The sequence below is a fragment of the Amblyomma mixtum genome, chromosome 1, assembly GCF_055824585.1.
Source record: "Amblyomma mixtum isolate Tamu chromosome 1, ASM5582458v1, whole genome shotgun sequence".
Taxonomy (NCBI): Eukaryota; Metazoa; Arthropoda; class Arachnida; order Ixodida; family Ixodidae; genus Amblyomma; species Amblyomma mixtum.
Genome location: NC_143012.1, coordinates 221,843,584 through 221,914,647, shown reverse-complemented (window position 1 = coordinate 221,914,647; position 71,064 = coordinate 221,843,584). Strand labels below are relative to the sequence as shown.

Below are 71,064 nucleotides of genomic sequence, written 5' to 3'. Positions count from 1 at the left end.
CTGCGTACCCATATCGCCTGTCTACCCATGTCGTTCTTCAATGGCAAAGTTGCCTTTTTAGATGGCTCGCTGGATTGCCTTACTTTCCTTTTTTTTTTCTTCTGGGTTTTTGGCTGTGCATTCTTCATATGCCATGTGGCTGCATCACTATTTCTTTCTCTTCTTATTTTATAGCAAGCTCTCGAATAAACTTGCTTTTGAATAGTGTGCATCCTGTCTTCTTCTGTCCTCGACCGTTCCTTTTGTGCTTCAGATGTGATGAATGTGTACCGAGGCTCCCATCTTTTCCCCTTAGCACAGTTCCATATGTTTGTATGAGAATGAGAGCCAGAACTTTTTTTGAAGCCTTAAGTTTCCTGAAAATACGATGTGCCCTTTCATAGTGTATTGCAGGGAGACTTTTCCTTCTAAGTATTGCAGTGTAGATTTTTTATGCTTCAAGGCTGCTGTATCTTATCCAACAGTAGATTGTGCCTTAGGTGGCATAACCGGCATTGTTTCAATTTTGAGTTTAGTAGTCTCAGTACACTTCATTGAGTACTGTGATGAATAGCACTAATGCCCTTCTCATCAAGCTCGCCGTAACTTTTCAAACTTGTTCTTGGCTCTAACTAGCATTCTTTGTTCTTATCCCATGACACGGTTCTTGCACCCGCAGTGCAACCTGCCGTTATCTTGCATTGCTTGGATTTCATGGAAGTCTGTGTATGCAGTCCAGTATGATCGAATATGGACCACCTGAAGGAAATATTTCTGCGTGCCAGTCTTTTTCGGTAGATTTATTCGTCTTTAGTGTAAACATTTTTTGTTTAGGCAAAGGACAGGTTGAAAATGCAGAGATCACTCTACCTTGCGCATTCTTGCCGCTTTATATGTACAGCAATGTGAGCAAGATTTTTATTACCCTAACCACATAGTTGGTTGCCTATGTATTGAGTGCAGGACACCTGTGAAATCTGTGGAAGCGCTTGAATGCCTCGGTAAGAGGCCTTTTTTTTTTCCATGTATGGTTTTATGGTTTACAATGCCTGTGTATCATGTCAGTACAACTTTTCATTTGCTGCAGCATATTGATGCGATACCGTTAAGGGTCGCATGTCGCAGAAAAGCCAGTGTTGTCATCAGCATTGTTGACCGGGAGGAAAGAATTCTAATGGAAGCAAAGAATTTTTTAAAAATTGAGCTGAAAAGACAATTGCGTTTAGTTGGGCTTGGGTGGGGAATCGAACCCAGGACCTTTCGGTAGAAAAACGGGCGCACTACCCATAGGCCATGAAGGCTGACTTGTTCAAGCTGAATAAGGGTGGAACTAGTGAATGCATTGTGGTCTTTGACTTGGTGAAGTGTCTTAAACACATGTACTGACATACATGAGTAATTATGAGTAGGCTAATTAGGATAGGTAATTGAGTAGGTGATGCGAACAGAACCCGATCACACTGTTGCATTCTACTCTTAAAAGCGCAGCTTAAGCGCCCTCAATTTTTGCATGACTGCCTGTGAAGAAAGCTCCTAGCAGCTTCTAGAACAGTTTCAGCTTTTGTTGGCCACTTGAGCGAGGCTGTTCTAGGGGCTCATTGGATATGAAGAGCCATAGGAAAGGCTCATTCACTTTTCTTGAAGCGTATAAAATTGCACTACTTTTGTTTTTAAGGTATTGGTGACTAGGATAATGTGCTTCAAGTTGCCAAACCTTTGTTTAATTTCGTTTTACGCAGCTATATGCAGAACCAGACCATTTGCAAATGTTTCTGTGAATGAGTTGTTTTTCATGATCCATGCTTATGAATAGCTCTCTATGGAGTTTTTATGAGCAACCACAGAGTGTGTCAACGAAGCACAATTGTAATGGCTAATGTATTTCTGGCTGTTTTTTTCCATAGGTTTCTGTAGCCGAGGCAGAAACTTTTGCGAGGAGCTTAAACCCAGGTCTGCCCAAGGACAAGGTGCCCTACTTTGAGACGTCAAGTGCAACAGGGGAAAACATTGACCAAGTCTTTGAGTACATTTTCGAGTATTGCAGCCGCGAACGTGGTCTGCTGTCTTGTTGCCTGAAGAATGTTCACGAAAAAGACCTCAAGACCGTCACTCTCACACCAGGCACGTTCAAAATAGGCAGGAGTGTCGCAAATTGTTGCATATGATACTGGCATGCTTGACACCTGCACTCCCCACCACAAGACAGGCCAGCCTGGTATAACATTGACTCAAATGCATTTATGTAAATACCTTGTGCAGCCTTCAGGCAGCAGGGTCATGTACTACACTTGTCAGGCCTAAGTCCACTCTACCACTGACAGTGTCGTGGACATTATTTATGCTGCCTTGACTGCACAAAATGCTGTGATACCTTGTGATGAAATCTTGACTCCCCTGGTCCTCACAGGCCATAAGTTTTTATTGTATAAATGTCATGAATGTGTAGGTATATTTAAATTAATACCTGTATGTGCATGTTTTTAGTCTGTATATATATACTTGGTACATGTACATTTATATAATGACCACAAAGAATGCATGAGGCAATAAAATGTGTACTTGACCATGCCTTAAAAGTGTTGCAGTTTCAATTTTCTTTTCTAGACAACTCTGATTTTAGTTTCTAGATTTTCATAACTCTCTGCATGTCCTTCAAAACATGGTTATCTTAGTATTTGTGAGGGTCAAGTGGTAGACAGTGGTTTTATCTTGTCTACTGCAGGCGTGCCAAGCATTTTGTTTTGAACTTGCGCATTGTTCTTTTGTCTGGTAAGGCATGTACGTACATGTTGTTGGTCTGTTTTTGTCGCAAGTACCAGTTTCGGGAAACCAAGAATGCAGCACTTGTTTCATATAAGCACTGTTCAGTTTTACCCCGGTGCTTGGGGACACTCAGCCAGAATACAAGGCTGGGCACTTTTGTAGTTTATGCTTGTAGCTCAGTTTTTTAGATAGTACTTGTTATGAGAGCCCTGGGACCCAGTGCCTACTTTTTTTTTTTCTCCAGTCTGAATTATCTTCTGGCGGTTCTAAAAATGTTCAAGCTATTGTTATTGGTTGTTAGTTGGGGCATTTGTGCTTGCAAAGCTTAGCTGTTGGTCGTGCTGATGTAAAGACAGGTTCACAGACAAAAATGCTTAGGTATAGAATGAAGGGGTGAAAAGCCAAGATACTGTTTGGTAGTGCAAATGAGATTCTTTGAGGTGAAATAGTTCTGGAGAGCAAACAAACCTTTAACCACTTTTGTACTGTAGCAAGAAGTGAAGACTGAACAGTGTAGATGAGGGTGATGACAAGACTTATTAAATATTGGAGAGCCAGCAAATGTCAGTCAGAGTTCACCAGTCATTCCTCCTTGCATTTCTTTTTATGTAACGTGTTACCTGCCAAGCCTGGGGGTATACAATATCAAATTTTGTTGAATTGCAAGCTAGTAGAGAGCTGGCAGACATGGTGCTAGAGGGCTGAGTACCCGTTAATGTTGCTGCACTTCCCTGTTTGGGCAAACTTGCTATTGTTAAATCGAGTGACCACACACATAAGCAGTTAGATTTTTAGTGAAAAAACTCTGAGGTGATTTGTTAGCTCTACCTTATACGACTGCTAAAATGTAAAACTCGGCTGCAGCTTGTAACACTCAACTGAAGGGTTGACATTAAGTTGTTGCATACCACTTCTTTTCTCTCTTTGGCCTCATGTTTCTCTTCCTTAACTGTAGTGTCAAGAGTGGTTATTTGGCACGAACATAATGGTAGTCTTGTGCATGCAGCTAAATTGTAGCATGCGTTTCTGCTGTCTAAATGTAAATAAGCCGGCCGTTACACTGTAACGACAAATTATTGCTTCCGCTTTCGCTCTCAGCTTCTGTCTCTCATCCGTAGTAGTAATATTGTGGAACGGCTGGACTAGGGCATTTGTGTAAGCAAATTTCACTGCTGCAGCTTTCCTGTGGAGAATCAGATGTACAGCACGATAGCTGCGGGTCTGATTTCAACGCATACTGCTGGTTGGAAAGGTGGCTGCTTGCCGGAAGGCTGCAGAAAAATAATGGTTGTTCACCCCCTCAACATCCGGTTTGAGCTTGAAATGTGGTGTCCACTATTTTTCCGCTGTGCTATACATTGTCTTACCTGCGCGAGTTATAGGAGTGACTTTAGCCGGAAACTTCCCAGCCTGAAAGGTATGTACATTTCCTTATCTTTCACAAGACAATTCGGAATGTGAGGCAGACGCTTAGAATAATGTTTGCCATATTAAACTTTGTGCGGCTTCGGCGAGCATCGCACGCGGGCGGGCGGGCGGGCGGGCATACTTCCAGTCCAGAGCCCACGAACGGCAGGTTGCTAGGAATTTCGACTAGATTGTCAAACATATACACTCCAAGGTGTCTCACTGGTATGCATGACACCCATCGCCTCCAGTTTACTGTTTTGGAAGCTTCGTTGCTAGTACAGTGAGTAGAAATCTGAACGCCGCGGTGGAGTGGCAATAGTCAAGCGCAACACTTCACCAGAGGCAAATTTCACTCTCTCTTGATGCCAAATGCCTTAGTGCGAACATAGCGATGGGCAGTGTTCATTTATCGCGGCGAACCAGTTCATTAAACACTGCGGGCGGAATACAACTGAACTAAACTGAGCCAGAAGCCACTACGTCCCTCAGAGGAATTGAACTCCTGTGTCGGGAGTAGTTTATTGCCAACGGCGCTTACCCAAGTAGCGAGTTTGTGGTGGTTTAGCGTCCCAAAGCGCCTCGGGCTATGAGGGACGCCGTAGTGAAGGGCTTCGGAAATTTCGACCACCTGTGGTTCCTTAACGTGCACTGACATCGCACAGTAAAGGCGCCTCTAAAATTTCGCCTCCACCGAAATTCGGCCGCCGCGACCGGGATCGAAACCGCGTCTTTCGGGTCAGCAGCCGAGCGCCATAACCACTGTGCCACCGCGGCGACTTAGACTGAGTTAATAGTGCTTTGTCCCGGCTCAAAGCATATCTTTTAATTTGGCGATTGGTCAACGAAACTTAAGGCAAGCAAGATTTTCTTTTTTTTTTTTTAAGGCCATGTATGTCGTAGCGTTTTGAGGCTAGTGTAGTATGTTTAAATAAATATCAAAGAACGGCAGCCGAACAGGAAGGCGGATATGGCTCGCACGCTGTGCGCTATTCTGACAAGCATTCGCTCTGCATGCATGCGCTTCAGAGCGGTGTCCGCCGAACCGGCCCTTGCGTCAGAACTCCGGAGTGACGTTTGCGCGGGGTTTGTTTATTTTCCGGAACACAAGAGAGGACTCGACTCTGGAAGCCGCAGCGTCACATCTCTTCGACGCCACACGACATCGCTTTTTACTCTCGCCTCCGTTGTGTACAGGCCCGGGAAAGATAACCTAGAAGCAACAAACAGGACGCCTTTCGACCAGCAGCTGCTGCTGCAGCATCGTACTCCGATAGCTGCTCCTGTTTCGCGCGGTACAGAATGCCTAGCTTTCATCAACTTCTCCTGTTTTCGGTTCTGCTCCAGAGGCTGTGCGCCTGAGTTGCCCCCAATTTCGGGTTGTTCATGGTTCGTGGCGACACAAGAAGTGCTCTGAATTTTTTTTACAATAAAGCAGCTATCAAGCTGGAATTAAGCGCCATATCTGCAAGACAGATCCGCAGCTGGTATGCCGCCGTTCTCGCTGCAATGAGATTGTTTCACCTTTGTCCACTGGTTAGTGCGAAAGCGCTACTTCACCAGCAATCCTGAAAAAGCCGACGGGCCTCTGAAGCCTCAGCCTTTGAGATGAAATGACTTGAATACGGCGTGGCCAAGGGAAGGTCACGTGGTACGAAAGTTTAAAAGAAATTGTCTTGGCGGGCAACGTAAGGAAATGTCTAGGGAAAAGCCAAGCGAATTCGAAGGAAAATTGTTATGGCAATGTTTAGGCAAAAGTCAAGCTAATTCGAAACCAAGTGCTTTCGCACGTCATACTCTGTTTAGGCAATAGTCAAGCTAATTCGAAACCAAGTGCTTTCGTACGTCATACTCGGCTTCGGCAGTAGTCAAGCAAATTCGAAACCAAGTGCTTTCATACGTAATGCTCGGTTTAGGCAACAGTCAAGCTAATTCGAAACCAAGAACTTTCGCACGTCGTACTCGGTTTAGGCAATAGTCAAGCTAATTCGAAACCAAGTGCGCTCGCACGTCGTACTCTGTTTAGGTAATAGTCAAGCTAATTCGAAACCAAGCGCTTTCGCACGTCGCACTCGGTTTAGACAGTAGTCAAGCTAATTTGAAACCAAGTGCTTACGCACGTCGTATTCGGTTTAGGCAATAGTCAAGCTAATTCGAAACCAAGTGCGCTCGCACGTCGTACTCTGTTAAGGTAATAGTCAAGCTAATTCGAAACCAAGCGCTTTCGTACGTCATACTCGGTTTCGGCAGTAGTCAAGCTAATTCGAAACCAAGTGTTTTCATACGTAATGCTCGGTTTAGGCAATAGTCAAGCTAATTCGAAACCAAGAACTTTCGCACGTCGTACTCGGTTTAGGCAATAGTCAAGCAAATTCGAAACCAAGTGCGCTCGCACGTCGCACTCGTTTTAGACAGTAGTCAAGCTAATTTGAAACCAAGTGCATTTGCACGTCGTACTCGGTTTAGGCAATAGTCAAGCTAATTCGAAACCAAGAACTTTCGCACGTCGTACTCGGTTTAGGTAATAGTCAAGCTAATTCGAAACCAAGCGCTTTCGCACGTCGCACTCGGTTTAGACAGTAGTCAAGCTAATTCGAAACCAAGCGCTTTCGCACGTCGCACTCGGTTTAGACAGTAGTCAAGCTAATTTGAAACCAAGTGCTTTCGCACGTCGCACTCGGTTTAGGTAATAGTCAAGCTAATTTGAAACCAAGTGCTTTCGCACGTCGCACTCGGTTTAGACAGTAGTCAAGCTAATTCGAAACCAAGCGCTTTCGCACGTCGCACTCGGTTTAGACAGTAGTCAAGCTAATTCGAAACCAAGCGCTTTCGCACGTCGCACTCGGTTTAGACAGTAGTCAAGCTAATTCGAAACCAAGCGCTTTCGCACGTCGCACTCGGTTTAGACAGTAGTCAAGCTAATTCGAAACCAAGCGCTTTCGCACGTCGCACTCGGTTTAGACAGTAGTCAAGCTAATTCGAAACCAAGCGCTTTCGCACGTCGCACTCGGTTTAGACAGTAGTCAAGCTAATTCGAAACCAAGCGCTTTCGCACGTCGCACTCGGTTTAGACAGTAGTCAAGCTAATTCGAAACCAAGCGCTTTCGTACGTCGCACTCGGTTTAGACAGTAGTCAAGCTAATTCGAAACCAAGCGCTTTCGCACGTCGCACTCGGTTTAGACAGTAGTCAAGCTAATTCGAAACCAAGCGCTTTCGCACGTCGCACTCGGTTTAGACAGTAGTCAAGCTAATTCGAAACCAAGCGCTTTCGCACGTCGCACTCGGTTTAGACAGTAGTCAAGCTAATTCGAAACCAAGCGCTTTCGCACGTCGCACTCGGTTTAGACAGTAGTCAAGCTAATTCGAAACCAAGCGCTTTCGCACGTCGCACTCGGTTTAGACAGTAGTCAAGCTAATTCGAAACCAAGCGCTTTCGTACGTCGCACTCGGTTTAGACAGTAGTCAAGCTAATTCGAAACCAAGCGCTTTCGCACGTCGCACTCGGTTTAGACAGTAGTCAAGCTAATTCGAAACCAAGCGCTTTCGCACGTCGCACTCGGTTTAGACAGTAGTCAAGCTAATTCGAAACCAAGCGCTTTCGCACGTCGCACTCGGTTTAGACAGTAGTCAAGCTAATTCGAAACCAAGCGCTTTCGCACGTCGCACTCGGTTTAGACAGTAGTCAAGCTAATTCGAAACCAAGCGCTTTCGCACGTCGCACTCGGTTTAGACAGTAGTCAAGCTAATTCGAAACCAAGCGCTTTCGCACGTCGCACTCGGTTTAGACAGTAGTCAAGCTAATTCGAAACCAAGCGCTTTCGCACGTCGCACTCGGTTTAGACAGTAGTCAAGCTAATTTGAAACCAAGTGCTTTCGCACGTCGCACTCGGTTTAGACAGTAGTCAAGCTAATTCGAAACCAAGCGCTTTCGCACGTCGCACTCGGTTTAGACAGTAGTCAAGCTAATTCGAAACCAAGCGCTTTCGCACGTCGCACTCGGTTTAGACAGTAGTCAAGCTAATTTGAAACCAAGTGCTTTCGCAAGTCGCACTCGGTTTAGGCAATAGTCAAGCTAATTCGAAACCAAGAACTTTCGCACGTCGTACTCGGTTTAGGTAATAGTCAAGCTAATTCGAAACCAAGCGCTTTCGCACGTCGCACTCGGTTTAGACAGTAGTCAAGCTAATTCGAAACCAAGCGCTTTCGCACGTCGCACTCGGTTTAGACAGTAGTCAAGCTAATTCGAAACCAAGCGCTTTCGCACGTCGCACTCGGTTTAGACAGTAGTCAAGCTAATTTGAAACCAAGTGCTTTCGCACGTCGCACTCGGTTTAGACAGTAGTCAACCTAATTCGAAACCAAGCGCTTTCGCACGTCGCACTCGGTTTAGACAGTAGTCAAGCTAATTCGAAACCAAGCGCTTTCGCACGTCGCACTCGGTTTAGACAGTAGTCAAGCTAATTCGAAACCAAGCGCTTTCGCACGTCGCACTCGGTTTAGACAGTAGTCAAGCTAATTTGAAACCAAGTGCTTTCGCACGTCGCACTCGATTTAGGTAATAGTCAAGCTAATTTGAAACCAAGTGCTTTCGCACGTCGCACTCGGTTTAGACAGTAGTCAAGCTAATTCGAAACCAAGCGCTTTCGCACGTCGCACTCGGTTTAGACAGTAGTCAAGCTAATTCGAAACCAAGCGCTTTCGCACGTCGCACTCGGTTTAGACAGTAGTCAAGCTAATTCGAAACCAAGCGCTTTCGCACGTCGCACTCGGTTTAGACAGTAGTCAAGCTAATTCGAAACCAAGCGCTTTCGCACGTCGCACTCGGTTTAGACAGTAGTCAAGCTAATTCGAAACCAAGCGCTTTCGCACGTCGCACTCGGTTTAGACAGTAGTCAAGCTAATTCGAAACCAAGCGCTTTCGCACGTCGCACTCGGTTTAGACAGTAGTCAAGCTAATTCGAAACCAAGCGCTTTCGCACGTCGCACTCGGTTTAGACAGTAGTCAAGCTAATTCGAAACCAAGCGCTTTCGCACGTCGCACTCGGTTTAGACAGTAGTCAAGCTAATTTGAAACCAAGTGCTTTCGCACGTCGCACTCGGTTTAGACAGTAGTCAAGCTAATTCGAAACCAAGCGCTTTCGCACGTCGCACTCGGTTTAGACAGTAGTCAAGCTAATTCGAAACCAAGTGCTTTCGCACGTCGTACTCGGTTTAGGCAATAGTCAAGCTAATTCGAAACCAAGAACTTTCGCACGTCGTACTCGGTTTAGGTAATAGTCAAGCTAATTCGAAACCAAGCGCTTTCGCACGTCGCACTCGGTTTAGACAGTAGTCAAGCTAATTCGAAACCAAGCGCTTTCGGCCGCCGCGGTGGCTCAGCGGTTATGGTGCTCGGCTGCTGGCCCGAAAGACGCGGGTTCGATCCCGGCCGCGGCGGCTAGAATTTCTTTGGAGGAGAAATTCTAGAGGCCCGTGTACTGTGCGATGTCAGTGCACGTTAAAGAACCCCAGGTGGTCGAAATTTCCGGAGCCCTTCACTACGGCGTCTCTCATAGCCTTAGTCGCTTTGGGACGTTAAACCCCATAAACCAAACCAAACCAAGCGCTTTCGCACGTCGCACTCGGTTTAGACAGTAGTCAAGCTAATTTGAAACCAAGTGCTTTCGCACGTCGCACTCGGTTTAGGTAATAGTCAAGCTAATTTGAAACCAAGTGCTTTCGCACGTCGCACTCGGTTTAGACAGTAGTCAAGCTAATTCGAAACCAAGCGCTTTCGCACGTCGCACTCGGTTTAGACAGTAGTCAAGCTAATTTGAAACCAAGTGCTTTCGCACGTCGTACTCGGTTTAGGTAATAGTCAAGCTAATTTGAAACCAAGTGCTTTCGCACGTCGCACTCGGTTTAGACAGTAGTCAAGCTAATTCGAAACCAAGCGCTTTCGCACGTCGCACTCGGTTTAGACAGTAGTCAAGCTAATTCGAAACCAAGCGCTTTCGCACGTCGCACTCGGTTTAGACAGTAGTCAAGCTAATTCGAAACCAAGCGCTTTCGCACGTCGCACTCGGTTTAGACAGTAGTCAAGCTAATTTGAAACCAAGTGCTTTCGCAAGTCGCACTCGGTTTAGGCAATAGTCAAGCTAATTCGAAACCAAGAACTTTCGCACGTCGTACTCGGTTTAGGTAATAGTCAAGCTAATTCGAAACCAAGCGCTTTCGCACGTCGCACTCGGTTTAGACAGTAGTCAAGCTAATTCGAAACCAAGCGCTTTCGCACGTCGCACTCGGTTTAGACAGTAGTCAAGCTAATTTGAAACCAAGTGCTTTCGCACGTCGCACTCGGTTTAGACAGTAGTCAAGCTAATTCGAAACCAAGCGCTTTCGCACGTCGCACTCGGTTTAGACAGTAGTCAAGCTAATTCGAAACCAAGCGCTTTCGCACGTCGCACTCGGTTTAGACAGTAGTCAAGCTAATTCGAAACCAAGCGCTTTCGCACGTCGCACTCGGTTTAGACAGTAGTCAAGCTACTTCGAAACCAAGCGCTTTCGTACGTCGCACTCGGTTTAGACAGTAGTCAAGCTAATTCGAAACCAAGCGCTTTCGCACGTCGCACTCGGTTTAGACAGTAGTCAAGCTAATTCGAAACCAAGCGCTTTCGCACGTCGCACTCGGTTTAGACAGTAGTCAAGCTAATTCGAAACCAAGCGCTTTCGCACGTCGCACTCGGTTTAGACAGTAGTCAAGCTAATTCGAAACCAAGCGCTTTCGCACGTCGCACTCGGTTTAGACAGTAGTCAAGCTAATTCGAAACCAAGCGCTTTCGCACGTCGCACTCGGTTTAGACAGTAGTCAAGCTAATTCGAAACCAAGCGCTTTCGCACGTCGCACTCGGTTTAGACAGTAGTCAAGCTAATTTGAAACCAAGTGCTTTCGCACGTCGCACTCGGTTTAGACAGTAGTCAAGCTAATTCGAAACCAAGCGCTTTCGCACGTCGCACTCGGTTTAGACAGTAGTCAAGCTAATTCGAAACCAAGCGCTTTCGCACGTCGCACTCGGTTTAGACAGTAGTCAAGCTAATTTGAAACCAAGTGCTTTCGCAAGTCGCACTCGGTTTAGGCAATAGTCAAGCTAATTCGAAACCAAGAACTTTCGCACGTCTTACTCGGTTTAGGTAATAGTCAAGCTAATTCGAAACCAAGCGCTTTCGCACGTCGCACTCGGTTTAGACAGTAGTCAAGCTAATTCGAAACCAAGCGCTTTCGCACGTCGCACTCGGTTTAGACAGTAGTCAAGCTAATTCGAAACCAAGCGCTTTCGCACGTCGCACTCGGTTTAGACAGTAGTCAAGCTAATTCGAAACCAAGCGCTTTCGCACGTCGCACTCGGTTTAGACAGTAGTCAAGCTAATTTGAAACCAAGTGCTTTCGCACGTCGCACTCGGTTTAGACAGTAGTCAAGCTAATTTGAAACCAAGTGCTTTCGCACGTCGCACTCGGTTTAGGTAATAGTCAAGCTAATTTGAAGCCAAGTGCTTTCGCACGTCGCACTCGGTTTAGACAGTAGCCAAGCTAATTCGAAACCAAGCGCTTTCGCACGTCGCACTCGGTTTAGACAGTAGTCAAGCTAATTCGAAACCAAGCGCTTTCGCACGTCGCACTCGGTTTAGACAGTAGTCAAGCTAATTCGAAACCAAGCGCTTTCGCACGTCGCACTCGGTTTAGACAGTAGTCAAGCTAATTCGAAACCAAGCGCTTTCGCACGTCGCACTCGGTTTAGACAGTAGTCAAGCTAATTCGAAACCAAGCGCTTTCGCACGTCGCACTCGGTTTAGACAGTAGTCAAGCTAATTCGAAACCAAGCGCTTTCGCACGTCGCACTCGGTTTAGACAGTAGTCAAGCTAATTCGAAACCAAGCGCTTTCGCACGTCGCACTCGGTTTAGACAGTAGTCAAGCTAATTTGAAACCAAGTGCTTTCGCACGTCGCACTCGGTTTAGACAGTAGTCAAGCTAATTCGAAACCAAGCGCTTTCGCACGTCGCACTCGGTTTAGACAGTAGTCAAGCTAATTCGAAACCAAGTGCTTTCGCACGTCGTACTCGGTTTAGGCAATAGTCAAGCTAATTCGAAACCAAGAACTTTCGCACGTCGTACTCGGTTTAGGTAATAGTCAAGCTAATTCGAAACCAAGCGCTTTCGCACGTCGCACTCGGTTTAGACAGTAGTCAAGCTAATTCGAAACCAAGCGCTTTCGCACGTCGCACTCGGTTTAGACAGTAGTCAAGCTAATTTGAAACCAAGTGCTTTCGCACGTCGCACTCGGTTTAGGTAATAGTCAAGCTAATTTGAAACCAAGTGCTTTCGCACGTCGCACTCGGTTTAGACAGTAGTCAAGCTAATTCGAAACCAAGCGCTTTCGCACGTCGCACTCGGTTTAGACAGTAGTCAAGCTAATTTGAAACCAAGTGCTTTCGCACGTCGTACTCGGTTTAGGTAATAGTCAAGCTAATTTGAAACCAAGTGCTTTCGCACGTCGCACTCGGTTTAGACAGTAGTCAAGCTAATTCGAAACCAAGCGCTTTCGCACGTCGCACTCGGTTTAGACAGTAGTCAAGCTAATTCGAAACCAAGCGCTTTCGCACGTCGCACTCGGTTTAGACAGTAGTCAAGCTAATTCGAAACCAAGCGCTTTCGCACGTCGCACTCGGTTTAGACAGTAGTCAAGCTAATTTGAAACCAAGTGCTTTCGCAAGTCGCACTCGGTTTAGGCAATAGTCAAGCTAATTCGAAACCAAGAACTTTCGCACGTCGTACTCGGTTTAGGTAATAGTCAAGCTAATTCGAAACCAAGCGCTTTCGCACGTCGCACTCGGTTTAGACAGTAGTCAAGCTAATTCGAAACCAAGCGCTTTCGCACGTCGCACTCGGTTTAGACAGTAGTCAAGCTAATTTGAAACCAAGTGCTTTCGCACGTCGCACTCGGTTTAGACAGTAGTCAAGCTAATTCGAAACCAAGCGCTTTCGCACGTCGCACTCGGTTTAGACAGTAGTCAAGCTAATTCGAAACCAAGCGCTTTCGCACGTCGCACTCGGTTTAGACAGTAGTCAAGCTAATTCGAAACCAAGCGCTTTCGCACGTCGCACTCGGTTTAGACAGTAGTCAAGCTACTTCGAAACCAAGCGCTTTCGTACGTCGCACTCGGTTTAGACAGTAGTCAAGCTAATTCGAAACCAAGCGCTTTCGCACGTCGCACTCGGTTTAGACAGTAGTCAAGCTAATTCGAAACCAAGCGCTTTCGCACGTCGCACTCGGTTTAGACAGTAGTCAAGCTAATTCGAAACCAAGCGCTTTCGCACGTCGCACTCGGTTTAGACAGTAGTCAAGCTAATTCGAAACCAAGCGCTTTCGCACGTCGCACTCGGTTTAGACAGTAGTCAAGCTAATTCGAAACCAAGCGCTTTCGCACGTCGCACTCGGTTTAGACAGTAGTCAAGCTAATTCGAAACCAAGCGCTTTCGCACGTCGCACTCGGTTTAGACAGTAGTCAAGCTAATTTGAAACCAAGTGCTTTCGCACGTCGCACTCGGTTTAGACAGTAGTCAAGCTAATTCGAAACCAAGCGCTTTCGCACGTCGCACTCGGTTTAGACAGTAGTCAAGCTAATTCGAAACCAAGCGCTTTCGCACGTCGCACTCGGTTTAGACAGTAGTCAAGCTAATTTGAAACCAAGTGCTTTCGCAAGTCGCACTCGGTTTAGGCAATAGTCAAGCTAATTCGAAACCAAGAACTTTCGCACGTCGTACTCGGTTTAGGTAATAGTCAAGCTAATTCGAAACCAAGCGCTTTCGCACGTCGCACTCGGTTTAGACAGTAGTCAAGCTAATTCGAAACCAAGCGCTTTCGCACGTCGCACTCGGTTTAGACAGTAGTCAAGCTAATTCGAAACCAAGCGCTTTCGCACGTCGCACTCGGTTTAGACAGTAGTCAAGCTAATTCGAAACCAAGCGCTTTCGCACGTCGCACTCGGTTTAGACAGTAGTCAAGCTAATTTGAAACCAAGTGCTTTCGCACGTCGCACTCGGTTTAGACAGTAGTCAACCTAATTCGAAACCAAGCGCTTTCGCACGTCGCACTCGGTTTAGACAGTAGTCAAGCTAATTCGAAACCAAGCGCTTTCGCACGTCGCACTCGGTTTAGACAGTAGTCAAGCTAATTCGAAACCAAGCGCTTTCGCACGTCGCACTCGGTTTAGACAGTAGTCAAGCTAATTTGAAACCAAGTGCTTTCGCACGTCGCACTCGATTTAGGTAATAGTCAAGCTAATTTGAAACCAAGTGCTTTCGCACGTCGCACTCGGTTTAGACAGTAGTCAAGCTAATTCGAAACCAAGCGCTTTCGCACGTCGCACTCGGTTTAGACAGTAGTCAAGCTAATTCGAAACCAAGCGCTTTCGCACGTCGCACTCGGTTTAGACAGTAGTCAAGCTAATTCGAAACCAAGCGCTTTCGCACGTCGCACTCGGTTTAGACAGTAGTCAAGCTAATTCGAAACCAAGCGCTTTCGCACGTCGCACTCGGTTTAGACAGTAGTCAAGCTAATTCGAAACCAAGCGCTTTCGCACGTCGCACTCGGTTTAGACAGTAGTCAAGCTAATTCGAAACCAAGCGCTTTCGCACGTCGCACTCGGTTTAGACAGTAGTCAAGCTAATTCGAAACCAAGCGCTTTCGCACGTCGCACTCGGTTTAGACAGTAGTCAAGCTAATTCGAAACCAAGCGCTTTCGCACGTCGCACTCGGTTTAGACAGTAGTCAAGCTAATTCGAAACCAAGCGCTTTCGCACGTCGCACTCGGTTTAGACAGTAGTCAAGCTAATTTGAAACCAAGTGCTTTCGCACGTCGCACTCGGTTTAGACAGTAGTCAAGCTAATTCGAAACCAAGCGCTTTCGCACGTCGCACTCGGTTTAGACAGTAGTCAAGCTAATTCGAAACCAAGTGCTTTCGCACGTCGTACTCGGTTTAGGCAATAGTCAAGCTAATTCGAAACCAAGAACTTTCGCACGTCGTACTCGGTTTAGGTAATAGTCAAGCTAATTCGAAACCAAGCGCTTTCGCACGTCGCACTCGGTTTAGACAGTAGTCAAGCTAATTCGAAACCAAGCGCTTTCGCACGTCGCACTCGGTTTAGACAGTAGTCAAGCTAATTTGAAACCAAGTGCTTTCGCACGTCGCACTCGGTTTAGGTAATAGTCAAGCTAATTTGAAACCAAGTCCTTTGGCACGTCGCACTCGGTTTAGACAGTAGTCAAGCTAATTCGAAACCAAGCGCTTTCGCACGTCGCACTCGGTTTAGACAGTAGTCAAGCTAATTCGAAACCAAGCGCTTTCGCACGTCGCACTCGGTTTAGACAGTAGTCAAGCTAATTCGAAACCAAGCGCTTTCGCACGTCGCACTCGGTTTAGACAGTAGTCAAGCTAATTCGAAACCAAGCGCTTTCGCACGTCGCACTCGGTTTAGACAGTAGTCAAGCTAATTCGAAACCAAGCGCTTTCGCACGTCGCACTCGGTTTAGACAGTAGTCAAGCTAATTTGAAACCAAGTGCTTTCGCACGTCGCACTCGGTTTAGACAGTAGTCAAGCTAATTCGAAACCAAGCGCTTTCGCACGTCGCACTCGGTTTAGACAGTAGTCAAGCTAATTCGAAACCAAGCGCTTTCGCACGTCGCACTCGGTTTAGACAGTAGTCAAGCTAATTTGAAACCAAGTGCTTTCGCAAGTCGCACTCGGTTTAGGCAATAGTCAAGCTAATTCGAAACCAAGAACTTTCGCACGTCGTAGTCGGTTTAGGTAATAGTCAAGCTAATTCGAAACCAAGCGCTTTCGCACGTCGCACTCGGTTTAGACAGTAGTCAAGCTAATTCGAAACCAAGCGCTTTCGCACGTCGCACTCGGTTTAGACAGTAGTCAAGCTAATTCGAAACCAAGCGCTTTCGCACGTCGCACTCGGTTTAGACAGTAGTCAAGCTAATTCGAAACCAAGCGCTTTCGCACGTCGCACTCGGTTTAGGTAATAGTCAAGCTAATTTGAAACCAAGTGCTTTCGCACGTCGCACTCGGTTTAGACAGTAGTCAAGCTAATTCGAAACCAAGCGCTTTCGCACGTCGCACTCGGTTTAGACAGTAGTCAAGCTAATTCGAAACCAAGCGCTTTCGCACGTCGCACTCGGTTTAGACAGTAGTCAAGCTAATTCGAAACCAAGCGCTTTCGCACGTCGCACTCGGTTTAGACAGTAGTCAAGCTAATTTGAAACCAAGTGCTTTCGCACGTCGCACTCGATTTAGGTAATAGTCAAGCTAATTTGAAACCAAGTGCTTTCGCACGTCGCACTCGGTTTAGACAGTGGTCAAGCTAATTCGAAACCAAGCGCTTTCGCACGTCGCACTCGGTTTAGACAGTAGTCAAGCTAATTCGAAACCAAGCGCTTTCGCACGTCGCACTCGGTTTAGACAGTAGTCAAGCTAATTCGAAACCAAGCGCTTTCGCACGTCGCACTCGGTTTAGACAGTAGTCAAGCTAATTCGAAACCAAGCGCTTTCGCACGTCGCACTCGGTTTAGACAGTAGTCAAGCTAATTCGAAACCAAGCGCTTTCGCACGTCGCACTCGGTTTAGACAGTAGTCAAGCTAATTCGAAACCAAGCGCTTTCGCACGTCGCACTCGGTTTAGACAGTAGTCAAGCTAATTCGAAACCAAGCGCTTTCGCACGTCGCACTCGGTTTAGACAGTAGTCAAGCTAATTCGAAACCAAGCGCTTTCGCACGTCGCACTCGGTTTAGACAGTAGTCAAGCTAATTCGAAACCAAGCGCTTTCGCACGTCGCACTCGGTTTAGACAGTAGTCAAGCTAATTTGAAACCAAGTGCTTTCGCACGTCGCACTCGGTTTAGACAGTAGTCAAGCTAATTCGAAACCAAGCGCTTTCGCACGTCGCACTCGGTTTAGACAGTAGTCAAGCTAATTCGAAACCAAGTGCTTTCGCACGTCGTACTCGGTTTAGGCAATAGTCAAGCTAATTCGAAACCAAGAACTTTCGCACGTCGTACTCGGTTTAGGTAATAGTCAAGCTAATTCGAAACCAAGCGCTTTCGCACGTCGCACTCGGTTTAGGCAGTAGTCAAGCTAATTCGAAACCAAGCGCTTTCGCACGTCGCACTCGGTTTAGACAGTAGTCAAGCTAATTTGAAACCAAGTGCTTTCGCACGTCGCACTCGGTTTAGGTAATAGTCAAGCTAATTTGAAGCCAAGTGCTTTCGCACGTCGCACTCGGTTTAGACAGTAGTCAAGCTAATTCGAAACCAAGCGCTTTCGCACGTCGCACTCGGTTTAGACAGTAGTCAAGCTAATTCGAAACCAAGCGCTTTCGCACGTCGCACTCGGTTTAGACAGTAGTCAAGCTAATTCGAAACCAAGCGCTTTCGCACGTCGCACTCGGTTTAGACAGTAGTCAAGCTAATTCGAAACGAAGCGCTTTCGCACGTCGCACTCGGTTTAGACAGTAGTCAAGCTAATTCGAAACCAAGCGCTTTCGCACGTCGCACTCGGTTTAGACAGTAGTCAAGCTAATTCGAAACCAAGCGCTTTCGCACGTCGCACTCGGTTTAGACAGTAGTCAAGCTAATTCGAAACCAAGCGCTTTCGCACGTCGCACTCGGTTTAGACAGTAGTCAAGCTAATTCGAAACCAAGCGCTTTCGCACGTCGCACTCGGTTTAGACAGTAGTCAAGCTAATTCGAAACCAAGCGCTTTCGCACGTCGCACTCGGTTTAGACAGTAGTCAAGCTAATTCGAAACCAAGCGCTTTCGCACGTCGCACTCGGTTTAGGCAATAGTCAAGCTAATTGGAAACCAAGAACTTTCGCACGTCGTACTCGGTTTAGGCAATAGTCAAGCTAATTTGAAACCAAGTGCTTTCGCACGTCGCACTCGGTTTAGGTAATAGTCAAGCTAATTTGAAGCCAAGTGCTTTCGCACGTCGCACTCGGTTTAGACAGTAGTCAAGCTAATTTGAAACCAAGTGCTTTCGCAAGTCGCACTCGGTTTAGGCAATAGTCAAGCTAATTCGAAACCAAGAACTTTCGCACGTCGTACTCGGTTTAGGTAATAGTCAAGCTAATTCGAAACCAAGCGCTTTCGCACGTCGCACTCGGTTTAGACAGTAGTCAAGCAAATTCGAAACCAAGCGCTTTCGCACGTCGCACTCGGTTTAGACAGTAGTCAAGCTAATTCGAAACCAAGCGCTTTCGCACGTCGCACTCGGTTTAGACAGTAGTCAAGCTAATTCGAAACCAAGCGCTTTCGCACGTCGCACTCGGTTTAGACAGTAGTCAAGCTAATTCGAAACCAAGCGCTTTCGCACGTCGCACTCGGTTTAGACAGTAGTCAAGCTAATTCGAAACCAAGCGCTTTCGCACGTCGCACTCGGTTTAGACAGTAGTCAAGCTAATTCGAAACCAAGCGCTTTCGCACGTCGCACTCGGTTTAGACAGTAGTCAAGCTAATTCGAAACCAAGCGCTTTCGCACGTCGCACTCGGTTTAGACAGTAGTCAAGCTAATTCGAAACCAAGCGCTTTCGCACGTCGCACTCGGTTTAGACAGTAGTCAAGCTAATTCGAAACCAAGCGCTTTCGCACGTCGCACTCGGTTTAGACAGTAGTCAAGCTAATTCGAAACCAAGCGCTTTCGCACGTCGCACTCGGTTTAGACAGTAGTCAAGCTAATTTGAAACCAAGTGCTTTCGCAAGTCGCACTCGGTTTAGGCAATAGTCAAGCTAATTCGAAACCAAGAACTTTCGCACGTCGTACTCGGTTTAGGTAATAGTCAAGCTAATTCGAAACCAAGCGCTTTCGCACGTCGCACTCGGTTTAGACAGTAGTCAAGCTAATTCGAAACCAAGCGCTTTCGCACGTCGCACTCGGTTTAGACAGTAGTCAAGCTAATTCGAAACCAAGCGCTTTCGCACGTCGCACTCGGTTTAGACAGTAGTCAAGCTAATTTGAAACCAAGTGCTTTCGCAAGTCGCACTCGGTTTAGGCAATAGTCAAGCTAATTCGAAACCAAGAACTTTCGCACGTCGTACTCGGTTTAGGTAATAGTCAAGCTAATTCGAAACCAAGCGCTTTCGCACGTCGCACTCGGTTTAGACAGTAGTCAAGCAAATTCGAAACCAAGCGCTTTCGCACGTCGCACTCGGTTTAGACAGTAGTCAAGCTAATTCGAAACCAAGCGCTTTCGCACGTCGCACTCGGTTTAGACAGTAGTCAAGCTAATTCGAAACCAAGCGCTTTCGCACGTCGCACTCGGTTTAGACAGTAGTCAAGCTAATTCGAAACCAAGCGCTTTCGCACGTCGCACTCGGTTTAGACAGTAGTCAAGCTAATTCGAAACCAAGCGCTTTCGCACGTCGCACTCGGTTTAGACAGTAGTCAAGCTAATTCGAAACCAAGCGCTTTCGCACGTCGCACTCGGTTTAGACAGTAGTCAAGCTAATTCGAAACCAAGCGCTTTCGCACGTCGCACTCGGTTTAGACAGTAGTCAAGCTAATTCGAAACCAAGCGCTTTCGCACGTCGCACTCGGTTTAGACAGTAGTCAAGCTAATTCGAAACCAAGCGCTTTCGCACGTCGCACTCGGTTTAGACAGTAGTCAAGCTAATTCGAAACCAAGCGCTTTCGCACGTCGCACTCGGTTTAGACAGTAGTCAAGCTAATTTGAAACCAAGTGCTTTCGCACGTCGCACTCGGTTTAGACAGTAGTCAAGCTAATTCGAAACCAAGCGCTTTCGCACGTCGCACTCGGTTTAGACAGTAGTCAAGCTAATTCGAAACCAAGTGCTTTCGCACGTCGTACTCGGTTTAGGCAATAGTCAAGCTAATTCGAAACCAAGAACTTTCGCACGTCGTACTCGGTTTAGGTAATAGTCAAGCTAATTCGAAACCAAGCGCTTTCGCACGTCGCACTCGGTTTAGGCAGTAGTCAAGCTAATTCGAAACCAAGCGCTTTCGCACGTCGCACTCGGTTTAGACAGTAGTCAAGCTAATTTGAAACCAAGTGCTTTCGCACGTCGCACTCGGTTTAGGTAATAGTCAAGCTAATTTGAAGCCAAGTGCTTTCGCACGTCGCACTCGGTTTAGACAGTAGTCAAGCTAATTCGAAACCAAGCGCTTTCGCACGTCGCACTCGGTTTAGACAGTAGTCAAGCTAATTCGAAACCAAGCGCTTTCGCACGTCGCACTCGGTTTAGACAGTAGTCAAGCTAATTCGAAACCAAGCGCTTTCGCACGTCGCACTCGGTTTAGACAGTAGTCAAGCTAATTCGAAACCAAGCGCTTTCGCACGTCGCACTCGGTTTAGACAGTAGTCAAGCTAATTTGAAACCAAGTGCTTTCGCACGTCGCACTCGGTTTAGGTAATAGTCAAGCTAATTCGAAACCAAGCGCTTTCGCACGTCGCACTCGGTTTAGACAGTAGTCAAGCTAATTCGAAACCAAGCGCTTTCGCACGTCGCACTCGGTTTAGACAGTAGTCAAGCTAATTCGAAACGAAGCGCTTTCGCACGTCGCACTCGGTTTAGACAGTAGTCAAGCTAATTCGAAACCAAGCGCTTTCGCACGTCGCACTCGGTTTAGACAGTAGTCAAGCTAATTCGAAACCAAGCGCTTTCGCACGTCGCACTCGGTTTAGACAGTAGTCAAGCTAATTCGAAACCAAGCGCTTTCGCACGTCGCACTCGGTTTAGACAGTAGTCAAGCTAATTCGAAACCAAGCGCTTTCGCACGTCGCACTCGGTTTAGACAGTAGTCAAGCTAATTCGAAACCAAGCGCTTTCGCACGTCGCACTCGGTTTAGACAGTAGTCAAGCTAATTCGAAACCAAGCGCTTTCGCACGTCGCACTCGGTTTAGACAGTAGTCAAGCTAATTCGAAACCAAGCGCTTTCGCACGTCGCACTCGGTTTAGACAGTAGTCAAGCTAATTCGAAACCAAGCGCTTTCGCACGTCGCACTCGGTTTAGACAGTAGTCAAGCTAATTCGAAACCAAGCGCTTTCGCACGTCGCACTCGGTTTAGACAGTAGTCAAGCTAATTCGAAACCAAGCGCTTTCGCACGTCGCACTCGGTTTAGACAGTAGTCAAGCTAATTTGAAACCAAGTGCTTTCGCAAGTCGCACTCGGTTTAGGCAATAGTCAAGCTAATTCGAAACCAAGAACTTTCGCACGTCGTACTCGGTTTAGGTAATAGTCAAGCTAATTCGAAACCAAGCGCTTTCGCACGTCGCACTCGGTTTAGACAGTAGTCAAGCAAATTCGAAACCAAGCGCTTTCGCACGTCGCACTCGGTTTAGACAGTAGTCAAGCTAATTCGAAACCAAGCGCTTTCGCACGTCGCACTCGGTTTAGACAGTAGTCAAGCTAATTCGAAACCAAGCGCTTTCGCACGTCGCACTCGGTTTAGACAGTAGTCAAGCTAATTCGAAACCAAGCGCTTTCGCACGTCGCACTCGGTTTAGACACTAGTCAAGCTAATTCGAAACCAAGCGCTTTCGCACGTCGCACTCGGTTTAGACAGTAGTCAAGCTAATTTGAAACCAAGTGCTTTCGCAAGTCGCACTCGGTTTAGGTAATAGTCAAGCTAATTCGAAACCAAGCGCTTTCGCACGTCGCACTCGGTTTAGACAGTAGTCAAGCAAATTCGAAACCAAGCGCTTTCGCACGTCGCACTCGGTTTAGACAGTAGTCAAGCTAATTCGAAACCAAGCGCTTTCGCACGTCGCACTCGGTTTAGACAGTAGTCAAGCTAATTTGAAACCAAGTGCTTTCGCAAGTCGTACTCGGTTTAGGCAATAGTCAAGCTAATTCGAAACCAAGAACTTTCGCACGTCGCACTCGGTTTAGGTAATAGTCAAGCTAATTCGAAACCAAGCGCTTTCGCACGTCGCACTCGGTTTAGACAGTAGTCAAGCTAATTCGAAACCAAGCGCTTTCGCACGTCGCACTCGGTTTAGACAGTAGTCAAGCTAATTCGAAACCAAGCGCTTTCGCACGTCGCACTCGGTTTAAACAGTAGTCAAGCTAATTTGAAACCAAGTGCTTTCGCACGTCGTACTCGGTTTAGGTAATAGTCAAGCTAATTTGAAACCAAGTGCTTTCGCACGTCGCACTCGGTTTAGACAGTAGTCAAGCTAATTCGAAACCAAGCGCTTTCGCACGTCGCACTCGGTTTAGACAGTAGTCAAGCTAATTCGAAACCAAGCGCTTTCGCACGTCGCACTCGTTTTAGACAGTAGTCAAGCTAATTCGAAACCAAGCGCTTTCGCACGTCGCACTCGGTTTAGACAGTAGTCAAGCTAATTTGAAACCAAGTGCTTTCGCAAGTCGCACTCGGTTTAGGCAATAGTCAAGCTAATTCGAAACCAAGAACTTTCGCACGTCGTACTCGGTTTAGGTAATAGTCAAGCTAATTCGAAACCAAGCGCTTTCGCACGTCGCACTCGGTTTAGACAGTAGTCAAGCAAATTCGAAACCAAGCGCTTTCGCACGTCGCACTCGGTTTAGACAGTAGTCAAGCTAATTCGAAACCAAGCGCTTTCGCACGTCGCACTCGGTTTAGACAGTAGTCAAGCTAATTTGAAACCAAGTGCTTTCGCAAGTCGTACTTGGTTTAGGCAATAGTCAAGCTAATTTGAAACCAAGTGCTTTCGCACGTCGTATTCGGTTTAGGCAATAGTCAAGCTAATTCGAAACCAAGTGCGCTCGCACGTTGTACTCTGTTTAGGTAATAGTCAAGCTAATTCGAAACCAAGCGCTTTCGTACGTCATACTCGGTTTCGGCAGTAGTCAAGCTAATTCGAAACCAAGTGTTTTCATACGTAATGCTCGGTTTAGGCAATAGTCAAGCTAATTGGAAACCAAGAACTTTCGCACGTCGTACTCGGTTTAGGCAATAGTCAAGCTAATTCGAAACCAAGTGCGCTCGCACGTCGCACTCGGTTTAGACAGTAGTCAAGCTAATTTGAAACCAAGTGCTTTCGCACGTCGTACTCGGTTTAGGCAATAGTCAAGCTAATTCGAAACCAAGAACTTTCGCACGTCGTACTCGGTTTAGGCAATAGTCAAGCTAATTCGAAACCAAGTGCGCTCGCACGTCGTACTCTGTTTAGGTAATAGTCAAGCTAATTCGAAACCAAGCGCTTTCGCACGTCGCACTCGGTTTAGACAGTAGTCAAGCTAATTCGAAACCAAGAACTTTCGCACGTCGTACTCTGTTTAGGCTATAGTCAAGCTAGTTCTAAACCAAGTGCTCTCGCACGTTCTACTCGGTTTAGAGAATAGTCAAGTTACCAAGTTTTTCGCACATCACACTCGGTTTAGGCAATAGTCAAGGTAATTCGAAACCAAGAACTTTCGCACTATACTAGGTTTAGGCAATAGTCAAGCTAATTCGAAACGAAGTGCTTTCGCACGTCATACTCGGTTTAATGGCGTTTAAAACTGATTTGTTTTAACCTCGCCTAGAAAATTTTTTTAACATAACCGCCCCGCTGCACTAATGGTCCTGTTGTGGACTATAGCTTGAGCAGCTGTCTTGACTGTCATTCGACGGCCGCCCTCCTAACTTTGGAATATGTTATGGCGCTTATGTGCTATTCTGGCATACACGTTGCACTCTTTTGCGAAGCTGCTCATGTGCCAATAAAAGCAAATCATCCTTTCTGCAGTCAGAGCTGTCCAAAATTAAACGGTCCCTGAACGTATATTTCACGCTGCGCTTCCGCTTCTAGGAGCTTTTAGTAGGGTGTCTTAAATCTACTTCGCTATTTTCGCCGTTTTGTCATGTGAGTTTCAGCCGCTGAACTGGACGCGTGCAAATTAAGTAATTCATTCTCATTTCGAACACAGCGAGAACAAAGTTTGAAAACGAATGCGCATCTTAGCTTCACAGTCCTAACCCGCATCTCTTCTCTTGGTAAGATATATTCGCGAAGTTTTTATCACCGTGTGCATTAAGAAAGCCTCGGCACGATATTTACAAAAAGTGCACTTTCTGGTCGTCACTCATTACAAGGACGTACACTTTAGGAGGTGACTCGACTCATTGCTCAGCTGTAATTTCATATGGCAGTGTCTTACCTTGATCTGCGCTTGATCAGAAACTTCCCGGACGGTGAAATTCCGATCTTGTGAATCAAGATGTGAGCCGCTGTCATCTGCTGATGTGGACTGTTGTCTATGCTAGGCGCTGCAAACGTTCATTAATAATCGTGACGGAATCACGACAAGGATACCACACCTGCCGTTAGATATGACGTGCCCAGCGATGCAGCTATTTTTTTAACGGACGACGACCACTCTAGCTTTATTAATTTACAAAGGTCTACATTTTTAACGAGCAACCCTCGTACAGTAATGGACAAGAGTTTGTGGAATGCGGATTCGCGGAAAAAAATTTATTGCAAGGAGTTCAAGCACAGTAGATCACGGAACTGCATAGGAACATGGGGAGACATGCGTGCTCCATCTGCTACAAAAATACAATCTGCCTGTCTGCCGAGGCAGCGCAGAAATAATTTTTTTCCCGCAAATCCGCATCCCGCAAACTTTTGTGCATGCATAACTAGGTGAGGTTATTCTGATGAACGGCTTCCTGGTAATACGACACTTTTTGTGGGTGTATTTGCTGGAGTTTAACAGCCAGTGCACGTTTCCGCACAAATGTTTAATGTTGTCCCTGCAGCTTACCTTCCCAGTGCAAGTTTATGCAAAATTCAGTGCTGAGCGCTGTGGCTTGTCCGAATTTGATTGCAGACGGTGGCTACTGCGACGTTTCGCATAGTTCGCGTCATGTGTAACCATAGCACGCGCGCCTTGCGGTCTGAAAGCTGTGGCCGCCCTGACCAAACAGATGTGGCTTCTGCTTGTTTGTGCAACTTACAATGACACCAGGTAAGACACGTTTGTCCTCGGTTATCTCTTGTGTGCAGAGCCATTCTGCGAAATCTATACCCGTGTTTTTCCACCAGATCTAGAGAGGGTTAACTCGGACGAAATCATCTGCCTTTGTTCGCCTGTGCAACACCAGGTGATGAAACTGTATTTCTGGGTCTTGTGGACACTTAGCTTACTAAAACGATGCAGTTTGGGTAGCCCGAATGAATTTGTACCTTTGCGGCTGTGCACGGAAGATCCAACTGCTCTATCGCCTTATACCTAGCGAAACTTGGGAGGTACTCCATATATCGGCAAATGCCGGCAATGTTCTAGCTTATAAACGCCAGGAAGCTTCATATTTTCCCTACGCAATGCGTGAGAAAAGTTAACAATCAGAAGCGTGCTCCTTATTATTCTGGCTGCGCATGTATAGCCGTGGTCAAAAAGTTTAGAGTTCCAGGGGTTTGCTCTTTGCCCATGTCATGTTGCTCATGTGCCTGAACAGCGTCCGAAATTTTTTGGAAGAGGAACTGTGGTCCTCCCTTCTCCGAAGGTAAGGACTGCCACGGATACTGCCGGAACCCTCTATACGACTCAGAAGCCCCAGATGGCCCCAGATACGACTCAGAACCCCAGATGGTCGAAATTTAGCCCTTCACTACGGCGTCCTTCATAGCCTGAGTCGCTTTGGGACGTTAAACCCCCAAAACCAAACCATTCGCTAGATGGCGGGCAGCCCAAGCAAAAAAAAAAAAAAAATCGCCCTGCCCGCCTTGCCCTGTACACAGTATTCTGTAATATCCACTATGCGGTTTGCAGGCAGTACATGTTAAAAAGCGAAAATTGTGTGCTTGGTGAACTATCGATAGGCACGTACTTTACAACACTTTTTTTTTCCTTATACTGAATGCAGCATGCAATGGCCAGCGTCTTCTTTCGCAAAGTTTTGCGGTACTTACGCCTTGTTTCGGTTGTCATCGCATAGCTGACTAGTTGTATCGGTACTTACTGGCCCTAGCTGTTATCTCGATGAAGAAAAAGGACGTGAAATAAAGCAAACGGACGTATTGTCGAAAGCGTACTTTCACAACTCATGGGCGTTGCCCTGCTGATATCCGCTGTGGCCATCGCACTCTGCTGTTAAGTGTTTTGTGTGTGTCTCGCGAGCAGAAAGACAGTGCAATTAGTGCAGGTTCCAAGAAGCTCGCGAACACGGTCGCTACAGATGCCACCGAAAAGAACAATCAGCGCATCCTCCAATCTAAGGGTGGCAGAGTGCGCGAATAAGTTGCAGGGCAACCGTGCCACAGCAAAGTTTTACATGGACGGTAAGAATCTAAGAACAACGATTTCTTCCGTCGAGATTTTAGGAGAACTACGTAAAAGTACGAAGACATAGAGCACCAAACTCGCCACAACTTGTGGAAAAACTTGTTTCATATGGGATGGCACACCTGGCCCTGCAAACTATGTATCGAGTGCGGACTATGCCGTGGACTCTAAGTCAGTTGCTGCGGACAGTATACCTGAAATTACGGTATATACACGTATAGCGTAGCACGGTGACATGGCCTGAAACGCGAGAGCCGTTAAAGGTACAACCAAGAACAGCAGTTTCGGTGTACTTGTTGTTGAACGTAGCAGGAGCACGCGTCTATTGTCTCAGCCTGCACTTGCGAATAGTGTCGTCGGCGTTAGCGGTGACATCACAGCGAGTCCCTTTGTCTTGTCTGTGCGTATATAGTGTCAGCTCACTTCCTCCTCGGGCACTGACATGACATGTACTCGCATGTTGCGGCGCCATGCATACGAGTGCCTCTGACAGCTATTTGGTTACTGTATACAGAAAGCTCATTTAGGGCAAAATAAATTGCACCATCAGTTGAGAAAAACCTGACTGCTGCCTTGCATTATCCCGTTCTTATGTTCTGTATGTACGTTAGAACACGTTAAAGAACCTCGGGTGGTCTAATTAACCCTGAGCGCTTCACTGCAGCGTCCATCATAACCTATATGTCGCTTCTGGAGGTTAAACCTCACAAGTTACAATTTGCATGCATTATGTCACACATACTAATTGTATATAGTTTGCAGTAATGTCAAAAACAATTTAGATAAACTACTTTATTGAAATCGTTTTTCGGCAATATTCGCCATTATTTTAAAGGGCTACAAACATGATGTTTCAAAGACAATACGATTGTTTCCTCAATGAGTAAAGAGAAGAAACCCAGCTAGTTTCAAACAAAGGCGTTGAGTGGAACGTCCTTTACTGACTTTCACTATTAGCCGGCTACAGAATTTCCGCTCGCACAGCAATCGGCCCCGAGTGACGTGTAATCCAGTCGCAAGGGAAATTTGACGCCTGTCTGACCGTCTGCCAACTAACAACCGCTAACCTGGGGGCCTGCTTGCCGGCGGTTGGTGGAGCAGCGAGCAGACGTTCTCGCGTCGGGGCGTGATAATTATAACGCTGCAGCTACTAGAATGTGTCGTCACGCGGGAGCCACGCGCCGGCACTGGCCAGAGCGCGGAGGGAAGACCTTTTCGGAGGTTTGGCTGAGCGCACAACGTGACACGTGTTATTTTCTAGCATTAACGACAGATGCAAATTTTGTGTTGTGTAGTTCTAATGGACGAAAAGTTGCAGTTTGACATTCCTGTGCCCGGTTTCCCGGTGCCTGCTTCCCATACGTGTTCGCTCATTTTTGTCCGTCCGTTCATTCAGTGCTGCTCGCATACCCCTGCCCTGCCGCTGTGTGTATAACCTGATCACACAACTGCCCCAACCAGGCCTGGAACATCACTCGCATAGCTACCCTGCAGTCTTGGGCGGGATGCACTAGTTTATGCGGGGGCAACTCGCACCATAGGGAGTGGGGCAGTCACACAAACTCCAGAAGTGGAAAACGCCTCCTGGACGTCCTCAGGTCTTCACATCCTGAGCACTGACTCCTCCACTTTCGTGGTTTCTCAGCTCCGCCCGGCCCGTCTTGTGTGGTGTTCCGCAGGGAGCCCCTTCATTTTTAACTTGGCCATGGCGCGCTTCCCCTCCTCCGCACCTGGCAGCCTCCCCTACTCCGTCTCGGTTTCCATTTGCGCTGATGATGTTGCCTTGCGAAACACAGACCCTCCAAGCCAGATCTCCACCGTTCGCCGGTCCCTCGTGTCTCCGCTGAGCTCACCGTTATCGGCCTCGTGGTGTCAGCTACGAAGGCTGCCGTTTTCCTCGTCCGCGTGAGAGCTGCAGCCTGCAGGACCACCGGCATGCTGACCCTCAACAGCACCAAACTACGATGCGCCGTACAGTAATTGACTATCGGCCCACCTGGCAATCCGCAGTCAATGCTCTGCTCGCACAGACGGTGAAAATCACAAAAACAGTTGGAGAGCACGGTGTAAGAATAATTTAGGTGTTGACACTGACCGCCCGCCGCAGCGGAGAGCGCGTACAGATTTTGTTCGCCCTCTAGTACGCGGGGGCGCTGAGGAGCAGGGTCGGGGCTTTAGGGTCCATTAGAGTCCATTAGAGTTACTGTAGGGTCCATTCGCAAGCGCAGCGGCGGACGCGGCTGAGCGGAGTGCCCGACTTTCGCTGCCGTTTTAGGCTGTGTTTTTCAGTGTTTTGCGCTGTCAGATTCACGGAATAAGATTATATTGTGGTCAGAGTGCATCACAAGGTGTGTACGTTAGGCTGTCGGCTTTTTACGTTGTGACAGTCGCCCTGCGCGAACAAAGTTTGTTGGAACTAGTTTTTTGTGTCGCGGGCTGACGCCGTGGGCGGCCGTCGCGGCCTGTACGTATACAGTCAGGCCGGAATGAAACGCGAACAGAGCATGTCAAGAAAACAAAATATTTTACCTGCCTACTTTCAGCTGAAGTGTACAACTAGCTCGATTCATGTGTCTGGGTATAGGGCCTACTGAAATGCATAATCGAAAATAGGTTCTAAAGGAATATATCTCGCTGCAAAGCAGAAATGTATGACATATGCGTGTTCGCGTTTCATTCCAGCCTGACTGTACATGGTGGCTGTGATGTGTTGGCTATTGCTGTGGCACACCTGAGGAGTCCAGCTGGGTCCAGAAGCTGGCTAAACGCGATTATGGGTAAGTGATGCTTCGTACCCAACTGCAGATCAGTCTACCAGAGTTGTCCGGACATAGTGCCACTTTTTAAAGCTCCGTCGGAGCCTGCTCTCCTAGAACTTTGGCGCCAGGCAATCCCCAGAGCAGGTAGAATATTGCAAACGAGTGGCCCCGTCTGTGCGAAGCACTTTCCCGAGCATATGGTATTAAAGTCGTATTATGCCGAGTTCGACGGCAAGGTACTTTTGAATGCACCCAAGAAACCGGTGCTGTCGTCGAATGCTGTGCCCAGTATTTTTCCCGGGTGTCCGAAATATCTGACAAAGCAGACAAGTTCAAGAAAGGCTGCGAGGAAACGACAGTCTCTAGCCACGTGTGCCAAGCAGCCAAGCAAGCGGTTCGCACCCGCCGCTGTCGCACTGTCCTCGGGGACGGCCTGTGAAAAGCAAAAAGACGCCCATCCATCATCGAGCCCTCAAAAGAAACTGCGCCAAGGTGGCTGGAGTACACCATGCGTGCCAGCTGATCAAAGAACATGCTTTTCTTCCACAATGGAACTTGGAGGCGCCTCCTCAAGTGCAAGCTCCGTCTTCCTCGGCACTCATGGTGCTAAGATTTGTTCTATAGTGCACTGGTACATATGCTCGCTGTTGCAACTAAAATTTCGGTGCAATACATGACCGGTGACAGCTGCTGCTGTGCAGTACAGTGGAACGAAGGACAGCGTCATTGAGATTTTTCTCTGGACATATGCAACATATGTACAAAAATGTAAAGGTTCTTGAACAACAAAGATTCATTAAAATATTTGTCCTCTACTTGCTCACATTTCATGGCCTTTACGTTTTTTCATATCAGCGGCATGCACTGCTTTGCTGGTTTCGGACTTATAGTTCTAGACTTCGTGTGAAGCATTGGTATCAGTTATGTCTGCCACCATTTTTAAACATACGAATACATCCTTTATTTAAAAAATACATATACAAAAAATACACACTGGCATTGTCAATGGCAATGCAGTTAATTATTATTCTTGCGTTTGATCCCTCCAGAAATTCCATGAGGAGGCCGCGCTACAACATGAGCCCCCCCCCCCCACCTGAACAAAATGCCACTCTTCCATACGTCGCGGTTCAGGTGTCCACTGAGATACGTGAGACAGTTACTGCGCCAATTCCTTTCCTCAAAACTAAGGCCTGTCCTACAGAAAGGCTCCGTTACGCAGAAATTCTGGCGGCGCCGTTGTCGGCGTTGTGAGCGATAAATATGGTGGCGTACGTAAGATGGCCCAGGCAGCCACCCCCGGTGAAGCAACCGAGGGGGGGGGGGGGGGGGCACCTATGTCACGTGACCTTCTGGGGTCATCAAACCTACCCACCGGATTGTGAGCAAACTACACCACACTGGCAGGTGGCATAAATTAATGGTTGATCGCGAGAGGTTGCTCGGGGAGAACAACTTGGGTCACTCAAGAGCCACCAGTGACAGCACCTGCCATCGCAGGGCGATGGCGCATTCCTTATAACCGCTGCACAGTTGAGCAAGGAGTGGTATGAGAACTCCCAGGGACGTATGAGTGTAAAGTTTAGAATGACCAATTCTGTATATATTGGCATTAGCTCATTTAAGCTATCGCGTGTCCCCTCCAGTACTTTTCGATAAAATAGCGTCGCTGCACGTATAATCGCAGCCGGATTCATGTCAACATCATCTACGTCCTAAACGCCGCAAACTCCGTCCTCATTTTGTCCAAGGAACTCTCATTTTATCAGCGTGCAGCGTGGGAAAGAGAAATTGAAAAGCTCTCAAAAGCGTTTTTTTCCACGTTCGGTAGTATCTCGAAGCATATATGATGCCGATTCTGAAATTTGAAAAAATTTTGCTCGCCTTTTATTTTGAAATGGCCTTCAATTTCGCAATATAACCTTGCTCCTTAAAACCAAAAATTGAAAAGTTATTAAGTTAATTTTAGTTAATTATTAGTGTCTTCATTGCACTCTACCTCGTAAATAATGTCTGCCTTAGCGTAAAATCCAACTACAGACACCGTACCGAAGTATATCTTTCACCGTGTTTTCGAAATAAAAATCTGTATTGAATAATTTCAAACACCCGGTATACCTGTATATTCAAAATTCACCTTGCTCTTGCGCCTTTCATAGATTTTATGAATAATTTAGCTCATATCTTTCCTTCAGGCTGTTGGGCGTTCATCATCAGAAGAGAATAAGCACATTTACATATAGTATTGAGCCTTTTTACCGTAGAGATTTTTTTTTTAAATTCACATCTGAACCGCTGGATCGTTTGCGGTAAAACTGGGCACAGGGCTTGCGTAGTGCGGTAACTTCTATCTCGTTGCCAATTTGATAACGGTACTTACCTGGTGCGGCCGCGCGTGATGCGAACACGTAGTTGTCCGTGCCGAGATCGAGGGACCAAACGCCATCAACGCCGTGTTTCCGCCGAAGGGCGGCGGCGTCATCTGCTCTCCATGCGGGTAAATTCAACTACGCGAAAGGCGCTGAGGCGAGCGGTGCAAGGGTCCTTTGATAACGCCACTGCTGTTCTCCGGCGTAAATTCTTCGCAATTGGTTGCTTTCGGTTCCGCGATCTCGGCTCATGCGCGACCAAACCGGGTAAGCACTGTTGTCAAACTTACTACGAGAGGGAAGTAACCGCTATATGCAAGCTCTGTGCGCTGTTTCACAGCAAACGAGCCAGCTTTTGAGGCGGGAATGGGGTGGTGATTTTCGATAAATATAATACTAAATAAGCGTGTGTCTTGATTTGAAACTTCGCGGCATACTTCGTAGCTCTGGGCGAGGAAAGTAAATTATTTAGATTTGCCGCCACAATGCCAATCACTAGTTTTGTCAAAATGCCAAGAGATGGTGCCACCTGCGTAATCATTCAATACAAACTCTAATATTGTTTTTTATATCGCAATGGAGTACATTTTCGAAAATTGATAGCAGACGTTTTTGTTCATGAATAAACATATTATAGTCAAAAGAGCTACTACTGAGGCTAGTTGGAAATACAGGGTCTTGAATATTTGAGGGCCGGGTTTTAGAAAATTCCTATGTAAAATCTACTACCCCATTCGAGCTGAAATAATGTTCACAAAGTAGCAAAATGTGGTCTACGTTATCTGATAAGTGATTCAACATCGGTACTTGCCTAGATTTTCCGGAATGGACAGAAAACTGCTCTCGGCGGCGTGCAAATTTTTCGCAGAAGCGAGTCGAGAAGTTGCGTTGACATGGTGCGCCATCTGTCGAGTGGCGAGGCAACCCGGCAAGGCCGTTGGCGCGCTTGCTCCATGGCCGTCTTCATCGGGATCTCCTCTCAGATGCGCTCGTTTCGCCGATACATTTACTATTGCAGTGCTTGAAATAGGACATGGATGATCCCAAACCATCGACATCTTACGCCGTGGCCGAAGAAGATCTGGGAAATAAGTCCAAGAGATCAGACATACTCGGATACTTCAGAGAACGCCGGGCGGCCGAAACCGTAGAGAAACGAAAGAAGAGACAGCAGAACGACCGAGAACGCAAGCGAACTCGCATTGAGAAAGAAAGCGAAGAAGAACGCGCCGCTCGTCTCGAGAAAAGGCGCGAGGAACACAGAAGGAAGAAGGGTCGGAATGCTGCGTCCACTGCGATATCGGCTTTTGCTTCTACCGAGTCCGAAATTTTGTTTTGCAAGAAGATGTGGAAAGGCAGGGGCAAAACATGCGCTGTTGTGGTCTGTAAGAACTGTGATAGAGACCTAAAGGTATGGGATGAGACCGTCTGTCAGCTTCATCACCCCGAACTTCACAAGGATTGCCCATGTCTGCGTCCATTCGCTATGCACTGCTTCCCGAAAGGCGAGCACAACAAGCTCATCCGCAAGGGCTGGATAGCCAACTTACAGAGAAAAAGTTTCGATCCTGGAACCTCTGCCAGGGTAAGTTTACTACATCACCATAGGATGGTTTAACAGAACTTGCAAACGGGCTAGATGTTTCATAGTTCGAGGAAATTTAGTTTCGGTGTTTTCGTAGTTCCTTGAAAGCGCTTGTCCCGTGCCCATCTTATTTCAGTCTGTCTTGAAGAGCATGCATGCAGTAATGCCACTAAAACTGGAGGCTGTCTAGTTGGGAAATCCCACAGCTTGCTGCCACGAACGGTTTCGCGTTCTCACAGGAAGCTAGATCATGTCAGCGTGTTATGTGCATGCATTTGTACCATAAGAAGACCTGGGAGCAGGACGTGAAAATAAGCTGGCACATTCTATATGCCAGCGCCTGTATGCGCTCTAATTAATGCCCTATTTTTTTTATAGCACTTTTTACAATGGAGATCAATCATAAGCCATAACCAGAGCCAGTGGCCTGTTATGCATGTGTCCTTGCGTGTTTTCCAGTGTGATGGGCAAGTCATGGGGCAGATGGCGGGGCAGACTGATAATGACAATGAAAACTGGGTAGCATATGCCCCAAATGTGGTGCATGGCTCAACCTCCAGGCAGCACCGTTTGAGGAGCTAGAGGAGGCCAGGAAGGCGTAGGTGTTCAAATGTCGTCAGTGGGTACAGATCAACCTGTTCCAGGGAGAGATGGCTCCAGCCGTCCAGGAGAGCTTGTTCTAGCTGTTATTTGCAGCTACAGGACTAAGTTGCCAGATGGGGGACGACTCTTGAGACCAAGGAAAGGGAGTTGCAAGAGTTACGAACTGAGATGCAGCAGCTTGGAGCCCTGCAACTAAAGGGCCCTGGATGCCTAATTAGGTTAGCTCCAGCAGTTTGTGGACCAGTTGATGGTAGCTGGTCAGCAAGAAAAATGGGTGCCTGGAGAGGCAGCCCAAAGTCTGGGAGAATTTTAAGCATGAAATGCTTTTAGCTCCCGTTGTTGGCATTGTGTTGACGTCACGCCGAGACCGAGAGCCATCATCCGGGCACTGAAATCCGCTCATCCGGGCACTGAATTCCACTCATCCGGGCTCTGAATTCCACTCATCTGGGCTCTGAAACGAGAACATCCGGGCACCGTACGAGACTTAACGAGATTGTACGAGACTCTCTAAGCCCTCCTACGGGACCGGCATACAAGCACCGGTTGCTCTTCAAACGAGTCACAAAAAATAACTGCTGCCAGTGTCTTCTCAATGTTTATCAAGATATCAGTCGAGCTGTTCATTTGATAACACACGGAATTGTAATTTCCGATTTCTAATAACGCGTGGAAAAAGCACATACATGCCACAATACACTTCGTTGTCATACGTGATCTGTTAGGGGCTTTGAGAGAAGGCCGCTTAGAGAAAGAGGGCTAGAAGGGCTTTCGGCAGAAAACTTTCGCTCCCTCCCCAAGGATGGCGCTGCGGTCCCACACTCACGCATGTAAAAGACCGGCCGCTTGGCCTTCAAGCCCTTTCCCCCTCTGGCAGGCAGATGTATACACGCTCGCGGAGTATTCGAACGCGCTGCATATACATTCTTGTCAGGCCTGCGTCTCGTCGTATCCGCGTACGCTTCTGCATCGTCCTGCATTTCAATGCCGCCACCGTCACAACTGCTTAAGCCGAGCAATGGAGCCTGTGTTAGGCCCGTAAACATTTCATGCTTACTCTACTCTCGGTTACGGGAGAGGCGCAATTTTTTTGTTGACTTGAGTTTGCATCATCATCAGTAGGAGGCTCTCGACATGAGTTCACAGAAGTGTTCGCAGCCGAAGGCTAGATCATATTATAAAGCTGCTTTGGAAGGATCACCGGACCAGGCAGGAGACCCAGCTCAACGAGACGAGCAACCTGTAGCTGTGGAAGACGACACAGTTGTGACCACTCCTTTGTATATGCAATCAAACAACAGCAGCAGCTTTCCAGCTTCTGAGACTTCTCAGCATCAGCCAATTCAGTGGGCAACTACAGCAGAGTCTTGTGTACCTTCAAACAACGATAAGTGGCAAGGCCCAGTAGGATGCAAGAGGTGGGGGCAGCTTGCGTCAGACCCAATGGAGCCTCACCAGAGCCAACACAAAGCCTGAAATGAGGGAAGCGGGACTACAAAACCTCCGCTGAAGACACAGTGCTGAGTACAGCTAGAAGTAATATGAGAGGGAACACTTGGCTTCTGTGCTTTGCAAAATGCTGCCATCAACAGATGACGAGAATCGGTGGTAAAGGTTCATGCAAAGTAAGCATAGCCGGCTGCTTCTTGCCAAGCATGTCCCCTGGTGCCACCTATTCTCATCGTCTGCTGGTGGCGGTGTTTTGTAATTCGCGGAGGCCAAGCGCTCCGGTGTTCCCTCTCATATTTCTTTTACCTGTACCTGTGGTTGGCGAGAGTGCACTTGCTGTAGCTCGCAAGGATAGTCACCTGATGTTCCAGACCAAACTGCATGCCACATTACGGGATGCGGTGGACTGAGCGGAGACTGTATTTGATGCTCACAAGGATGATGAACGCCTCATCATACTACATACTGGTCTGGTACATACTACATACTGGTACTACAACATGAAGAGAAACTCTGATCCCCAGGCCGAAGTAGAATGTTTGCAAGGGAGGATCAGCCCATGAACCTGTAGTTTTTTCTCGAAGCAATGTGGTTGTATGTGCTGTTCCAGAGGCTGCTGAAAACTTAGAAAACGCCAATGACAGAGGCCATGCATGGAACATGGTGCTACAAACAGTGTGCCAGCAACTTGGACCACAGGTGGAATTCCTCTGGATTGTAAGGCAGATAAAAGCTGGCCTGAAAGGTGTCCATTATTCAGAACAGATAGCACAGCATATGGGGAAAAAACTGGGTGGATGTGCATGCTTTTTTTTTTTATGCGAAGCATATTACTAGAGCTACACTACAGCCTGTCGAGCGTGGCGGTGGAGCTACCATTGACCACGTGACACCACGTGACAACGTGACGTCACAGCAGAGGAGAGATGGGCTGCCGGCTCGCGCGGTCGGCCGCGGCGGTGGAGGCTCCACATCAGAGGCGCTGCAGCTGACCACGTGACGCTACAGCAGCGGTATAAAGCTGAGCTTGCCTCGCTCTGCGGGCACTTACGAGGCGGCCAGGTGTTGGGATGCCGCCTAGAAGCAGGGCTGATTTGAACGAGAAGCGAAAGCTTCAGCGTGCCACAGAGACCGATGAAGAGCAGGATGAACGTCAGCCAAGGAAAGCCATGTATTACCAAGCCTAGCCATCAATATGCTTCGCATCTGACTAGGCTTAACCTTAGCTAAGCCTCAGCCATTTTTTTTTTAGGGTGGACCTGTCAGTCACATGGCAGGCCACGCCCACCCTGTCAAGTTCAAGAAAGGCAGGCACTTGGTGAGCAGAGCTTGATGGAGGCCTTGGGAAAGGTGTTCAGGCAGATGAACTCTCAGGGCAGGTGGAACCGTGTTCGACACCAATAGAAGCTGCACCTGGCAATTGGGCAACAACCGCCATTGCTGACAGGGACTATGCAAGCCAGCAGAGTACAGGCATGGGAAGGAGACAAGGCTAAGGAAGCTTCACAGGGCAAGGAGGCCGCAGAACAAGGTCACACTCGCCCTTCTTTATATGCAGTGAGGCAGGCGAGAGGTGAAGTGGCTGGTGCTCGCAAAACTCATGCATGATGATGAGGTGAACATCATGACACTGACAGAGACCCACCTTAGGGAAAGAGGCCTCACCAAAACAGTGAGGTCTGACATGGGAAACCTGTAACCGGCGCAGCAGAGAGAGCAAAGGAGACTGTATCGCAGTTGTGTGGGAAGAGTCGCAACAATGGACTCGAGTTAGACCAGAGTGTCAAGGGCACATGTGGTTAATGGAACGGCTTGTGAGTCTCTCAGTGGCCCTGGTAGTGGTGTACCTCCGACCGGGAACACATAGCAACCAGAACGAGCGAATTTCGATGGAGGCAAAATTCTAGAGGCTCGTGTACTGTGCGATGTCAGTTCAAGTTAAAGGACCCCAGGTGGTTGAACGCAGTGGGAGGTGCCGTTGAATGGACGAGAATGAAAAACAAACTGAATGCAAACAGCTACTTTGAGACCTCCTAGCAGAAAAAGAGGATGTTGCATCAAAATATACCCAGAAAAACAAATTGCTATTTTTTTTCTTTCTGAAATAATATTAATTTATGTAAAAATATTGAAAATATAATATCTTTTTATCCTCTACTGTAGGTGTAGGGCCCTTCAGAAAAAAAAGCCTTCCGGGGTGTCTCAGTGGTTATGGCGCTTGGCTGAAAAGAGTTTGGTTCGATCCCGGCCACGGCAATCGAATTTCAGTAGAGGTGAAATTCTAAATGCCCGGTACTGTGCGATGTCAGTCCACATTAAAAAACCCCCAGGTGGTCGAAATTTTCGGAGCCCTTCACTATGGCGTCCCTCATAACCTGAGTCACTTTGGGACGTTAAACCCCCATAAAACATAAACCAAACCCACAAGACATGCGCCTGCTTATGTAAGAATGCTGACGTGCTGCTGCAGCATCATGAGTTATTGATTGTTGGCGACTTCAATACCCACACTGAAGAAATGGATGGCAGGACCAACTCTAATGGACGCATGCTGATGGAACTCGTAGAAAGAAGAGGTTTCGGGGTGGGAAGTTGCACCCCAAAATTTCACTCAGCCTTCGCATAGGCGATTCGAGACTGAAGTTCCTGTACTTACTATGCCCTCATGACAGAGCATCTGTTTGAGACACTATCATCTATGATTACAGATGGAGATGGCACAGGCAACCTGGGCAGTGATCGTAGTCAAATCTGGCTGGTATATCACAAGGGATACCAGAAGACAAGGGGACAGCATCAAGAGAAACCGCCTAAGCCAACTGATCCAGAGCTACTTGCGATGGCACGGGGACGGAAGAACGGGCCTGTGTAATGGACACCGATGAAGAGCTGGTGGAGGAGGTGAAGGCTGTTTTGAGTCTCAGCGCAGCCCCTGGGCAACACCGTCACAGAGCGAAAGCAAGGTGGGCTAAGGAAGTGGTGGATGCAGTCATAATGAACAGGCCAGTCGGAGGCATCGCCAACTAAATAAAACAGATGACACTGATGCTGTAGTTCAAGTCTGTAAGAGAAAAGCAGCTGAACTAGTTCAGATGAATGTCCACTTTTGGAGATGAATTTTGGAGACAGATAAAAGCTGGCACACATAAGCCATTTCTAGGTGCGCGTCGTAAATCCCCTGATGATCAGCCAGAACAGGGTCCAGCATGTGTGTTGCTCCTGGAGGAATGGCTATGGTCATCTCAGGGAACTGAAGACATTATCCTGCCATATCGTAATGATCATAGGCAGGTCCTAGACAATGGGCGGTAGGTTGTAAGGGCGGAACTGCGATGCTGGCCAACATATCACGAGCTGGGACAAGCGGCCACTCAGGTGGCCACTGAAATTGTACCAGGGTGTAGTGACATCCCTATGGCCTTAATCAAGAACTTGGGTCCATAGGCAGGCACAAAGGTAGGGGAGTGTACTAGCAAGGTCATAGTGGAGGCCGCAGTCCCACAGGAGTGGACACAGAATAGGGTGACACCGCTGTACAAGGGAGTGGGTGATGGGAGGGAAGGGGTGGGCTAAAATGAAATACAAACAGCAAAACATTAGTGAAAAAAGACTTTTTTTCAATTGAAAAGACTGATAAAGTAAAGGTATCGACTGAAACATAAGCATCATGAGGTGCAGTGCGCTGCTGCTGCGCTGGCAGGCGACACTTGGAAAGCTAATTGATAAAAGTGCCATCAGACTGCACTCTAGACGCTACCTTTTCTCTTTCTTTTTGCGTGCACTGCATGTGTGTGTGTATTCTGTGTACAACTTCTTCTTTGTCACATTTCCTCCTGGGATCAGGAAAAAAAAATACAGGAAAGAGATCCGACATTTTTAAGGCGGAAGCCTTTAATGCCTCATCGTTGTAAGCAGAAGTTGTCGACAGAAATGTCACGCTTTTCAATTGGTCTATACGGTCGTGACGTCACAGTGCGCGAATTTCAAACGGGGCCAGTTGTACGTTGGCTACTAACCATGCAACCAATTAAAGGGATCGTATAGTGATGCTCCAAGTTAGTGGGACTTACTTAACCAATTAGCCTAATTAACCTTTCAAGTCAGACCAGATAAATAAATAAAACCTAGTAGGAAATTAGCCGAGCTCGGGAATCGAACCCCGGTCTCCGGTGTGCGAGACGAGCACGCTACCGCTCCGCCATGCCAGCTCGATGGTTTGGAATGAACAAAGGCGCGTCTAGTGAATACGGTGTCTTCGTTCACTTCCATCTTCCTCCCTTCCTGTTACGGCGAGGTTTAGGTGTCCACCGAGATATGAGAGACAGATACATTTCCTTTCCTCAAAAACCAATTTACCCATGAGCAAGGCGTAGAACCTTTCCCCAAAAAGCGTTGCATTCAAAGGGCAACGCATCGCGCCGAACGGGTGGTGGCGTTCTGTGGACTGCCTGGCAGCGCTACAACACGCTGTCGCGTTCCACTCCTAAAGGCGGACCTTAAGCGTCATTAATTGGCAGTTAATTAATGCACCAGCAGAATGTGAAGTGAACAGTCGCGTAGCAGAATGCAGCACTCAGGCTTTCGTCTTTCACCACTTTAGCCGCTAAAGTTCCTCGTAATTTGTTTTTCTTTAGCTTTGCCAAGAGATTGTTTTTTGGTGCGTGTTTCTGTGTGGTCCCGGAGATGAAGTCTCAAGTCAGTGCTTCAGGGATGCTGGCAACTGTAGATTGAAAATGGGTTTTGATGGCCGGACAGCACAGTAGCTGTCTCACTTCTTAGTGGACACGGCAACCACTCTGTGAGAAAAGGGATTACAGAGGCAGTGAAAGAAGAAAGAGGTGCTTAGTGGACGGCTCTGGAATACACAGCTATCTGGAGAGGGCACCGTGTCAGTCCCTTCCAGTCTCTCCTCTATTCTTTTGCGGGGGGGGGGGGGGGGGGGGGGGGATGTGAGTGGCCTTAAAAGAAAAAGATTTAAAGGGGTGGCTGAGCACAATCTCTGCCAGTGTTATTTATTATTTTGTTGGTCTCTCCATTGTATGAGTTAAGAGTTAAAAGGAAGTTGACTGTTTTTAATCTCCGATGTGTCTGGCTCAACTGCCAGTGTTATTTATTATTTTTTTTGGTCTCTCCATTGTATGAGTTGAGAGTTAAAAGGAAGTTGACCGTTTTTAATCTCCGATGTGTCTTGACCGTTTTTAATCTGATGTGTCTGGCTCAAGACTAGCTGGATCGAACATTTGTGCGTGAGGGTGATTCAATATTTGTCTGTGTCTTGCTTTTCTTACCCTCGGTACAGACTGTTTCAGGGACACTTTAAGAAACAAATTAAGGAAAAGTGCCCATGATCACTTCAGTGCTTATTAATGACCATGGGTCGAAAAAAGAATGAGAAAGTGCACTTTTAGCTTCCATTTATTTCACTTTTTGGCGTGAAAAAAAGTAGTGACAAATTTGCAAATATCAGTAACCATTCGCACACTTTATTTTTTTTTTTTTCAACAGGTATGCTCCATTCATTTTGTCGATGGTGGTCCCACGCCAGAAAATCCATACCCTACACTTCATCTTGGAACGTCTGTAAGGCACTTTGATTACAGCTCTTTGTGGAAGTGTTGTCCTGAGCACATGCACTCAATATTTTCTCTTTTCTTTGTCACAAACATTACAGACTGTCCCTTTCAAGAGCAGGTCAGAACGGAAGGCACGTATGTTCACTTCGTCTAGGGTCAAGGCGACCCCGGTCAGAGTGTCGGAAGCAAGTCGTACCGATTCCGTTGTGATGTACCAAAAGCCAGATGATGCGATAGCAACCTGTCAAGGATCGCCTCGGTATGATGCTAAACAAGCCTATTACTGGTGCTTGTCTTCGTGTGTTGCCTGTACTCTTTTTGTGTGCACAAGAGATTTCTTGTGTGTCCATGACTTGTGTGTAGTATTTTGAAACAGGACTAACAGCAGCTTAGCCATCTGGCGTTCGACCACCACTATTATGATAAATTGCATGCAGACGCATGTGTTCTTCCCTATAGGGACTGACATTTGACCAAAACATGCTATGAGATTACGGTGGGTATTAAAAGATCTTGGCTCATATTGATAGAAACGGGCATGGTTCGTATGAAACGAGGATTTGTATTTTAATTTATCATTGACGATCGTGTCAAACAAGCTGTCGTGCCTCTCTGCATTAAAACTTCGACGTTATTGGTGCATCCCACCGCGCTGCCATTTTGATAAATTTTTTATTACATGTTGCTTAATACAAAGCGTTCTTTAATTTCACAAATATTCACTGTATCTTTGTTAAGCTTGCGCTCTCTTAAATGCGTCCTGTGACGTGAAAATGTGCAAAATGACAGGCAATGCTCCGTTCATATTGCCAAGTGAAATGCTTTGTACTGTCATTGCTGGAGAGTGCCACATTTCTTTGCATCATTTAGTTAATTAAAATTTTCATCGAGAAGATGTAAATTTTTTGTCAAAATAATACAGCCCAAGGGACTTGCTTTCAAGCTGTGTAGCAAGGCTCTTAAGCATATTTGACAGTCCTAAGCTTGGGAGCATTGAGGACCTAAGTTTGTGCTGCCTTCGTGAGTTGGGGCCCAAGAACATGCTAGAGGGGCCGCGGTACACGGCTCAGAAGCAGACCCCTTGGACTGTATAGTTTTGACAAAGACTGTACATGAGTGTGTTCCAGCGGATTCGCATGTGCAAACACAAGTGCTCACTAAGCTAGACTAAAGCTGTCTAATTACTGTCTCATAGGTCGGTTCATATTCATTCTTGATTCATCATTTTGCCAGTGTGCAGTTGCTATTGCACTCACTTATGATGGTTTCCAGCTCATCAGGATGCATAAAAGTGAGCACATCCATAAGTAGAAAAATTCTTCATAACAATCTTCTACATTGCTTTTACAAGACCATTGTGGAGTCGGGCACATTCGACACTGTATTTTTCGTTGGACCAGTAAAGAATGGGTCCTTGTAGTTCAGTTGCCCCGAGCACATGCACTCGATATTTCCTCTTTTTTTTGTAACAAAACATTACAGACTCTCCCTTTCAAGAGCAGGTCTGAACTGAAGGCATGTGTGGTCATTTTGCTTAGGTTCAAGACGAAGCCGGATACAGTGTCGCAAGCAGGTCGCACTGATTCCAATGCAACGCACCAACGGCCAGCTCATCCTGTTGCAACCTATCAGAGATCTCGGTATGATGCTGAGCAAACCTATTACTGGTGCTCGTATTCAAGTGTCCCCTGTACTTTTTTAGTGTGCTCAAGAGATTTCTTGTGTGCCCATAAATTGTGTGCATCTTGAAAGATGACTGGCAGCAACTTCAGCCGTCAGGTGTGCAACCGCCACTATTATGATAAATTGCATGCAGATGCATGTGGTCTTCCTTAAAGGGACCGACATTTGACCAAAGCATGTTATCATATTACAGTGGGTATAAAAAGATCTTGGCTCATATTTAATAGAATCAGGCGTGGTTCGTATGAAATGAGGATTTGTAATTTCAATTTGTCATTGACGATTGCATAAAACAAGCTGCCAGTTTGCAAAATGTCGAAGGTCTGCTCTGCTTTTAATAGCTGTGGTGTAAATTTTAAAAAATATATCTCGCAGAGCTTTGATGCTGACTTGACACATTTCATTAACCTTAAAAATGGTGAGAAATAAGTGCTGTAATCATACCACAGTGACATTGCAATATAAGTCGCAATTACCGAATTCTTAGTGCTGTTTGCTGTGCAGGAGAAATGAAAAGGGGACTCTTGCGAGGTGCCTGACCTACTGGTGCCAGGTTGTGAAGGTGGAAAAGGCGGTCCAGGTCGAGACTGCCGAAAACAGGACCGACGCATGTTGCACAGCCTCATTGTATCCTCACTTGGTTGATGCAGGATGCCAAACATTAGTTTCAGTGCCCTCGACGTTGAAACTGCACACATTCAAATGCGAAACTTTCAAATGACGTATTTGGTGAGTAATAGGTACAGGCGCTCATGAAGGCCTTTAGAATGCTGAAACCACGATAAAGATGAATTTTCTCGCTGCATCGCGGCACAGCCAAGCATTGAGAGACGCAAGGACAAGCCACGAAGGGCAAAGCTCAGTCTTCAGTTTATGGCTGCATGCTTAGATTGCCAAGCAGTTAAGCTTTTCTAAAATCTTTGTGTTCTGAAAACTATTGTCCTCATGTGTGGATGCACTGTCAAAAGTAGAGGGCCCAGGAGGTCTTGCTGAGGGCCATGCACTGTGGCTTGTTGTGCATTGCCTGGTCTCTATATTTTTTGAAGAAGGGATTTACATCCTTGCCTCTCTGAAACAATGCTGCAGGTCTTTCACAGAACAGCTTTAGAAGCAAACCCCTCAGGCTCTGTAAACTTTTTTTTTTCGTGAAAAGACTTCGCGCCAAAACAGGCAAGACGCAGTAACAGAGAACGGTTAAGCACAACTCGCAACTGTTTATTCACAGCGGATATGAGTGAATATAAGTCAAAGAATCAAGAGGGAAAGGAGGAACCATACATGCGGGCGTGGGTTATACAAATCAGAAGAGGGAAGGTAACCACACACGTGTCTTCCCGCATACTGTCTAAAAATGCACTTTCATTCTAATAAAATGATGGGGTGCTTATACACTCACTACCATTTCCTTTGATATGAAATGCCTTGACCAGTTCACGGGCTATCTTGTCCTTACTTCTGTTTAATATCTTAGTTTGCTTGAGCCTCACTTTACACATGATCTTGCCTTTTTCATCCCAGGCTTTATAATGATGTGGTAAATGATATCTCGTGTCATTCCTTAAATCGCGATTATGGTCTGCTAGGCGATCATTAATACAGCAGCCAGTTTGGCCGACGTACATTTTCCCGCGCGTAAGAGGTATGTGATTCACTATGCCCACAGCACACTTAATGGAACTGCATGCTTCTTTATACATTGGTTTCTTTGTCTGGTTGAGGTCAGTTTTATGGCACAAGGAAGCAAGTGTTTTGGGGGCAGAAAAAACCATAGGTACTTGGTACTTCACTGCAACATGCTTTAAATTGTGTGCTACCTTATGTTTATAAGGGATCCAACTGGTCTACTTTTCTGTTTGGTAGCACCATTTTAAGTGCTTTTTCTATTCCTTTCTTTTTTCAGCTTTTTCGGTGAGGCTTCTGCAACGGTGCTTATGATCGAAGTCGGAAAGCCAGCTTGTTCCAACTTCCAAACCTGTATCTGAAACCTTTGCTCCGCTTTATGGCAGCATGATTTTTTCAGTGACGCTTCCAGGCATGTTTGAGTGATCGCATAACAGTTTTCGAATGGACGGAATCATAGGGCAATAATTCCTTTTGTACGCGAGGGCATTACATCCAACAAACACTTTCATCATTACGGGTTATGTTAACATCTAAAAGCTTCAACCTGTTGCATTCAGCAACTCATGGGTTAAGTCCAAACAGTCCCCATATAGTTTAAAACTAGAAACTTCTTCCACTGTTTGTGGGTAAGACGAGGGTACTTGTTTCTTTAAAATAATTAAAAAAATCGCCAACATATTTAAACGTCTTCAGCACTTTGGCTTGTCAAAAGCTTCAGTCCAAGCTCTGCCCCGTTCCACAAGAAAGATATTACATAGCGCAGGGGGCAAACTGAAAAGTAGACCAGTCGTCATCCCTTATACCCGTAAGGTAGGATACAATTTAAAGCATGTTGCAGCGAAATACAGAGTACCTATGGTTTTTTCTGCCCCCAAAAAACTTGTTCCCTTGTGCTGTTAAACTGACCCCAACATGGCAAAAAAAAGAAACAATGTATAAAGAAGCATGCAGTTCCATTAGGTGTGCTGTGGGCATAGTGAATCAGATACCTCTTATGTGCGGGAAAATGTACATCGGCCAAACTGGCGGCTGTATTAATGATAACTATCGCGATTTAAGAAATGGCATGGGTCAAGATCATGTGTAAAGCGAGGCTGAAGGAAACTGCGAAAGAGTGTATAAGCACCCCATCACTTTAGTAGAATGAAAGTGCCTTTTTAGATGGTATGCGGGGGGGGGGGCACCTGTGTGTTCACCTTCCCTCTTCTGATTTCCACCCCCCCCCCCCCCCCCCCCCGCATGCATGTATGGTTCCTCCTCTCCCTCTTGATTATTTGACTTATACTCACCCACATCCGCTGTGAATTAACAGTTTCGAGTTGTGCTTACCCCTTCTCTGTTACTGTGTGCTGCTTGTTTTAGTGATAAGTCCTTTTACAAAAAAAATATATATATATATATATGTATAGCTGCCACGGTGGCTGAGTGCTTATGGCACTCTGCTACTGGCCTGAAAGACGCGGGTTCAATCCCGGTCGCAGCGGTCGAATTTTGATGGAGGCGAAATTCTAGAGGCCCGTGTGCTGTGCGATGTCAATGCACGTTAAAGAACCCCAGGTGGTCGAAATTTCCAGAGCCCTTCACTACGGTGTCCCTGAGCCCGCGTTGCTTTGGTACATTAAACCACCATAAACCAAACCAAAATATGCAATAACGAGCCCCCCCAGCTAGTATTGCTAAGGTCTTTAAACTTTTGACAAAGGCTACTCATATAATGTGTGTGTAGCGCCACAGGCAGGCTTGGGCACGGTACTTGCCCGTGTCACTTGTATGCTTATGCCACTGTGCTCAAGCTCGGGTGCTATCTGTCCTGCTTTTAATTTTCACTTTATTTGGTCCGCAAAGCACTGCTCAAGCACCTTAGATAAGTGTGGTGACAGCTGTGTGTATATTATTTTGTATACTGTGTAAATATCTTTAATTTCTTTTCCCATCCCTTGTCTTCCTACCTTGTCACCCTTCTGTGAACATGTCTATCCCTCCGATTTCCTGTATCTATAATCACAACTCCTGCTGGTTGCTGAGCTAGTGGCTATGTCTATATGTATGGTACTAAACAGTGAGGGCCCTTGTAGCCACTCTAAAAATGCCATTTGCAGTGGCCTTTGATGACCAAGCATACTTGACATTGGTAAGGCTGCAGCTGGGGCTCTTGGTTCATGATTTTTAGCTGTTGCTCCACAGTGCTGTTAGCAACAGTAAGCTGTCTCTCTCTGTACCTTTTTGTCTGGCCTTACCCTGGCGAAAATCTTTCCCAGCCCAAATGGTTTATGGAACAATTTCCAGTTGGTTCCAGTTGGAACCAGCTGGGTTCCTGTTGGTTCCAACTGGAACCAGCTGGAAATTGTTCTATAAACCAGTGGAGCTGGGAAAGATTTTCACCTGGTTACCAACTTTGCTTGTTGCTGCTTCGTGTTCTGCTGTGCCGAGGACACAATAGAAATAAAAGTTGAGGGATTACTTAAGCTCAATAGCATTAATGGGTCCCTTCAGCTTCCAACTGCGATTGTACATTGCGCGTTACTGACTTGTGTAGTGTTTATTGACAGGCCAGGTAACCTGCAGCAAGGGAACAATACAAACAGCACATACATTTCATACAATGCTGCAAAGGTCCTGCACCTACTGCTCCATGCTGCATTCTGATATTTATTTCAAAGCCGTAGCACTACCACGCAGGTGGTCACTTTGTACCAACAGGCAGTGGAGTTTTGAAGAAGTCGCGACATTTTGTGACACTGCCTTCTTGCTGACCTCGGCTTCAGTATAACTGACCTCCCACTTGTTGAGTTTTTATAAAGGTTGGTGTCAAGCCAGTCTGAGCTTGCAGGTACAAGTCTTCTAGTCAAGCTTTGCTTCATGTTGAGCGCTGGTATGCTGGCCAAAATACTTAACATTCTAATAGTCAAAGCCAGCCTTTGCAACATCCAGCCACTTCCCATCAAATCGGTGTTGAAACTGAGTCTGCCTTCAAGAAGGAAGCATGACTTGTGTATCGTTGTTTTCAAAAGTTTCCAATCTTTCAGCCATGCAGTGTGGCTCATTCTGCATCGCGACTGCTGTGAATAAAAAGGTATTTTTGGAAATAATGGTACCTTATTGCCACCTGCCGCAGTCCGAAGGGCAGGTTGCGATGACGTCACAAGGTGTGGGCAGTGCAAAGGATGCTTGTTTCTGAGCACTATCTAAGAAATTGTTCAGGTACCTTGAGCTTGCATCAGATTGCACAGTGGAATGCATACACTGTAAACCTAAAGCCAGTGCCTGATATGAGCAGACAAAGCACACTGTTCATGTCAGAGTGCTTGGTCATGTCTGTCTGGCAGTACCAGTGGTTTTATTGCAAGAAAAAACTTAACTGAATCGGTGAATTCCTGAAGGTGGAGTGGTTTTGCACAACAAACTGCCTATGCTTCCATACACTTGTATTAAAGTGATTGTATATATTGTATAGTATAGTTTGCGTATTGTATTGCTGTTTTCTTTTATGCTGTAATGAATAGTGATACTTTCTACCTAGTGTTTCCTATTTTTTTGTTGAGATCTCTACTTCCTGCTTCTGTGAAGAAATATTTTGTTGCCATTTCTGTGCTGTACTGCCAAGTTGTAAAGGGGACAGGACTTCTGTCCAGCTTGCAAAATTTTAGTTCCATCTCCTCTGTTTTTGAGAAAATGAAAGGTTGATTTCTTCATTGATTGATTGAAATAAAATATTGCTTATTTTTTTGCATATTCACACTCTTTTTGCCTAGTTATTCATTTCACCTCGAGTAAATAAAACTGCTTATATCAAACTAGCGTATGAAGCTTCATGGCTTTATAGTTGCATGCAGGAAGTGTAGAATCTTAACATATTGTTTACAAAAATTAGGTAGTGCTCATAAAAAGAACTAAAAAAAGTTCCCTGCCTGAGGTTTTGTTACAGTGGTTGCACTAATTGGTCTGACATTAATAAAAGAAAAAAATATATATCACCTAATCCACATTGACAGTGGTAACATATTTTAGGGTGGGTGAAGAAAAATTTCCTTGCCTGCACCATGATGGTGGTTGTAGTGAAAATGAAGTGCCAACAATGGCAATACAGCAACAACGATAGAGCTATTGGTCTGAAGCAGTTACAAGAAAGAAAGGGTATATGACATGCTGGTTCTGCCGACAGAAATTATTATTCAGACAGGTTGAAAAGATACATGCATTTTCACACCTGAGCTTACGAGGCTTCCTATGGCTATTGCTTTTCCACAGCCCGAGCAGTCCTTTCCCCTTGCTTTCGAAACGCTTGAACCTTGACTAATTGTTTGCTGCAAGGGGTTTGAGATCAGTTATAAGTTTTTTATATCAGCGTCTTTTGACACGATTTCTCTCGGCAAGGTTTTAAGTCCGCTTTTATGCACATTTTGCGGTAAGCAACATTTAAGTGCTGGCCAAAAATTGTGCAGTAGATGTGGCCTGGTAAAAATCAGCAATAGCTCGTGTTGTGCTTCTTATTCTCTGAGAAAGATGCATAAAATTTTATTTCACGCGTATTATGTAATGTTCTTCAAATGAGCATGAAATGTGCACACACCTTTAAACATGCTTCTAATACCCCGTCATGCAGATATAACCATGCAGTGTGCAAGTAACAAAGGGTACAGTTCAAATGGGCTTTCGGATACACTGAATGCAGTTTATAGCAATTGTCCTCTCAAGCCATCCAAAAGCCACAAATGGCTATTGTAGTGCACAAGCTGCGACTATGACGGTCATGACTGGACCTGGCTGATCACTAGACTGAGATCAAGGTAGTTGGGGAAGAATTAGCATAGAAACACTTATCAAGCATGGATGAAGTACAATATATGCGGGATCCTGAGTGCCTAGAGTTACCTAATTATTTTGCAGTTGGATGCACGTCTCGAGCAGTAATTCGTTCTTTGTGGACAATGCTTGCGACTGTTTTCACGAGTTCTGTCCTAAGTTCCTTCTATGTTCGCAGGGAAGACTCATGATTATTGTACCACGTTTTAGCTGGACCATTCAGGAAGAAAAAGACGTACCGTAGTTTTTCTTGGTCGTCCCATTCGTTGAATGTCGCCAGACGCTCAAACTGGTCCAACCATTTCTCAGCATCTTCCTGAGGTAGACCTCCAAATGCAGGAGGATCACGTGGCTGGTGAAGAACCAGCAGTGATGATGCAGCATTGCCCTCCATCTTCAGGAACGTTGCAGGTCCACGGGAGGGGAGTAATGCAGCGAAACTTTGTACTGTTTGTTCATTCTTCAAAGCTGCTGGCACGCAGCTTTATCGCTTTCTTTTCATGCAAGATGCGACCATATTTATCTCGATTTTGAATAGATTCCAGTAAATTCGACAGGTTGGTTTGGTGATGATCAAATATAGAACTAGCGTACTCTAGTTTAGGTCGGACAAGTGATATATAGGAAATTAGTTTGACGGAAGGGGGTGCTAAGGAAAAGTTAGGCCGTAAGTAGCCAAGGACGCGATTGGCTGAGTTAGCTATATTAGTAATATGACTGTGCCAGGATAGGTCACTGGAGATACCTAGGTACTTAATATTGTCAGTTTGAGTTATGGGACAGCCGTAAAGGAGTTGTGAGGTGAGTAGTTACGTCGGCGGTGAAAAGAGACTAAAAAGGTTTTATTGACATTTAGTTTCATGAGCCAGGTGTTGCACCACTCTTGCACTTTGAGGAGGTCGTTCTGTAGGACGGCAACATCTGATTGGTTATTTATGGAGCGGTATATCACAATCGTCGGCAAACAGTCGTATGTTAGATGTCAAGTTATTTGGCAGGTCATTAATATAAATTAGGAAAAGAAGCGGGCCTAAAACAGTACCGAGGAACACCTGGCCGGACATGGGAGAGAGCGGATGAATAGGAGTTGGCAACAACAAACTGGAGACGATTGGTTAGAAAACTGCTGATCCAGGTGAGCACGGGTCTAAATTAAGGCATGACAGTTTGAGTAGCAGGTGACGATGCGATACTTTGCCGAAGGCTTTCTCAAAATCTAAAAACAATGCGTCAGTGGGTGTATTAAGGTCAAGGTTGGTGTGAATATCATGAAGGAAAAGAGCAAGCTGTGATTCACAATAGTGGCCTTGACGGAAACCATGCTGATTGGGGTAGAAAAAGTTGACCTATGAAAGGAACGATGCAACCTGAGAATAAATAATATGCTCCATGATTTTTGAACAAACACTTGTGATAGATATTGGTCTGTAGTTGGTGGGGCATGAACGCGGTTATCTTTTTTGAAGACAAGAACCCTTCCCAATCCTCCAGTCAGCAGGCATGGTACCACTAGTTAGCGATTGCTGAAATATGAGTGACAAAACAAAACTACTGACTTGTTTAGTATTTTTAAGCACTTTGGCATTAATCCCATCTGCTCCCACGGCGGGTCGAAGGTTATGGGATACATTTGAGGGTGAGCATAATTCGGAGTGAAGGGAGGGATGAAACCGAAGCAACACAAGAGAAGAAATTAAATTATAAATTATTTATTAGCTATAGACAAATACCACCCGGTAATCAATTTATTCTAATGTATAACACATCGTTTAGCCCTAGTCTAGAGCAGTGGGAGGCCCTCCTGGCTGACTCCGACCAACGGCGGAGGCCAACGGGATCCTGGACTAGGGAAGACCGACCACTGAAGCTCCACATCTATCTATCCCCAACCCCCTACTCCCTAACTCTTCCTTTTGTGACAATAAATGTTTTTACTACTACTACTACTTGACAGAAGAAAACACGCAATGAAATTGCTGCATTCGCCGCCGCCGAGTCACTGCCTTCTTCACTGCCTGGACTTGCCGTCCCCACTGCGTGGCAATACTTTTACTTACTTTTCCCGCAAAGACGAATGAAAGCGTTCGATGAATAGTACAATATTAGTTATTTAGTTCAAATGACTTCTCGCATGGCACAGTTTGTCTTCGTTTAAGCCATTTTCCAGCCAAGCCAAGTTTCCGGCACGCTCGTCTGGTTGTACTTGTGCCGGAATTCTTTTCCACGTGCCAGCAGAAACATTCATTATGCCTCCAAAGGACTCAAGGAGGAATTGTGGCCCAGAGAATGCCAAAAGTTATGTGCTCTATCAGAAGCGCGAGTTAACTTTGGTAAGCGTGCACCACTGCTCGTGCGTCTCTTCATGTATTCATCAGCGGCTCCGGGCTAAACTATGTCCCGTTGGGAATTGTCACCTTACGCGCGAAGTGTTTGTTTTGCTGCCTCTTAAACCTGCGAAGAAATTCAAACACGTCACTTTTCCTTACAGTTAGACAACTCGGGAAGGCGTCACGATGGTCGACAGTTTGGGGACATTCGTCCAATGTGTGAGTCAAGTTTCGTGCTCTTGTAACGTTATCGTGTACAAACTGCGATTTCTAAAAGCTAATTATTTTCTTTTCCAGTTTTAAAAACAGGAGTGGTCAGCCAAGCCAAAGGGTCCGCTTACGTCGAAATGGGAAACACGAAAGTTGTGTGCTCAGTGTAAGTAGCGCCAACTTTGATGTTTCGCGTGACAGTGCCGTGATACAGATTTCAGAAAAAATAACAAGAATGCCCTGTGCAAGCTCATTTCACCCACTTAAGTCGCCACAGCATATTTTGTTTAGTACGCTTTCAGCCGATCGCAGCGCTTTCTAAAAAAAAAAAAGAAAGCACTCAACTTTGTAACTATGTTGATATTGCAATCGTGACGATTGTAGCTGCAGTGAGTGCATACACCTTGTCGGTTTTTTGAAGTACAGCCATGTGTGCCTCTTTTTTCATGCAGTTATGGCCCGCGAGAAATCGCTCGTCGAAAAGACTTTACCTTCAAGGGCCAAATCAACTGTGAGTTCAGATTTGCGCAGTACTCGTGCCCAGTTCGTCGACAGCCGATGAATGACGGCGAAGCTCTTCACTTCTCGCAGCTTTTGGAAGAAGCTCTAGCTCCGGTTGTATGCTTGGTGAGTGAACGTTCTTTTTTAGACATGCTTCGTGGTAGTGTCATTATCCTGTGTATGTCACTCCAGCTGTGTTGCAGCAACGGCGTATGGAAAACTTGGCGTTGTTTGTGCTGGGCTAGTTGGTGCGCACTTTTCAAGTGAAGCGATTTACCGCAATGCGAGAAGCTGACATTTTTTGGGAAGGTTTTATTAGAAATCCTCCCACCGATCTTGGTGTACGTGTTATGAAACCCAGAACACTGACACGCACACAGATCTTTGCGTACAATGCATGCATTGAGCACATTGCACATTGAGCATGCACATTGAGCGTACACTGCACATTGAGCATGAGTCATGTGGCTTATGCACACTGCAGTTAGATGAAAGTTAAAGCAGTTGATCGGACAAAGCACAAGATCGATGCAGGAAGGGAAACGTTAAAACCCAGTAAAGAAAATGTGTGTGTACAAGGTAAAAGAGATGAACATGTTTGTGCAAAGTGGAAGTATCCGCTGTGCATTTATGGGAAGAACCTTCTTTGTAAAGACCGCCGCTGCAGTGGCTCAGTGGTTATGATGCTCGGCTGCTGACCCAAAAGACTCGGGTTCTTTCTCGGCCATGGTGGTCACATTTCTATGGAGGTGAAATGCTAGAGGCCCGTGTACTGTGCGATGTCAGTGCACGTCAAGGAACCCCAGGTGGTCAAAATTTCTGGAGCCCTTCACTACGCCGTCCCTCATAGCCTGAGTTGCTTTGGGATGTTAAACCCCTATAAAACCAAACCATCACTGTTAAGGGGTTACGGCAAGCCAGAAAACCACCAGAAAGTGAATATTTATATGTGTATGTTGGAACAGTAACCACCTAAAAGTTAAATGGACGCTAAAGACAACTCCATTCAGTTATTGTTCTTTGTAAAAATTTATTCTCTGGCTTTTTGTGGCTAAGTTGATATTTGTCCGGCAGCAAATGACACATTTACTGGTGGGAAAATGGATTTAAAAATCTACCAGCCAGTCGATTAAAACTTGAGACGTCCTTATCGAAAAGGCCGGGTTGTCACTGTTTTGAAGTAAATGGCGATACAGTGTAGTGTTTGCTATCCGCACCCAAAAATCAGTGTTGACATGCGCGTAAAGATCAGGTTCTTCTTCACCTCGCTTCTTCGAGGTACACGATTAGGCATCAGACGTGTTGCAGACAGCCAGGCGATGGATTAACAGATGGCACATGGAGGAACAAAGGAACTGTATGAAACTACAACAATACAGAACCGTTACACAAAATAAACTAACATGTCTCCTTCAGCTACCAAAGCTGACCCAACGCTTAATACTCAGCTGCTGAGGCTGACACAATAAGTAACACTACTTGAGCTCATTGCTTTCACTTCACAGCTTCCCGAAAGCTGGGGCGTGTCTACTTTCTTTCACGAAGCCTGACCAAGCACCGCGTAACATCATGCAACCCGCTCTTTATAACCAGCTCCAAAATTTCGAGAAGCAGGCACAGGTGCTGATAAAGGGAGTAGGTGCTGCAGCGTGCACTAGGCCTTGTCTCTCTCCGCTTGTGATCTCAAACCCTCAGTCCACGCATGCCATCTCGCCACAGTCAGCGGGAGAGGGGGAAGGGAGGGGGGGGGGGAGTGCACTGGCACATGCTTGCGGGAGTGTGTGCGCCTTTGAGTGTGTTCCATAAAAAATATTTTCCTCCTTTTTCTTCATCCAACTTTTCCAAAGCACTAACAGATCATATTGTATGTTGAACCCACATGGCAACCATTGTACTTATATTTCTGTATAATCCACCCCTTATGTAATACCCCTACGGGGGTCTTTAACCCTTTCAGGTGGCATTTTTTGTTTTGACTGAAATATATTATTTTTCACCTAAGTAGTATACTCAGGCCTCAAGAAAGGGAATTTGTTAGTTCTCGAACGTGAAAGACCAGCAGGTCAGTTCTTACAACGATATGGAGAATTCCATACAAAGTGTCAGATTTGTCAGAAATAATAACATCTAAATGTTCTCCTCTGTCAGGTAAACACCCTAGGGATCGTGGAATCGCTTTGTGTTGCGAGGATTCACATTACTCTCGAAATTGAGCAAAAACAGTCGACGTTTTCACTCGCGGCAAAATCTGTCTGTACAAAAACGGCGGACAAAGTGCTACCTAGCTCACTCTTATGTGGAATATTATTTACTGCATTCGCTACATGGTACAAAAAAGCAACTTATTTGTAACAAGAAGGGTGCTCAATTTGACTGAAATAATGGAATCACTGCTAAGTGCTCCAGTTTCTCAGAAAAAGCTGCAAGTTTGCTGCTTACGCAATTGTGTACAAAGCGCCTGAAAGGGTTAGGTAATAAACTGAACTGAACTGAGAGGGTGTGTCGCAAACGCCCAGCGTTTACCATAGCGGCCTTACAGCATGCATTTTACTTGCAAATGGGCCAGTGATGGAGACACCTGTATATTTCAATTTTTAGCCTTTTCTAGTTTATAAAAGCTTTGTTTTCACTTGGAGCGGTCTCATTGTGATTATGAAGCAGTACACTATCGACGCAGGCCAACTTCTATTGGTCCCTTTATAAAGTTCAATGCTAAAATAATGCAAGTAAATGAGGTTAAGCAGAAGTGGCACGAGACGTACAAGCTCCGAGATTTTTTTTATTTATTTATTTATTCAAAGTACCTACAGCGCCCATGAGGCATTATTGTAGGGGGTTATTACTATATACAATAACACATGCAAAGAAGATATTGGAAAACATGTCAGCAAGGATAACACAACATATTAAAAGAAGACTAAATGAGTTTACAACTAGTATGAGTGATGCCACAGTGCTGGTAAACACACGAGACCTGGAAAAAAAAAATACATCAGACTATCGCTTCAACAGCACTTTCGAAATCAGGTGCACAAACCACATCATTCGGAAGCTTATTCCAGCCCAGGATTGTGTTAGGGAAAAACGAATACTTAAATACATTAATGTGGCATTGATAACTATTAATCTTTTTCGTGTTATCGAGTCTCTCCGAAATGTAATATGGCTACTTTAGATAAGTGCTTTTATTAATACCGGTACAATCATTGTAAATACTGTGCAAGAACTTCAGACTGAAGATTTTTCTTCGGGTTGCTAAAGTCTTCCAACCAATACTGTCGCGAAGTTCGGAGCTCTTTATATGAGAATTAAAATAGGTAACACTACTGATATCACATGGCTATTAATGTCAGCATCTTAAAGAACAGCGGAGCAAATGATGCTCGCATTGGAGGCGACTTGTGTGCTTGCACGAACATTAGGTGATTTCCTTGTTTATCGCTATTATAAGGTGCTTACGTGCCACAATATCATTAAAACCCCAGAAGGCTGTACATGCCAGCTGAAAAGGATATCTAGCAGTTGGTAAAATCATGTTTTTGTTGTCAAATACACTGATGCCTAGCTGATGCATGTCTTTTCGGATTCTTTACTGTGGGCTTCATCTAAAAGCTCTGTCTAGCTTATCTTTGCCACACCACTTGCATGCTGTCGAGCTCACGTTATCATGTGCAGGCAAGTGGGCTCCATAGTTGGTGCCCAGAGAGATTTATGCACATTCTTTTTGCAACATGTTTTGTTCCTAAGCTGCAGCGCTTCTTTTTCTTCACTTTCGTTTTGAGCAAGTGGCCAGCATGGAACCTGGATTGGCATTTGTTTGTTTTAATATGTTTTCATTGATGTGTGTTCATTTTTCTTTACAATGATTTCCCTTCCTCAGATGATGGTTCATTGAACCCTTGACTGTCAGTATTACTGGCCTTAGAAACTAGTACCGCCAGTAGCTTATTTGGTGTTTTCTACGGCAGAAGTAAGCATAGTTCTTTCAGAAGGGCGTCTACTCTCGATGCAAACATCTTTTTGCAAAGGCCAGGCTTTTAAATGCAAATAAATGCCTCTCTTCACAATTCCTACACAATATCTTGCTGTTATCCACATCTTTAAGTAAGACTTTTCATGTCATGTTCACAAATGCCATTTACTCTCTTTTTTTTTTTTCCCAGCACAAGTTCCCAAAGTCAACGGTTGATGTATTTGTTTATGTGCTGGAAAATGATGGTGGAGGTAAGGGGTTGATTTTTGGAATAGTGCTGATTTGCAAATTATATACATTGAAGATATTGCAAACATACTGGATTTCCATTAACACATGTTTATTGTCTTGTGAATCTAGCCCTGGCAAGTGCCATAACAACAGCGGGACTTGCACTGGCAGATGCGGGCATTGACATGTATGACGTCGTCATCGGATGCAGCTTGGTGAGTTGTTGCTTGTCAAATTCTCTATGAAATTAATATTGTTGTGAAAAGAAGGAAAAGGCAGGCATTTGCATTTCATGCTTACAATCTGCTCACCCCGTGCCTTTTTTTTTTTGTGCTTGTGAGAAGTTCTTATGGTTTTTGCCCTTATTGTGAGAAAAATCTGGATCTGAGGTCTGGTAACAGCTCCGACAGGGACAACATCCATGCTCTTAACATATGGTATATGAGAAGTATTAAGTAGCTCTGACTACTTAAGCTCTGAATTTAAAGGTGCACTGAAGAGGATTCTGAACATGTCTTTTTGCCGCGGGAACTCGATCTACACGTTCCCAGCATTCTTAGAAACAGTGACTTATTGCCCTGTGTGGCCGATTTCCCCAATTAAATCGAATTAACGTCCGGCTCCCACCTTTTTTTTTTTAATTCTGCCTCGTACGGTGGGCGGAGTCGACCAATGCATGGAGTGCCTTTCACCCAGTCCCGTGGAGGCTTTGCTTTCGCTTTATTTTGTTTTTTAGGTTTCCATGAATAAATAGCTTCATTCGCAGATAATATAGCCGCAAAATAAGCCCAAAGAAATAAAAATACACGCGGACTATTTGCTACTACGGACTACTACGTATTACTCCGCCGATGGCAGAGCGGCAAGCCGCCACGGGACTGGGTGAAAGGCGCTCCACGCGTTGGTCGACTCCGCCCATCGTACGAGGCAGAATTAAAAAAAAAAGGCGGGAGCCGGACGTTAATTCGATTTAATTAGGGAAATCGGCCACACAGGGTAATAAATCGAAGTTTCTAAGAAAGCTCGGAACGTGTAGATCAAGTTCCCGCGGCAAAAAGACAAGTTCAGATTCCTCTTCATTGCACCTTTAAGGCTTAAAAGGTTCATATTATGTTGTTATGCACATGTGGTCGCACAAATAAATGCCATCAGTCGCCGTCAATCATGATGTTATGGGCAACATACAGTACAATTTGTGCCACTTTGACATTACCATGGTTGACCTTACTAGCGGTAGCATCTGTGCTTACCAAACTTGTTGTGTGTGGTTCTGAGTAAAGTGTTGGCAGCATATATGCATATGCTTAACTGTTACTGTCTTCACTGTTGTCACTACATCTTCAATGTTGTTCATTGCATAGCATTTGAACTTGTGCATCCTGTTTCGTACTTGCATATAGCTTAAGATAGAAGGTTGTCGGTAAACAAACCACTGGGACATGTATACTCAAGCTGTATATAAGGAACGCAATCAGAAATCAATGAATGGAAACGGGACAGAAGAAGAGGTGGCGCAACACTTGCTACGTCATTTTGTGTTCCATTTCCATGTTCTATTTTCTGATCATAATCTTGAATCACCAAGCAGTCCAATACCGTGTCATCTACGGATGTTGCTAGTTACCATGGATTTTTATTTTCACAATACTCTGGGGTTGCTAAATTTCAGTGAGGCACTTTCTGCAGTTGGCATGTCGATCATTAAGCTCTGCTTAAGCTTGTGTATGTGTCACTACATTCAGCTTGTAAGCTTGCGTCTGTCATCACTGTGGGATGTCATCCTACTGTCACTGCCAAGGGAATGTGGCCATCGGAACCTCACAGGGCACAGGTGATAGAGGCTGCTTGTAATGCATTATAACAGGGTAAATAGATGTTGCTGCTTGCAAATTATGGGCTTGCAGTTTTGCAGTGGTGGATGGGAAGTGTGTTTTGTTAAGATGATAAAAGAGGTGAATAAAAATGTTATGTGATACTGTTGTGCCTCACATGACACTTTGTTTCCCCGAGTGAAATTGTCCACAAAGTGAATCGTCCATAACAAATCGTGAAGAAAAAAATATTCGTAGAATAAAAATGCTACAATTAGGGTCCACCTCTCTGCATAGTGGTGGTGCAGTGAAGTTTAAATTAGACACAATTTTGGGAGCTCCAGACCCGTTATCCTAGTCGCAGTAATGCTGGAAAGAATGGGCCGCAGCTTCATGTGCCTGATGATCTATGTATGCTACACTTGATGGCATCTCATAGCTAAATAACCTAACTTCTACTACGACCGTTTACATCAAATGATTCGGTTGGCTGACAGCTGCTGAATTAGCCTTTCTACATAGCACAAACTGCAGAGAGTTTGCTTCACAACCATTCATGTAATACACAAAGGGTAAGTGGCGTCAACTGAGCAACTTTGCGCTGTAAAGCATGAAGCCACAGAAAGAAATGGGGTCATCAATCAGTCATTTCCACTTTTCTACTGCATACCTTAAGTGTCCTGCTCTCAAAATACAGAAAATGAAACATCCGGTTGGGGCAGTAAAGAATTTGTTCTCATCACCATCCATATTAACGTGACAGAAATACATGGGCCCTGTCCATTTTTCAGACAGAGAGTTTCCATATCAACGAGGCATAGATATAGCTTGATCCCCAGAAAAATTTCCATAATTCAAGTCCATATTATTAACGACAGTCGTATTAACGAGGCATGACTGTGCAGATCTATGTTCTGTGTTTTCTTTTAGCTTAAAATGTAGGCAGTGGCACACTGGTCAGGAGTGCAGTTACGATAAATGAGAATAAATATGGGCAAAGCATTCATGCATATACGTATAGTTGCTGTCAACGATAGAATGCTGCAGGGGAATTCCCCTTGGTCAGGAGATTGTGTCTGTTTCCAGCCTTTTTGCAAACAACCAACTGTGTTAACTTGTTCCAGTTCCCAACAGAAGGCTCTCTACAGGAGGCACATGTAGGTTAGCAGTTCATGATAGTTTCAGAAGACATATGTTGATACACTCATCACAATCTGACTGGATGGCAAGCTGCAGGGCACTGCTTCTTCATTATATGATAAGTTGCCATCTCATGGTGGGTTGTGACGCGGCTACATTGCACAGAGGAAAACAAAAGTTTGCTGCTGCCAGCCTAAACTGCGCGTCCACCATGCTACGGAGAAGCAATAACAATGAGAGATGCCTACGGTGATCAGCACATCTACACGGCTTTGACAGAGCTGCAAACATACTCATCATGTGCGGCGCCGTGTCAGCATCAACATGTCACCATGATCTACATTTTAGGAATGCCGGTGAAGTTTCCTTGCAGTGCATGGCGTAGATCGTGGCTGCTTTACAAGAGACCTTTTTGTCCTTGTACGTGATGATAGATATGCACTAACTGCGACATTCGCAATCAGCCACTGCTTTGTAAGCGGGCACCAAATGCACTTTATAATACTTTGGTTCAGCAACCTGATTTTTGTCCGGCAGTAAAAGCTATTGGTCATGAGTGTGGTATGTTCTGTCTTTTCGTTCACAGTTTTTAAGTCTTCTATTTTCTCTGCTACACAGCTTGGCAGAGATAAGGTTTATTGTGGTCTCTTGTTTACTTTTTTCTCTGCCCTCAGCGTCAAGATGGCAGCACGTGTTTGTTAGACCCAACTTACAATGAAGAAACAGCCCCTGTGGTAAGTGGAATGGTTATCTGGTACATCGTTATGACTATTTAATAACTTCCGCTGATTTTATTTGCGTTAGCAACACTATGTCAGGTTTTCACCTCGTCGCGTAGCCAGTGGTCGGTAGGCATGAATGGTCTTGAACAGCCATTGCCTAGCAACTGTTTCAGCCGAGCTCCGCCGGGTGGCCGTCTCCGTCGTCAGCACCGCTGCTGCTCAGCTCGCTCCCGCCAGATGCGTGCTCTCTGCCGAGGTAGAGGGTGAGGAGGTGGCGCTTCGCTGGGGTGTATGCGCGCTTCGCCTCGGTGGAATCTTGTCATTACGGGGAGTGCTAAAGAGAAGCAACAGGGACAGGACCAAGCTAGAAAGAGACAACACGCTCGAGAGACAGCAGAAGAACATGCTATATGACTCGAAAAGCGTCTGAGCTAACGCAACTTACCAGGCTTAGCTAGACCTAAACCATGCCTAATTTTTTATGTTGTTTTCTGTTAGTGGTAAGCATAGTGAGCTTGTGCAGTTCTGCTGCATATAGTCTATCTCAGTAGTTTCTTGCAGCACTGGCAAGGCTGCAAAACATTAAGAGGCAACATTGTTGTACTGCAGAAGATAGTGTTTGGTTCGTGCTGCAGAAGATAGTGCTAATACAAAAACAAGTTCCTCAATTTCAGCTTCATAACTTGTTCTGTAGGCATTTGTAGTGGCATTTTTGTCCATTTGTGTGTGCAAGGAAAATGGGAGTCTAAAGCATTTTGGCCCGAATATTTCAGGCTTTTTTTTTTCATTCATAAATTTTTAACATTAAAACTAGTCCCTTAGTTCACATAGATCTGATTCAATGACATCATTGAGCATATGCTGTTTAATATATATTTATATGCAGTTGTGCCCAGATATATCGAACCCGGAGATTTCAGTGTGCTATATCTAATGTACAGATTATCCCCTTGCAAATCCTGTGTAAAACGGAAGTCATGCTATATATTCAACTGCAGTTCCACCGGTCATTTGATATATCGAACTGCGCTCTGCGCCCCTGTAAGTGGGCCTTCTCCTAATGACGCTCTTCGATCACTTTCTACGTGAAGAGATGGGTCAGCTGTGTGGCCTTGGGCACCTGTATGCTGGAGGTGCTTTAATACTGTGTGACATGGGGTACGTCTTGCAATCTTGAGGTGGCCTTCGGTCTCTTATACTGATTTTTGATGCCACGTAGCACTCATTTTTGACGTTAGATGAAGAAAAACCTAACAAACTAAAGTCTAGTTTTGTATAGTTAGCGGCAAAGCACACCCTTGCGTTGTGTGCTTCGCTGGCGAAGGTGTTGTGGGGACCTCTTCAGTGTTCCTCCTCCTCTGCCCATTGGGTCTGCATAGTAGACGTTTGCAGGGGCCACGTGCTGGCACTAGGGCATATAGTCATATGGTCTCGTGTGTTTCTCAAAGCGGTGGGAATGCCCTTCCTCACGGTCATGTAAGTGCGTGCGTGCCCAGGATGTAAAATATAGCACAAAGGAGACACGAAAGACAGACAGGATGGCTGAGATGAGTGCTGATTTGCAACTGAGGTTTATTGCTTAATGTACGTAATTTATACATGGCACGATCGAAAACATGAAACAAACGAATTCCCTCAGGAGCCGAGTCAAAGGTTAAAAAGAAAACACATGCAGCATGCGTCACTCCTCGCTTGGGAAAGGTAAATTAGCATAAAGGCTCTTTATCATTAACTTTGCGCGGCGGAGAGTAAAAAATGATATTCACAATCTGCCATGGCAACAGAGGGCTGGCTGATACACTGACCTGGACAGATCCGTATGTGGTAAGCTTCCATAATTTCCCGGACTAGCTGGTCATGGTGTGTTTAAAGAGGATGGTTGTTGTAGCAAATGCAGGTGTGCACTTTTTCTTTTTTCCCTTCTTCCTGTTTATCTTTACATGCGCTGCAATGCTCAGGGAGATTGCCATAACTGTCGTTGAGCGATTTCGGGGTTCGCCTAGCCTCACATTCAGGCAGTGCCCCGTTTGCCCTATATACGCCGCTCCGCATGACAGTGGCAGTTTGTATACTATGCCGACGCAGCAGGGAATAAACAGGGATGAGCGGTGAATGGTGCACCCACGCCTTTTTCTCACGTCGCCAGCACGTTACTGCCAGTTCCGAACTTAGTTTAGTTTAGTTTATTGGTGTTTAATGTCCCAAAGCGACTCAGGCTATGACGGGCGCCGCAGTGAAGGGCTCCGAAAATTTCGACCACCTGGGTTTCGTCAACGTGCACTGACATCACACAGCACACGGGCCTCTAGAATTTCTCCTTCATCGAAATTCAGCTGTCGCGGCCGGGATTGAAGCTGCGTCTTTCGGGCCAGCAGCTGAGCGCTGTAACCACTGAGCCACTGCGGCGGAGTAGTTCCGAACTTGGGAGCACAAACTGCTTAACATGCTTGGACTGGAAAAGACAATGGGAACATTATAGCATCTTGCCACCTTTAGGATTTTGTATAGGGGCATCCTCACAGAGATCTTTCAGTTGCTGTGGGGGCATTGTGCCAAGCATGCACCATTTTTCGAGGGAGAATACGAAGCACTACTTGATACTGAATTGTAACAGCTGCCTTTAAGTTTAACGAATGTACAGTTGGGGTATTCAAATCATGTTTCATAACTTGACTTTATTGTTTATGTGTCTTGCAAAATTTATTGCGGATTCTTTGTTCTTCATGCGCAGAATTTCACATTTTTCACTGCAGAAAACTAGGGGCCCTAATTATATGTTAAATTGTACAGCGGATTTGTTTTCTACCCAGGGTGCGGAGAACATTGAGCGTGGCTTTGGCCGCATGACCCTGGGCTTCATGCCAGCACTCCAGCAGGTCGCTGCACTGGTACAGGACGGAGACTTGGACGCAGCTACTGTAGTGTCGGTAAGCAACATTGTGCACCGTTGAAACTGATCATCATCAGCAGCAGTGGGGCCAAGTCTCCTGCAAGTGAAAGGCCTGCTGCAGGAGTATCATTTACCTGTTTTGCAGTTGCAGCTGACTGCTTTAGCGGCAAAATCTGGTGAAGTAGATCCTCAGATAAGCTGAATAGTTCGGAGACCATTTCTTCTTGTTTGAAGGACATATTTAAGAAAGAACTTTAAATTTACGCAAGGCATTAAACTTGTGTACATTCATGAACATGAAATGTTTGTCTTAAGTTTAAGATTCATTAACGTGACATTAGATTGGGCATTTGAAACCTTCTACATTGTGGCTTTGATGGCTGCATGAGACTAGAGATTGTCAAGTGTCACTGCCAAATTCAACTTTATTGAAATTGCTCCTTGAAACTTGTAGAAAGCTGCTGTGGAACGTCACTTTGTTTCAAAACAAGTACAAAGTAAGTGGCAGCTGGCTCAATTTGTACAGTTTTGGGAAATTTTTTTCTTTACTGGTTTTTGATGATTAGTGATGGTCAGTATGGATGCGATTGCGGTGGTGGCCTAGTCGTTTAAGAGCATCCACCTTGTATGTGGGAAGTGTGCCAGATAACCCGCCAGTTTTCTGCTGTGTAAAAACTTTCCCATAGCTTCTCTGGGGTCAAATGATTGGGAAGATTGGCTCTTTGAGCTCACCTTGTGCTATTAAAAACACCTTAGCCATGCCATTCCTTAGCCCAACTTCCCTTGCACCATTAAAATAAGTAATCATCATCATCACTGTATGCATGTCTACCGCATACCAAGAGATTCAGATGTCGACTGTGGTTCGGTGGTGCTTTAAGGTATGTCACCACCTTTTTCAAAAAATTTTTTAATTTTAACTATTAAATTTTTATTTCATATTCACCTTATAAAGCACCGTTTGATATGATATTGAAAAGCAAGAAAGAGTGAAAAAAGCCATGCTGGTATTAATTATTCACAAAAAAATGCCCAAATTTGGTTGTTATGCAAACATTCATAACTAGCGAATGGAGAGCAGGAATTTTAAATTTTTTGGCACAGACTTAGGAAACTAACCATACTGTGCAACCAACTAGGATCTTTGCCATCCGATAATTGGGAAAAAAGTTATAGCAAAAATGCCAAAGAAAACAAAAAAATGTGTCATTTTTGCCTGCATTCCTTGACATAAAACATGATTATATCAAAACTAACCATTCGATTTAATTTATCCTAGTTCATTGCACAGGCTAATAACAGAGGAAAGAGTGTGCAAAGTTTCATTGACAATTATCTATTTATTTCGAAGTTATGACTGTTTGCGCAACACGAAAGTGCAAGAAATAAAGTTTTGAGAAAAACAAGATTAAAGTTTTTCAATCCTTGTAGAAACAAGATCATCATGCCCTAGGAAGTTAAAATCCTCCATGTTCATAGCTAGGGCCCTCCTTAGCTGATGTGAGCTCTCTTTTGGCATTTGTTGCTGCCCGTTCTTTTTTGCGGAGATGTTTTGCCCCACCCGTTGATTGACGTTGGGCCTTCACCACATGGTAATGGTCACTGGTGCAACATGCTACGAGAGTGTGGTGCCCAGATTCGATGCCTGCTTCCCTCAAAATATCTGCTCTACTTCTGCTGCCATCATTGAAGGACGAATTCGGTAGCATTCAAAGCGATAGCGCGAAGAAAACAACTGAGACGCTTGTAGCGTCATGCATCAACCTTGCGGAAATTTAAAGCAATGTTAAAAAACAAAAGAAGCCTTACAAATTGCCTTTGAGTAATCTTTTACATATCAGACTAAAACAAAACAAAAAATTTTCAATATACGCCGCTGATTATTGCCGAGTTATCATTTTCTGTTACCAAACCACATTAGTTTCGGTTTCAGAACTGTTCACCACCTGTTCGAAAGTTGGCTATAACTTTTTAACAAAATAAGATACGAACATTATTCTTGCTGCAAAACATTTTTGAATGTCTTGCGATTCCCAAAATATAAAAAAGAAAAAATGTCATTTAAAAAAAAAAAAACGCTTTTTCAAAGGTGGTGACATACCTTAAAAAACAAAGCATGAGTGAACACCTGTTATAACTTGAGCACTCTCCAGTTACACACAAAACATACTTGCATGTCATTACCTGTGCCTCATGGCAGCTTTCTTGACCAGATTGGTGAACTGCTGCATTCATACCTGGACAAGATACTAGATTACTGTCTTCGTTTTTGATGCAATCAACTGCACTGTGGCAGTAGAAATTGTAAGGGGGATAGAAGAAAATATAAATGCTGGTGGTTGCTGTCTTGGTCCTACCTACAGACTGGGTTCCTGGGCCTTCATGTAGGTATGACGGCAAAACACAGTTGGCGTGTTAAGAACCATCAGTACATTAGAGCTTCATTAAATTGAAGTCCGTGGGACCACGTAAAATATTTGAATATAAGTGGCTTTTTGAATTACTGTTGAAGCTCATTACCTATAACGAAATCGAAGGGACCCTGTGATTTCTTCATTATATCCATTGCTTTGTTATAGCAGTATGCAACCTTGGTTATAACTGTCGTGTGGTAGAGGGCTTAACTGCTGCATTTTATGATGATAGCAGCAAAGCCGGTGTTTTTGTGTGCCACCAGTGTGCATTGCGGTAGTCTTCAACACATGCACTGAATTTCTTCAACATGACCGAATGTGTGTACATGAACTGAGTATGACAGCCTTTGCAGTTGCACTCATGTCTTCCACAGCATGAATAGGCTTCAGAGCTTATGGAGGAGTAATGTGGTAAAGGATTTTGGAGCTTTTATGCTGGTCACTATAACGCAGACACAATTTCAACAGGAGTGTGTGTTTTGGTTGGCTTTGCCATAGAGCTCGTGAGCACGCGGGCTGCCATACCTCTTTGCAAGTTAGCAATGTCTTGTGGAGAATGCATCATGGTTGCCTGATCATGGTTGCCTTCTGGGCAATGAAAATTGTATTGCATTTTCATCATCCGCCGCTTGGCCCTGTAAAACCAGCAGAACTTCAGTGCCGTCGACCGCACCAAGCACACTGGCAAACAACTTTAATCATGCAACCATGGTGCGAAAATGGAAACTAAACTGCACATGGATCCAGGGAAGCTGAACGTGCTCGCAGTGGGCCATGTGCAGCGAGGAGGTTGGAGAATGGGGAAATTCTATTTCGACGCACTGAATTGATATGGAAGTGTTGAGCACTGTTGCAGATTTACGTGCACAGCATGAAATGGCCACTAAGGTTCATTAGAAGTTTGTTATGTCTGTTTGTAGGAAAAATTTGCTTTGTAATAAAAAAAGATATCAGATGCATGGGCTTCTAAGAGAGCTTCCAAGTGGAATCGCTGTTTCTTCATTGCATCCATTGTTTCGTTATATACCATTTCGTTATGGGGAGGTTCGAATGTATCTGAAAATGAAGCAAACCGAAAAAGGTGAGTGCGAAAAATTGCTCATCCGCATGCAGCATTTTAGAGCTGCGACCAATGCACTGAATACAGTTATCGTTGATGTTTGACAATAACTCCAACAGTGGGATCTTGTTAGAGCTCGTCGTGGTCACTGTGTCACCAGAATTTTGGTTGCAGAGGTTTTAGACTTCCACAGAACATAATCATGCATCTCACTTGGTGTGACTCGAGTGCATCTCACTTGGTGTGACTCGAGTTATTGGCAATGCTTTACACCGTTCGCTAGCGCTTTTGTCCCGTGACAATCTTGAAGCGCCCAAGGATGACGGCCAAGGTCAGAAATGTCAGGATAGTGTTGCAGCAAAGCCCTAAGGAGCATGTGCAGAAGAACTTGCGATAGGGGCACCTTTCATTTGAAAAGGAGCGACGAAAAGAGATGGTCACCTTGGCCAGCGTAATGTCACCGAGCCGCAGCTTAGCAGGAGTACCACTGCTTTGTGGCACAATGCTTGAAGCATGATCCAGTTAGACGTCATGCCGCTTAATGCAGGCTCGCGTGGTGTTAATAAGCGCCACTGCATTTTCAGTCGGACTTGGCTATTCCCGCACAGCACTCCATGTCTTCAAATTAGCTGAGTTGCTGCAAGCTGCTTGCTTGAATTATCCAGTAAAATTTACATTAGAAATTACAACGCCACAGAAATACTACGAATTATCCGAGATTTTGAATTATTGAGGATTTTCTACCATAGGCATGGGTTCTTCTAACCTAGCACCTGGATTGCATCATTGGTCACTGATCGCTCGCGTCATGTATGCAAGCTCTATGGCCACGAATACTAAGTTACACGACGAAGCCATGGGAGAACTCGGTAAGTTTAAATGAGCATGAGAAAGTCCATATGCAGGGTTGGTATTTCCATCTGTTGGCGGCTCAAAGAAGCTGGTTTCTCCAGTGGCTTAATGGTAGGTCATGGTGCACCCAAGAAAATTTAAGGATGGCAGTGACACACAGAGATGAGGGCTCCAAAAATCACTGCCACAGTGAACATGTTAGAATAAAATGAATTCACTGATGTAAATCACCTGGAACAATGATGTGGTTGTGACCCCACTTCCAACTCTTCTCGCGGGAGTTTGGGTGTTTAATTCTCAGTGCCGCTGGATGCCCTCAAGCTTCCAAAGCATGCAAGTTTCCCCTGGCCTGGTGCTTGGCTTCTTTGTACTTCTAGATGCCTATGGCGGAGAGCTTGTTGCATTCGTGTGGTAAATTGTATCATTGCAGCACAGGTACAACTACCAACTCGGGGAGATCACTAACGCAGATTTAACTGATTTATACTGACACGCCCGTCAGCACCACAGTTGGATCAAAAGGGGCCAAGCAAGTGCACATGATGTTGTACTGCACAGACTTGGCCATAAGTTACCTGCATTTCTATATTTAAATGGAACATGCTTCCAAAAGCAGTGAGCTTCCCGTGTGGTACCATTGCACAAGCCAGTGAGAAGGGTTAGGTGGAGAAGGACTTGGGGATCAACTGGATCGACATCACGTGGTGAAAGAGGCCTGGTGCTGACGTAGGACTTCGTGTGATGCTTGTGCTCGATGTACTGGATGCTGTCTTGGTCAGTGCGTTAATGACAAGCTACCTGCGTGCAATACCAGCCAGGTGTTGATACTTGGCGGCATGAGATTCATGCTCAGTAAATGCCTGCCTGAACATGCCCATGAAATATTGTGTGGGTACTGTACATAAATTGGCTTGCTAATGGCTGACATACACACCTGCCAAGCAGATGAGGTGGCAGCATGGTTGCTTGAGGTGTTAGGCACCATTCCACCTACCATGGTTGTTCGAGCGTTGAGGAAAAAACGGCATTGTGAATATGTTAGACAGCATGGAGGGCAACATGCCGTGACGCATAGACAGTGATAAGGAACTGTTCGAGAGCAACGAGGACTAACGTGGAAGCAGAAATAAATGTTTCTTCAAACGTCTGCACAATTTTTTTGTTTGCTGTTTTTGTGAGCGTGAAAATCTGGTGCCCATTAGAATAGGGGACATGTTAAAATGGGGTAATTACGGTAGTAACTTCCAGAGGGGTAAGGATGACAGTTAACCTTATCTTCGGGATATTTGGAATGCTGGCATTGCATAGCAAGCTACACAGCATGGCCCAGGAGTGAACACATTCAGCTCTGCATACTGATAAAGGCTGTGCATTTGAAAAGCTAAGAGGCTACAACATAATGTAATAACTTAAACATGTTCTAATTATTATTGTATCGCTGCATGAAATTGCCAAATGGAATAAAATGAGAAGAAAGAAACAGGCTTGCAACTGTTCAGAAGTATTAAATGTCATAAACTTAGTGTTATTATGATTTTATGCTTCTATACAGACTGGAATTGGGTCTTTAGTTTCCTTTTTTTTTTTGTCGTGTAAAACTCTTGCTACATGTACCTACCTGTGTGTAGTCTTTTGTGGCTGAAATTTCTTTTTATTTTAAGGAAAGGGGGGTGCTTTTGAAAATTAGATTACGTATTTATTGCAGTTACGGTGTACTGAAAGTTTTAGCTCATAGTTGTCAGTGGCCTTGGGTAGAAAGTGTGTGCCCTGGCCATGCAAAAGTCATCGAAAGACTGGGCACTACGAGTAAGGCTGTTGATGTTATGGTTGCTAGAGCACCCATGTTGTACTATCGAATTGGCTGCTGAGCCTATAACTTATCAATTCAGAGGTTTAATATGGTCCTCCTTGACATGGGCAGTGGACAGTTGGGTTATTAATGCGAACATGTTCTAGAGTTCTAATGAGAGTTTAGATTTGGTGACATATATATGGATACGTTTATTTGTATAAAGTCGAGTGATACTGCAGTATCTCTCACTTCTCTGCCTAGGCTAGGGTAAGATGTGTGGAAGTCTTTTTACTTATCTTTATTTTCACTTTGTACCTTTTGTTAAGGTCTCTTTCTGTACGTTTCTTGTGTGCCAAAGCATGTATTATGTGCATTGTCGTCTCCAGAGCTCGGGTATGTACTTTGTAACTGTACATCCAGCTTTGTGTGATCTATTAAGTGGTCATAAACAGCGCAAAATGAAATGTGAAGGTACTCAATCTGCTTGTGGTATTTGAACTCGAGTGCCGTCAAGTGCCTGTCATGCTTATTAGCTGTTAATGGGACACTGAAGACAAATTGAAGTTGTCCTTAATGTATTATCACTTTTTAATTATAAAGAGGGTACATTTCAGACGTAGCTTTTATAAGCTACCAAAGAGTGAAAAATGAAGAGCAGGTAGTACCACCACTGCTGGTGGTTGTCACAAGTTAACTACGGTGATGGAAAGCGACTTTTTTTATTTTGAACGAAACAGAAAACTGAGGGTACCTTTTGCATTGCCACCACTAGTGCAATTTTATCATACCAGAGAGACGAGAATAAAAATTTCTGAACAACAAAAATTTTATTTGCTGCTGAACAAACAAGAGTGTCAAGAAAGGTCCCGCTATAAGATTTTATTAGGAACAAATACCTGATGGGGTTGTCCTCGGTGTTCTTTTAAGGCACTCTGGCTAAAAGGTCTTCAGTTTTCTTTGCTGCATACACTTCCCCTTGTGCCGCTGTTGTTATCATCCTGATGAGTCAGAATAGCTGCAATAAACATTCCCCCTATTCACAGCCTTGTTACTACAAACTTCCTCAAATTTTTGCAGTTTATGAAAAGTTTGTCATAGTTTGGAGTTTACATTTGTGACCACTGCTTTACTGGGGCAGTCACTACCAGCTCAACTAACACGGTGGGGCTGCTCTTTTGATGTACTATTCAGTTTGAAAGTTTGTGTAACAATCTGTGCTGTCTTCCATGATTTTGCAGGACCTAAAAGCCCTGATCAACGCATGCCACGAAATCTATCCTCTCGTTCAAGATGTTCTGCTCAAGGACGTCGAGGAGAAGCTGGAAGGTGATATGAAGAAGTTGGAGGTGTCTAAAGGAGAAGAAGATGGTGTCATTAAGTGACCCAAAAGGCGTATTACGGAAAACTCTTTATTGAAGCACATGTTGGTTGTTGAAGGCGCTCTCATGTCAACTGTAAATAATCATTGAATACACTGGTGTTTTACGTCAAAGCAGCTGTTTAGTGCGGTTTACTTAAACACCATTCTTTGTACCAGGTGATGATGGTATTCGATTTCCTTTTAGAACCTTGAGTGATTTTTGCCTCTACCTTGATGCTCATCAGTTGTGCTTGATTTCCTTCCTGGGAAGCATAGCAAATATGTTAGCAGCGGTAGGAATACCTTACCAATTGCTCACTAGTGCACTGCTGTAGAGACCGGTATTACAGACGAGGTAGCAGCATCCCACCGCTGCCACCAGTTTGTTAAGGACGAGGTAGCAGCACCCCACTGCTGCCACCAGTTTGTTACAGACGAGGTAGCATGGTCGTGTGCCGGAGAGAGAATGAGGGACGTCTGAGACGAGGCTGCTGGGAAAAGACAATGAGAGAGGACTTTATACAGGAATTTACATATTTACAAGTGAGCTCTACAGGAACGCTGCATGACGACAGCTCATCAGGAGATCATTCGATGACAAAGAGCTCCTCGGCCGTGCCGCTGCCGAGGTTTTAAAGAGTTCCCTTCCCTAGGGTCCCTAGATGGGGGCCGGGCCTGCAGGGGAAGGAAGTTCTCACTGGCACCAATCACACACACGCATGCACTCTCACTCCCGAGGGATCACACCTCCGTCACGCGCTGGGAGAGGGGGAACGATGCCATCCACGTAGCGCAGACGCCGGAATGTCCATGAGCGGCGTTCCCGCGCCTTTCGAACGCGCGTTCACACTCGGTGTAGGGGAAACGCT

General features: G+C 45.5%; 3 protein-coding genes across 3 annotated transcripts in view; all 3 read left to right on the top strand.

Annotated features, from left to right (window-relative positions):
* LOC149370990 (ras-related protein Rab-7a-like) overlaps window positions 1-2,555 on the top strand; it is a 13,620-nt gene extending 11,065 nt beyond the window's left edge. The window contains exon 7 of the mRNA XM_089564204.1: window positions 1,884-2,555. Within this exon, the coding sequence (XP_089420330.1) occupies window positions 1,884-2,144 (261 nt within the window). The 3' untranslated portion in view covers window positions 2,145-2,555. The remainder of the gene's footprint in view (window positions 1-1,883) is intronic.
* A 29,441-nt stretch (window positions 2,556-31,996) lies between these two features.
* LOC149370989 (uncharacterized) lies at window positions 31,997-44,968 on the top strand. The gene is made up of 5 exons (XM_089564201.1): window positions 31,997-33,178; window positions 40,736-40,810; window positions 40,902-41,062; window positions 42,342-42,443; window positions 42,991-44,968. The coding sequence occupies exons 1-5, from the start codon at window positions 32,627-32,629 to the stop codon at window positions 43,205-43,207; spliced, it is 1,107 nt and encodes a 368-aa protein (XP_089420327.1). The 5' UTR covers window positions 31,997-32,626; the 3' UTR covers window positions 43,208-44,968.
* A 5,741-nt stretch (window positions 44,969-50,709) lies between these two features.
* LOC149370988 (exosome complex component MTR3-like) lies at window positions 50,710-70,327 on the top strand. Its single transcript, XM_089564196.1, has 9 exons — window positions 50,710-51,242; window positions 51,401-51,458; window positions 51,537-51,615; window positions 51,902-52,076; window positions 56,114-56,174; window positions 56,284-56,369; window positions 59,780-59,839; window positions 62,638-62,754; window positions 70,074-70,327. The coding sequence occupies exons 1-9, from the start codon at window positions 51,159-51,161 to the stop codon at window positions 70,215-70,217; spliced, it is 864 nt and encodes a 287-aa protein (XP_089420322.1). The 5' UTR covers window positions 50,710-51,158; the 3' UTR covers window positions 70,218-70,327.
* The last annotated feature ends 737 nt before the right edge of the window (window positions 70,328-71,064 follow it).

Coding starts and splice junctions, on each gene's coding strand:
- LOC149370989 (XM_089564201.1), top strand. CDS start 32,627: ATGGATGATCCCAAACCATCGACATCTTACGCCGTGGCCGAAGAAGAT. Junction 40,811..40,901: donor CACTTCATCTTGGAACGTCT/GTAAGGCACTTT, acceptor CAAACATTACAG/ACTGTCCCTTTCAAGAGCAG. Junction 42,444..42,990: donor GCAACCTATCAGAGATCTCG/GTATGATGCTGA, acceptor TTTGCTGTGCAG/GAGAAATGAAAAGGGGACTC.
- LOC149370988 (XM_089564196.1), top strand. CDS start 51,159: ATGCCTCCAAAGGACTCAAGGAGGAATTGTGGCCCAGAGAATGCCAAA. Junction 51,459..51,536: donor TGGGGACATTCGTCCAATGT/GTGAGTCAAGTT, acceptor TTTCTTTTCCAG/TTTTAAAAACAGGAGTGGTC. Junction 52,077..56,113: donor TAGCTCCGGTTGTATGCTTG/GTGAGTGAACGT, acceptor TTTTTTTCCCAG/CACAAGTTCCCAAAGTCAAC.